The sequence below is a fragment of the Chiloscyllium plagiosum genome, unplaced genomic scaffold (genome assembly GCF_037043375.1).
Source record: "Chiloscyllium plagiosum isolate Xiang-an unplaced genomic scaffold, Cpla_swu_hap1 HiC_scaffold_52, whole genome shotgun sequence".
In the NCBI taxonomy this organism is placed as follows: Eukaryota; Metazoa; Chordata; class Chondrichthyes; order Orectolobiformes; family Hemiscylliidae; genus Chiloscyllium; species Chiloscyllium plagiosum.
In genome coordinates, this window is record NW_028270190.1 from 17,497,014 (window position 1) to 17,569,102 (window position 72,089).

Here is a 72,089-nt window from a genome sequence, read left to right on the forward strand (position 1 = left end):
ATTGTATTATAGTGCAATTAACTTCATGTTTTTTTCTGTGATGCCCTCAAGCTCCTGCTTCAAGTTGCTCTCTAACATGGTCACTCCCTCTCTGACTCGATACTGATTTTGAAGGCATACGCTCTGCTTCTTCTCCATCTTTAAGTCCGAGTAGGCCTCGATCATCTTTGCTGATTTCTATTCTCCAGCTCTGTGCTGCTCACTCTCTCGTTTTCTGCCTCATCTAGATATAATACTCCCATTCCGCACTGATCCCTCACAGGATCGCAGTCGTGCCTGGAAGACAGAAGAAAGGAGGATCGAAGGATGAGTGTGGACAGAGAATTGAGCATGCTATCAGGGAAGAAACAAGTTGTCTGGATAGATAGGGAGGGCTGGAGGACCTGAAGGAGGCGCAGGGAGAGTTTCAGGCACCGAAGACAGTAAAGGGATTAGGGAGGTGGTGAGGTGTTTTGTTCGAGGTGGTTACTCCAGTGAGAGCTCTGTATGGTCCATAGAGCTTTTAATTAACTAGTTACAGAGATATGAAGACTTGAACAAAAGACAAAATGACAGGCAGGGAATGTCGGAGGGACATTACATTTTTGGATGTTAAAGAGGTAAGAATCTTCTGGTGACTGGCGGGTGTAAAGACTAAGGACCATTTTGGAGACTCCTGATGTTTATGTGCCCTCAGGACTCGAGACGGTACAGAGAATGGGAACACTGTTTAGGGTTGGATGAGGTTATTGGAATATAGCAGTTGCTTGGGATTGAGGAGGTGGCACAGATAGGGAGTTTTTGAAGTATCTGAACTATTTTAGAGCACAGTTGGGCATGTCCAGCCACTGGAATCTAGAGCAATAATGGGAGGTTCTCCAATTGTTTGAAGGGATACTGTCTGTTCTAGGGAATTGTGCGAGGTACATGTTTAGATGAGGGCTAGGCGACAGGAATTTTAAGCAAGAATACGGAGTTTTGCACAGAAGGGAATGGAGGAGGTGCGATAATTAGTGAAACTATAGGAGTTGCATATAGCGAAGGATGTCTCCTATGAAGGGAGAGCTGCAATCCAAAGAGAAAAGGTGGGGTATCAGAGCAACATGGGTATGAGGCTGAAGACAAGCAGAAAGGAACAGGACGAACAGGGAGGAACAGAGAGTAGAAAATTAACTCCAAATCAAAGAATCGGTTCGTGACTGGAAATCGTGTTGAAATAATCCATTATAATCATCTGGTTTTTGCATGGATAAAGTATCTGTAATAAGATACATGGACTTGTGAGACTGAGATAAGTGCGATGCAGTCATCAAACAGACGTGGTTACAGGGTGAACAGAAGATAGAAACATGCACGTTTGTTTTTTCCTACATGCAGTAAGGTTCTCATGGTCTCGTACAACATACATTACTCACTGAAAAATGCACAGAGGCTGCTCAGAATCAACGACGTAGCTGTGGGTCTGGAGTCACATGTAGACAAGACCAGGTAAGAAAGTCAGATGTTCTTCCCTAAAGAACGCAAGTGAACCGGACGAGTTTTTCCTGATGTTCAGCAACGGATTTCTGATGGCCTGACCAATGTCCTGTACAACCACAGCATGATGTTTCAATCGTATTCGCAGTGCTCTGAACAATGAAGGCAAACGAGCCAAATTCCTTCCTACCTGTGAAGGCACTTTCATGAAAATGTACACCTGCACCAATGGTTCTTTGTCCGATAAGTCTGGCCAGGGTCCGACCAATGACTGTTTATGCCCTGCTCTGGTGTGGCCTTCCAAAATGGAACACCTCGCACTTATACAAATTAATCTCCATCAGCTATTCCTCAGCTCCCCGGCCCAGCCGATCAACATCCCGTTGTGTTCTAACATAACCATCTTCATAGTCCATCGTACTACCCATTTCAGTGTCAGCCACAAACGTATTAACAAGGACTCTGATATTGTCATCCAAATTGTTCAAATAAATGATCCACAACAGTGGACCCAAAAATGAACCTCATGGCACATCACTGATCACAAGCTTCCAGTCAGAACATCAACCCTCTCCCACCAACTTTATCTCCGATCATCAAGCAAGTTTTTCTTTCAGTTGGTAAGCTCCCCTTCATCATGTGTGTTCTAACAGTGTTACGCGGTGTACCATGTGAAAACACGTCGAAGGCCTTGCTGATGTCCGTGTATTTCTTGGCCAAAACTGAAGCAGATTTCCCATGCCCAAGGCCATGTTGACCGGCCTTATCTTTCAAAATGCATGTGGTTCGTGTCTCTCAGAATCTCCACCTACAAAATGCCTCCCTCTGACGTCTGTCTCACTGGTCTGTAGTTTCCTGGCATCTCCATGCAGCCCTTAAGGTTCTGGAATAACGTTAGCCGCCCTCCGGACTTCCAGAATCTCACCGTGATGATCGATGATATAAATATCCCTGATAGTGATACCACAATTTCTTTCCCAGCTGCCACAGCCCCCTCGGATACACCGAATGAGCTCCTCGGGGTTTTTCTACCTTTATGCGTTTTAAGACCACCAGAACGTCCTATTCTATACACTGAAATTTTATGAAGACATCACTATTTATTTCTCCAAGTTTCAATCGTTTCTTCGCAGTAAATAGTGATGTAAAAGTTTTGTTCAGGATCTCGGTAACTGTTCCACACTTAGAAGATTTTGTAAATCTTTCAGGGGCCCTATTCCCTGCTTGGTTATTCTTTTTGCGCCGATTGAAATGTATCAAAAGGCTTTGAAATTTCAAAAATATGTTCCCCCTTACCACCACTCCCCTCCCCCATGCTTATCTATTCTGCCATGCATAGCCACACCAAAGATAAAATTCAGCAGCTTCAACAAAAGTGTTTTCCTTTTATAAAATCATGTGTCTCTCATTGTTTCTAAGGGTCCCGTCAGTATTTATTGTTCGATCCTTTAAAATGCAATCTAGCACGTTCCTGACTTACAGTGTGGCTAACACCGATTGGTTTCAGACTATTACGGATCAGGCAAGACAACTCAAAACATTTTTAATCAAACAACCGAGACCATAACTTTACAATTTGATTCGATACGTGTGCAGTGAAGGTTACACTGAGTAAATTAGCTAGGTTGACTTACAGGTTTTAAAACAGACAAAACAAATTTACAAAATTATGTAATGAAATAGAAAGAACAGAATATGAAACGCCTACAGTACTCAGACTATCCAAACTAGTCTTAATTATGTTGTTCCGAATACATACAGCTGACTCAATAATGAAAACCCCTCAGTTTCAGGAAAAATCAAACGAAGGCTTCCAGGTCGAAGTTTGAACAGCAGAAGGAAAGAGAGAGTCCAGAAGCCTGTTTCCACACAGATCCACAGCTGAAACCTCTCACTAGTTCTGGACTGAATTGCTCACCTTTGAGAGCTGGCCACCCCGTCTTGACTGATATAGGTTGGTTAGAAAATGTAAAGGCTTTGACTGAAAGAGTCATCCTTTTATGTATAAACGAAAAGACCTTTCATCTTCGTACCAAACCCAGGCGTTTAGGAGTCCAGACTGCGTTGCGATCCCTCTGAAAACAAAACAAAGGTACAGTATTCTTGAGAAACGTAACAGCTTTTAGCACAAAAATACTGTTTTGTGAAAAGACTGACAGCATAAAGCGTTTTCGAAGACTTTGTGTATCAATCCGAAAAAAATCATAGCTTAGGATTTCAGCCTTTAATAGAAAAGGTAAATTAACAACTGGCACTTATTACACAGAGGATGAAATCTAAACATAGGGAGATCTTGCATAGGCAAAGTATGAATCAGACCTCACTTACAATATTATGAACAGTCTGAGTGCGCTAAGGAAAGATATTCTTGCATTGGAGGCAGGCCAGAGAATACTCACTAGGCTGATGTTGGGAATGGAGTGATGTTGTAATGAGAAGAGGTGGAAAAGATTGCGTGCCAACGCATTGGAGTTTAGAAAAATGAGACAGAATGTTTTGGAAACTTTGAAGATTCTGAGGGGCTTCGCCAGAGTAGATATGGGGAAGTTAGAAAGTAGAAAAATACAGCACAGCAAAAGGCCCTTCGGCACACCATTGCTGTGCTGACCGTGGTGATATTTTAAAGTTATCCCATCTGCCTGCACATGGTTCATAGCTTTTTATTCTGTGGCTGAATAAATGCGATGTAAACCCTTTTCTCATGTTTCTGTTTCTATCAACTCTCTGGGCACCTTCCACCATTTTTTTAAAAAATAATTTACCTCAAACAGTTTATTTCAACTTTCTCTTTCTCACCTTCTGTCCGATGGTAGAGATTGTAGAAACAAAACATTGCCAGGGTGGGATGGATCTTTACGAATGCTGGCTGCCTTTCCTTAACAGGCAGCCTGGTAGATGGATTTCAGAGATGAGAGGTTGGCCTTTGTGATTGCCCGAGCCGAGATCATAACTCTCTGTAACAGTCTCCGATCTTGAATGTCACATTTGTCATACCAGGTAATGATACAACCAAACAGAATGCTATCGATTACGCACCAATAAACGTTGGCAAGTTATTCACCGTCATTCGAAATTTCCTCAGTTGACTTAGGAAGAGGAGATGTTGTTGGTCCCTTGTAACCAGTGCATCCACATGAACAGTCCAAGAAATCTTGTTGTGGACCACTACTCCGAGGAGCTTCACACTCTTCACTTGGTCCACCTCTGTGCTGTTATTGTGTAGGGGGGGCGGGCGGGGGGTGTCATGAACAACATCCCACTGAAAGTCAATATTGAGTCCCATGATTTTGATGGCATTGAGAGCAAGGTAGTTCTTATGGCACCATTTTTTCCAGGTCTTCTACCTCCTGTCCATAGTCTCTTTCGTCGCAATTTGAGATTAGACGGACATGGTGGTGTCATCAGCAATCTTGCAAATGGCATTATTCTGGTATTTGCCGATGCTGTCAGAGAATATACAATGAGTTCAGGAGGTGGCTGAGTATGCACCCCTGGAAGGCTCCAGTGTAGAGAGTTGGTGCCGATGAAATATTGTCACCAATCTTCAATTGTGGTCTTTTGGTCAGGACCTGAGGATCAAGTTGCAGAGAGTGCGGCTCTGTCCGACATCACTGAGTTTAGTAATCAGTCTCCAGGGGATAATAGTGTCGAAGGCTGAACTGTAGTAAATATTTAGGATTCTTACGTAGCTCTTATTGGTTTCAAGATGTTCTGGGGAGATTGAAGGGCAAGTGATATAACATCTGACGTGGATCGTATGGTCCGATAAGCAAATTGGAGTCAGGAAAGTGTAGTGGGGATGTTGGAGTTGATTAATACCATGACCAGCATTTCATAGCACCTCATGAACACTGAAGTTAGGGTCATTGGCCAGTAGTCATTGACACATGCTACACGAGCCTTCTTAGATACAGGGATGTTGTTGGCCTCTTGAATAGGCAGGGACAGTGGCCTGCTGCAGGGCGAAATGGGACTATTTGGCACTGATCATTTGGTGCCGCCGTTTTGGCTCTAAATTTTTTGGCGCTCATTACTTTGGCGATGAGCTGTTTTGGCGTCAGTTCAGAATAAAAAGAAATAGTCTTGTAGAGACCGTAAAAAATCGTTTTAATTGTATTGTAAGAAATAAATCGAATTCTTTTTTATTCATTGTCTTTCATCTATTCATTATAAAACCGAATTTCTACATTTTGCTACATTTATCAAACAAATATAGATAATCATTGTGTGAAAATGTTGGTTTGTTTCTCTTGCTTAGAATGTTTTCAACCATTTCTGGTATGGGCTCTACAAGAAAATAGAAAGAAAATTGTACTACAGCTTTCCGATGTGAAGGCAGAAGGGCTGAAGTATCATCAAGGTGCTAGATGACTATTTACAATTGTTAAATAAGCAAAGGATCACAAAACGAGATTTCAATCTACAGCAGGTCATTCCAGTTTGACTATCAACTCTTGCTAGGTTTGAAAATTACATCGGGTCATTCGTCATCCTTCATTCTTTAACCAAACAAGTCTTTTTTTTAACTTCTGAATTGGCGCCAAAATAGCTAAGCGCCAAAGTAATGAGCGCCAAAACAGGTAAGAGCTAAAACGGCGGTGCCATAACGCACCCGAAACACTAAAGCGGCAGGTTGAAGATGTCTGAACAGACCTCTGCCAGTAGATCTGCGCATGCTCAAAGTGCACTGTCTCTCCTCCGTCTGGTCCCATCATTTTTCTTGGATTCAAATGAAGGAAATCTCATGTGACCTCTGATGCAGACACTGTTGGGATAGGTTCGTCAGGGCTTGTCGGGATAGGTGCTTACTCTCCACCGAAACTTGGCTCAAAGCGATCACAGAAGGAGTTGTGACAATCTGGAACGGAAATGTCCTTGTCTGCTATCTTGCACTGTCTCTTCGTAGAATCTGTGATGCCATTCAATCCATGCCACAGTCGCCGGATGTCAGTCTGGGTCTCTAGTTTTGATCGGTATTAGTCCTTGGCTGACTTAGGAGCTCCGTGACGTTCATAATTAGATTCATTATATTTGAGTTGGTCTCACGATCTGAAGGACTCAGGCCTGGCTTTTAGTAGGTTCTGTATGTCATGATTCATCCAGTATTTCCTGTTGCAGAGCACCCGGATTGACTTTCTTGGTATGCAGTCCCCCACACACTTGCTGACAAACTCTGTGACGGTAGTGTCATACTCGTCCAAGGTACCTGCATACTGTTTACACTGGGCCCCAGCAGCCAATTCCAGACAGCACCGAAGTTGATTATCTGTCTCTTCCGACGAGCACTGGACCTATATCCGCCAGGAGGTTTATTGCTTGAATTTTTGTCTTTAAGCCAGGAGAAGAAGCAAGGTATTTTGTACGGAGTTCCCGAATTGAGGACGGGGGATGGAGTGGTGAGATCCTTCACAGTGGTTCAGCAGTGGTTTAAATTTTTCGGACCCCTGGTGGGCAGGTAATTTTCTGCTGGTACTTGAGCAACACCTTCCTGAGATTGGCTTTATTCAAGTCGCTCGTGACAATGAACAGGGCCTCGCGGTGTTCTATCTTCAAGGTGTTAGTGATGGAGTACAGCACATCCAGAGCTTCCTCGACATTTGCTTGTGGAGGCATTTACACAGCAGTTAATGTAGCAGCGGTAAATCCCCGTGGCATATAGAAGGGGAGGCATTTGATTGTGATGGGTTCACAGTGTGGAGAGCAATGACTATCCAGGGTTGCTATGTCCATGCACCACAATTTTTGATTAAAAAGCAAATTTATTTTAGCCGATGATGCTGTGCAGTCAATACGATGGAGAGATAAACCATCAGCCTAAAGTGCACAGTCAGGAATGGATGGGTTGAACCAAGTTTCTGAGAAGAAGAGTGCGCAGCAGTCCCGTAATTCACGCTGGAAGCTGAGCGGTGATCTGAGTTCGTCCAACTTGTTCTTCATAGATTTATTTTTACTCAGAGCATACCAGGAAGAGGGGGTCTAGAACCCCATAGTCTGTCTTACTTGCAGGCCCAGCTTCCTTACAGGTTTCTTATTATGTGAGTGGTCAAGTGGTCTTTTGGAGTGGATTGTGACTGCTTCCAGGAAAGTGATCCTTCTTAGGAACCCGAAGAGCAGGTAGGTTACAGTTTGGTGTATCTTTGCAGCGGGGTTGCTTAGGACCCAGTGTTACAGCTAATTTACTGTGTGTTTCTTTTTCAGAGGGAACGTGTTTAAGACTCAGGAAAGATGGTAATTTTCTGTATTTGTTCCGATTTGTCCAGTTTGTTCCTGGGTTCAGTTGATGCCGAATTGCTCCATCAGGTCAGCCATGTTTTTGCGGAAGTGATTGGGCTGCTCTCCAGGTAAGTTCTGATAGATTTCATGTCAAGTAGGCGTCTTATCGGGCCGGGAACGTTTTGTTTCGGTTCTTCTTCCTGGAGCAGGTCTCATGGTGCCTCCATTTTCCGGCAGGCTCCAAGCCTGGGGCTCATGTAGAATGCCTCTAGCTGTCCTGACCTTATGCTGCGGTGGTCGGACGGGTCGTGGGCACCACGTAGTCTGCTGCCTTCATCGAAGAAACTTGCTTTGAAAATCAGAGGAGCTTCAAACTTGTCCGGTTATATAAAACATAGTTATTATTAATTTTTGAACATTATGCTCTTCGGTTTAAAGTGTGTAGAACGATTGTAGGAAATAAGAAACTTAGATCTGCACGCAGGAGCTCACAAGGAGTCGTCCGTAACAAGCACAATATTGCAGGGAGAAACCTGACTAGTGAAGATTACAGAGATGGGAGATTGGGGGTCGGGTGCATTGAGTGACTGCAGGAGTTACAGCAATCGGGAAGGTTGGAGCAACTGGAGGAGGTCACAGAGATATGGAGGGTTAGACTGACTCAGGGAGGTTACAGATTTGGGATGTTTAGACTGACTCGCGGGTGTGACGTCGATATTGAAGACTGGAGTGACTGGAGGAGGAAACCGAGACGGTGAGGTTGATTGACTGGTAGAGGCTAAGATGCAGGTGGTGTATGGGTGAATGCAGGATGTTAAACAGACAGGGATTGATTGCAGGTGCTAAGAGAGATGGGGGATTCAGTGACTCGAGGATTTTGTAGAGATATGGAGGATTAGAGCGCCTGTTGGAGATTGTAGAGGCAGCGAAGTTTGAAGTGACTCGGTTAAATTTCAGCGATAGGGTTGTTTGGAGTGACTGGAGGAATTGTAGAGATAGTAAGTATTGGAGTGACTAGGGGAGTCTACAACGTAAGGATAGATTTCAGCGACTGAACAAGGTTCCAGAGATAGGCAGAGCTGGAATGATTCAACGAGGTTACAGGTATATGGACGCTCGGAGTGACTGTGGAAGGTTAAAATAAATAGTAAGTGTTGGAGTGAATTGGGGAGGTTGAAGAAATAGATAGGTTTGGAGTGTGTGGACAAGGAGATTTGCAGTGACCTCAGGAGTTTACAGAGATGTGAGGGGTTGGAGTGGAATGGCGATAACATAAAGAGGAAAGGTGGAGCGACTGGAGGAGTTTACAGTGATAGGGAGGATTGCAGTTACTGGACAGGGTTACAGAGGCAGGGATTACTGGAGTAACTGAAGGAGGTGACAGAGATCGGGAGCGTGTAGTGACTGGACTAGGTTGCAGAAACAGAGAGGGTTTGAGTCAATGGAAGAGGTTACAGAGATCTGGAGAACTGTAGTGTCTGGAGGAGGTTACAGTGATTGGGAGTATTCGAGTGAATGCTGGAGGTGACACAAATAGGGAGTGCTGGATTGGCTGGGGGAGCTCACAGAGATAGGGCGTCTTGCAGTGACGTCAGAAAGTTTTAGACGCAAGGAATGTTGGACAGATTCGGTTAGGTCACAGAAATAGGCCAGATTACAGTGAATGGAGGAGGTTACAGAGATAGTAAATGTTGGAGAGACGAGGGAATATTACTGAGTTAGGGATGGATAGAGAGACTCAAAGCTGTTGCAGAGATAGGGAGGAATTGACTGACTGGATGAGGTTACAACGTTTGGAAGGTTTGGAGGGTCTAGAGAAGGTTACAGAGATAGGGACGGTTGGAGTGACTGGAGGAGGTTGCAGCGATAGGGATGGATGGAGTGCTTGTAGCAGGTTATCGAGAGAGGGTAGATTGGAGTGTCTGCACGAGATCACTGAGATAGTGAGAATTGTAGTGACTCAGGGATGTCACAAATAAAGGGAAGATTAGAGTCATTCTCCGAAGTTGAAGTGATATCGAGGAGTGTAGTGACTGGGGAGGATACTGAGATAGAGAGAGATCGAGTGGCTGAAGGATGTTACTGAGGTGGAGAGATTTGGAGTGCATGGCGTATGTTAGACAGATACACAGTGTTGGAGTGACTGCTGGAGATTAGAGAAGTAGGGAGGGATTGAGTGACGAGGATGTTACAGAAATAGGGAGGGCTGTAGTGATTCGGGGATTTTATAGTGTTATGAGGATTTGGTGTAAAAGGCGGAGTTTACAGCGATAAAGAGGGTTGGGGTGAATAGACGAGGTTCCAATGATAGTGAAAGTTGAAGTGACTTGGCGAGGTTGAAGATATAAGCAGTATTGTACTGATCGCAGGAGGTTACAGAATTAGGGAGAATTAGATTGTGGAAGCGTTTACAGTGAGTGGGAGTTTTGCAGTGTCTGGAGGAGTTTAAAAAGATAAGGCGGTTTGGAGCGGCGAGGTTCAGTTTCAGGAATAGGGAGGGATGGAGTTAGTGCTGGAGATTACAGTGATAAGGAGAATTGGAGTGATGGGACTAGGTTACTGAAATAGGAAGAGTTGGAGTCGCTAGAGGAGGTTAAACAGGTTTGAAGGGATTTAGTGACTGGAGGAGGACACAGAGATAAGGAGGGTTGGATTGGTTAGTGGAGCTAACAGAAATAAGGAGGGAATCGGTGACAGGAAGGGTTTAGAGAGATAGGGAGGCTTGGAGGGATTGTCAGAAGATTCAGATACAGGGAGTGTTGGATTGGCTCTGTTAGATTACAGAGACAGGGAGAGTGGCAGTGTTTGGAGGGGTTTACAGAGATATTAAGTGTTGGAGTGACTAGGGGGTTCAGAGATAGGGGTGAATGGTGTGCCTGACGGAGGTTATAACGATAGGGAGGGATGGCGAGACTGGAGGAGCTTACAGAAATAGGGAGGGATCAGGCAACTGGAGGCAGTTACAGAGAGAGGGGAGAGTGAAGACTGCAGATGCTGGAAATTAGAGTCAACTGTATGATGCTGGAAAAACACAGAAGGTCAGGCAGCATCTGGGGAGCAGGACATTCGACGTTTCAGGCTTAAGTTCTTCATCGGGAATGAGGCTGTGAGCCGAGGGGTGGTGATATCAATAGAAGGGACATGGGGCTGTTGGTGAATGTAGGTGAGATTGCGATAGTTAGATAGACATCGGGCACTTTGTGATACGTTAGAGAAGGGGGTGGAGCGCGTAGGTGTGAAGGAAGATGGACTGGTGAGGACAGGTCATGATCGGCTGGAGGTTGTTTCAGTGAGACGGACGTTTTGGGCCTCTGGAGGAAGTTAAAGAGAAAGTAATTGTTGGAGTGACTCGTGAAGATTCCAAAGTAAGGGAAGGTTGATGTTATTGACGGAGGTCAGAGAGAGTGTTGAATAGAGTAACGGGAGCATGTTAAAGAGAGAGGGAGGTCTGGAGTGATTCCGGGACGTTACAGGTATATGAAGTTTTGGAGTGAACTGGGAAGGTGAGAAAGATATAAAGGTTGGAGTGACTGGAGGTGACTTCAGAGATAATGATGGTTTTAGTGACTCGGGGAGGTTTAAGAAATAGGGAAGCTCGGTGTACCTGGAGGACGTTATATTTTAAGGAGATTTAGAGTGTGTGGCGGCAGCGACAGTGAGAGGATGGTTTAGAGTGACTGGAGAGGTTGCAGAATTAGGGACGGTTGGAGTGAGTGAAGTGGTTTGCAGGGAGAGGGAGGCTTGGAGTAACTGGAAGAGGATACCTCCAGAGGGAGGTTTGGGGTGATTGTTGGCGGTTAGAGAGATAGGGAGGTTGGAATGACTGGGATGGTTACAGAGGTAGCGAGATTTAGATCGACTGGACACGGTTACAGGGGTAGGGAGTGCTGCAGTGATTGGAGGAGGCTCGAGAAATATGGAGGATTGGAGTGACTAGGGGAGGTAACCGAGTTAGGATACGTTGAAGTGACTGAATGAGGCTCCAGAGATTGTGCGGTTTGGAGTGACTGGGGGATATTACACTGTTAGGGAGGCTTGGAGCCTGTGGAGATGGTTATGAGGTAGAGAGGGTTGAGTGACTGGAGGAAGTTACAGAGATCGAAAAGGTTGAAGTGACTGGGGAATTTACAGAAATCGGGTGTGATGGAGTAACTTGGAGGAGTTTACAGAGACCGGATGTATTGGAGTCATTGTCTACAGGACTAGTGACAGGACACTGAGGCATTGCTTCTCCCTCTTTCAAACATGGAAGTGGAGACAACCTGATAATTATCGACTTCGATTGTGATGAACGTGTTGGTAATGGTTGTGTGCGATAGGATTTATAATTATCTACAAAGCTGATTAGCGATATTCAACATTGTTTTGTGAAGTTGAACAAAAAGCTGCTTAAAGATAAAAAAGATTGATGTGGTGTATTTGGATTTCAGTGAGACTATTGATCAAAATACGGAGTCATGAGATTGAGAGTGATTTGGCAATTTGGTCAGAAATTCGCCAGCTGAAAGACAGGGTATAGCGGCGGATGGGAACTGTTCATCCTGGTGTTTATTTGAAGAGTGGTGTACCGAAAGGATCTGTTTTGGGTCCACTGCCGTTTGTCATTTCTTGAAATGTCATGCATGAGGGCGAAGAAGGATTGGTTAATACATTAGCGAATGATGTGAAAGTCAGGAGAGTTGTGGATAGTGCCAAATTATGCTGTAGATTACAGCGAAACATATGTAAGATGCAGAGCTTGGCTAAGAGACACCAAATGGAGATAATTCGGACGGGTATGAGGTGATTTACATTAGAATGAATAACAGGAATGCAGAGATTTGAACTAACCGTCGGATTCTTCACAGTGTCTACGAGCAGAGAGATCTCGGTGTCTATGTTCATAAACACGTGAAGGTTGCCACTCATTTGATAAAGTGGTTACGAAAGCATGCGATGAGTTTCAGAACGATGAGGTCATGCTGCAGCTATGCTAAACTCAGGTGTGGCCACACTTGGAGTATCGGGTCCAGTTCCAGTCACCCAATTGCTGGAAAGATGGTTGAGCTTTGGAAAGGATGCAGAGGAGATTTACAAGGATGTTGACTGGTGTAGAGGGCAGGTCTTATGATGAAAGTCTCAGGGACTTGAGGCTGTTTTCGTTAGCGAGAAGAAGGTTGAGAGATGACACAATTGAGACTTATAAGATTATCACAGTGTTAGATGCAGTAGATAGTGAGAGCTATTTACCTCGAATGGTGATGGATAGCACGGGGGGGGGGGGGGGGGGCATAGCTTTACATAGAATCGTGATAGATATAGGACAGACGTTAGAGGTACTTTCCTTACGCAGGTAATTGTAGGGGCGTGGAACGCACTGCTAAAACAGTAATAGATCTTCAGGGCATTTCAGTGATCATTGGGTAGACATATGGAAGAAAATTGAATAGTATAGGTTAGATGGGCTTCAGATTGGTTACACAGGTCCGTGCAAAGAGTTTGTAGTGCACTATAATATTCTATATTCTATGAAGTTAGAATTAGATTCCATAGCTGGTGATTGATGTAAGGCTGTGGATTGTTAAAGGGGCTAAAATGAGCAGGGTGTGGAAACACTTCGAAGAATAAAGAATGTGGTGTATTTAACAACCGTAGTGGTGTCCGGCGAATAATGTTGGCGTGAGAGGGTGTTATCTACTGGAGAATATTACTGGGATAGGGAGGCTGGTGTGGACTGGAGAACATTAGATACATATAAGATTTTATACACTGGAAGATATTTGAGAGAGCGTGAATGTTGTGCTTGCTGAAAGATGTGACAGGGATGGGGAGGCTTGTTGAGACGGGAGGATGTTACAGTCATAGAGATGGTTGTGAGAGACTCTGTGTCTTATGAGCATAGGATGGGCGGCGTGGAGAGAAACTGTTTTCATACAAAATAGAATATAATGCCATCATAACAGTCACACAGGTATGGAGGTATATAGCAACTGGAGAAATTTACACAGATAGGGACGATTGTCAGAATTTGAAGAGGTTAGACACATCAGGAGTGTTGGATGGACTTGAGGAGATTAAAATAATAGGGACAGTTTGAGAGACTGAACAATGTTAAGAAATAAGAATGGATGCAATGGTGACAGAATGTTTCAGCAAATTGGCGGCTATCGACCTGAAGGAGGTTACACAGTTAGAGAAAGCTGTCGGATCTGGAGGGTGCTACACAACAAAGGAGATTGCAGTGACTGGAGGCATTTACACAGATCGGGATCTTATTAGTAGTAGGCAGAATGCACAGTGCTTGGGAGGATTGTAGGGGCTGCAGACACTACAGAAGTGAGGAGGGTTGTTTAAAATTGATTGTGAAGAATTTGTGGGATTTGGAGCCCTCACCATTGTTATGAAGTAGACGACAGGTACTGTACCTTTAAGAGAGTGTGAATGTTGTTCTGCACTGACAATTTACATGAGGAGTACAGGAAAATTGAAAATATACAGCATTTAGTCACGAAATACATACATGTGTTGGTTGCTGTTTTGGCAACATTTCGAATTTAACCAGTTGTGTCAAATTATAACCCAGGATACTAACACGCTATCGAGTTAGAATATATTGTTTTAACAACACCGAATCAATTACACTATCTGGTATTGGGGATAGAAAAATGCCAGCCATTTTGAAAATCAGAGAGAGAGACTGCTGTCGAGAGGGAGACACAAGACATTCAAGCAGTTCATCAAAGGTGTCTTTTCATTCGAATCATATACGCAGGAAAAAAGAAAGAAGGTGACCCAAGGAGATCTGCAGCCAGAAAAACAATAGCACTGAAGACGACAACAACTGCATGGCTTTGAAATTAATTTGGTTTATTTTTAATGAATGATTCATTGGGACAGCACATAATTATGGAGTTGGAGGTAGGTAATATGTAGTTAAGAGAAAAGGGCTTCGAGTTGTTGTTTGATGTTCACGCTCAGATATAAATAATACATTGATATTATTTTTCTTGAAGTGTGGGATTTTGGAGATCTCTGCCATTAATATTTTAACAGATTGCGAGACGAGGTTGGTTTAATTAACAGAAGGGTTCCTGTCAAACTGTAGCGGGATGGTTTTTGGAGCTCTATGACGTTCCAGAAATATGGAGTTCTGAAGGGGCTGGAACAGTTTACCAAGGCAGGGAGAAATTTAGGATACAGTGATAGTGAGGCCTGTAAGAAATGCAATCAATTAGGAAGACTGCAAAAGCTGGAGAGTTTCAAATTGACAAGGAGCATCTTAGGAAGGGGACGAGTTTAGAGGGAGGGAGTTTGTAACATTCACATTAATTAGTGGTTTGGAGTAGACTGCGGGAAGTATCAGAATGAGGAGCAACATGAAGTGATTGCAGGGACATAGAAAGGAGTACTGTTTTGCTGAGTGTCGTTAGGAGGATAGTCGTCCTCATTAAAATGTACAGATTCTCAGGGAATTGATATGGTGGATGGAAAAGTGAGAGAGACAAACAAATAAATTCAGTTTGACAACGATGGAGAAGAGGAGCTTTTGATTTTATTCAGTGGTGCAAACTTACTTCCAAACAGTCAAATGAATGCAATCAGATCACAAAGAATGAGGTCGTTTTGAAGTGCAGAAGATACAAGATGAAGGCCAGGCTTACGGGCTGGAGGTCGTTCGAGAGAAAGGAGATGTTCAACAGCTGAAAGATTTACATGAAGCAGAAAGTGTCAGGACAGGTGAACATGACAAGTTTACTTATGAGAGGGAGCTAACAATATGGCACAAGGCCAAAAGCAGTAAGATGGCAAACTCACGGTCATTTATTCAGAGAGTTGCTCTCAGTCAGTCTGTTGTCAAGTCTCATATGCAAAGAGCATGATTTTTCCAAGCTCCTGGGCGCAATGCACTAACGAAGAATTTGGTGAGGTATTTACACTGTTATGTATCTGCACAAACACTGTCATAGACGATATAAACTGGTAAATTAACACTCTACAATTCAATTCAAAATTTGTATTCAAATTCTTTGTTTGTACAGTACTCTGAGTGATAGTGACAAAGGACAACAGAATCCACAAAACTCCATTGCATTGCTCATCGTCAATGATATGAATGCCATTCTCTCAAAACGCAAACTCCCCAGTTCCTGCATCTTGTGAAACGAACAATCAAAAATAATGAAAAAATGAACATTCCAAACGAAGATTTTAATGAGGTGAGCTGCAGTCAGTCATGCAGATCTGGAGTCCAGCAGATGCATGGAGAGTGCTTTCTACTGGAGCAGCACCAGGCCAGTATCAGGCACATAGGGGGAATGGACAAAAGGATTCCATCTGAACTCGCAACTCCCAGCCTGGGAATCGGAAACTGTCCACAGACGTTCGGGTGAACACCTCCAAAATTAGGTCATCCAGATATGTCCAATGGTCAGATCAAAAATGATCTGTGATTGTACTTGTAACATTAGTCAAGTTCCACAACCTATCCCACCATGGTCCCATCTTGCAGGTTCTATGAATCCTGCTACCTCTAACTTCCTGTAGCATCCATGCCCCTGCCTACATTTGTACCATGCTACAGGTTCTGACGCCCTTCCTACCTCTGTAACATGGCTCGGATTCTATAACAGTTCATTCCACTGCAATGTTCCCCGAGAATCGCAACGGGGGATGATGGAGGTTACAGAGATAGGGAGGGATATCAGGACTGGAGGGCTTTGCAGGTATTAGGAACATTGCAGTCGAATAAAGAGGCTAAAGTAATTTTGATAATTCATGGTAGTAAAGGGGTTTACAGAGCTATGCAGGATTGTGGGGACATTAAGTTTATTCACAGATCATCAGTCTTTTGGGAATCGAGGACGGTATGAAGATAGAGAGGGTTTCAGACTGGATGATTCTGCAGAAATAAAATGCGTGGATAAAGGCAGGATTCTTGACAGTGTGGAAGAACAGAGTGATCTTGTGGTCCACGTCCATAGAACCCTAATAGTTGCTACCCAAGTTAGTAGTACAGTTTTTTTTTTTAAAAAACGTATATGGTGCGTTGGCTTTCATTAGTGAGGGATTGAGGTTAACAGCTGCGAGGTGATGAGGCAGATCTAAAAATTTCTGATTAGACCACATTTGCAATATTGTGTTATGTTCTGTTCGTCTCATGATAGGAAGAATGTGAAAGCTTCAGAAACGGTAAAGAGGAGATTTATTAGGCTGCTGCCTGGACTGCAGAGCAGATTTTATGAAGAAAGGTTGTTGGAGCTGGCCTATGTTCATTGGAACAAATAAGAATGAGAGGTGATTGATTGAGATGTACAGCATGATGAAAGCAAGATCGAGGGGTTAGCCAAAAACTTCTTTTTCCCAGGGTGTAAATTGCTATCACAATGGTGTATAATTTGAATAAATTGGAACAATGTTTAGCAGAGATATCAGAGTTCCCATAGAGAGCGGTGTGTGTGTGGAATGGACTGCCAGCTGTGGTAGTAGAGTTGGATACATTAGGGATATTTAAACGACTCTTGGATAGCACACTGATGATAGGAACATTTACGGTGTGGAGGTTAGTTTTATCCTGGATTAGTTAAAAGGTTAACACAGCATCGAGGACCGAAGGGCAGACATTGTGCTGTACTATTGAATGATCTGTGTTCTAATTAGGTAAGGTTACAAAGGCAGGAAGAAGTATCAGGAATGAGAAGAGATTGGATCTGAAGGAACGGACACACCTGGGAACGGTTGCGAGGAGTGCCTGAGGTTACAATTGTCTGATCTGGATCAGATGACCCAGATGGCGAAGGCTGTGGCGTGGTTTCACAGAGAGGGAGGACAATACAGTGACATGGGGTTACAAAACTTTGGAGAGCTGTATGGTCTACAGGAGTTCATGGAAATGGGGCGTTTGAGCGAGACGGAGAGGTTTACAAGCATAAGGATTTTGGTAGAATGGGGTGGTTTACACAGTCGAAGTTTTTGGATTAATGGAGCAGATTGCAGAGATAAAGTGGGTTGTGTACAATGGAAGAGCCAACAGAGATATGGAGGGTATTCGTGACTGAAAATGTTGATAGACATAGGAAGGCTTAGTATCTGGAGGTTATTTAGATATGGAGAGTGTGGAGTCTACGAGGTTTTCCAGAGGTAAGGACACTAATTTTGTTTGGAGACAGTTATAAAGATAAGGATGCATTAGCAACCTCCTCCAATTTCATCAAAGTGGGAAGGCTTGTGGGGGAGTGTGACATTTACACTGATGGGGATGTATGAACTGTGGAGGGTGATGGAGATGTGTATATGAATGGAGAGTCTGGAGGAGCTTACATTGTGAGGGTGCTTGTGAGTGGTTGAAGCATGTTACACAGGAAGTCAGTCTTATAAGAACTGGATAAGGAGGGTCACAGGCACTGCAGTGGGTTCCACAGATCAGAAGAGTGGCACGGACTTGAGACGATTACACTGAAAGGGCGGATTTTAGAGTGTCCACATGTTGATCGTGTTTTTATGACTGGAAGCTGACACAATGTGGATAGCCGCAACCCTATTTATTAAATTTTGCTCCGGACAACATCCTCAATATCCCTCGTCAGCCAGGGATCCCGAAATCTCCCAAAGTTTTGCCTTCATCCTAACAGGCACATACGTTTCCTGGATTCTTGATATCACACTTTTAAAAGCCTCCCATTTGTCAGATGTTTATTTTCCTTCAAACCGACTCACTCAATCAATCTCTGCTAGATCTTGACTAATGGCCCCAAAATTGGTCCCGTTCCAGGTTAGCACGTTTAGATGTGGACCTCTCGTATTTTTCTCCATGGTTACTATAAAACTAAGAGAGTTAAGGTCACTGGACCCAAAGACTGGACTGACATTTCAGTCACTTGCAAAAACGTGTTTTCGCAGAGGAGATCCAGTGTTCCTCCCGCCTGAGCAGGGTCCACCACCTATTGCTTTAAGAATTTTCCTTGGATGCATTTTTGCATTTTCATATTTCCACACTACCTGGGCCTTTTACATTCTGGATAAACCAGTCAAACCACAGGAAATTAAAATCTGCAACCGATAATACTCTATTATTCCTGTAGGTATCTATAATCTCTCTACATACCTGCTCATTCAGTAAATGCTGACTCTTTGGAGATCCATAATACACCCAACAGAGTGGCCAACCATATCTGTTTCTAGATCCTGACTATATGGCATCATTTGATGAGATCTTGAGAATATCCTCTCTGAGAAAAATTGTTATTTCCTCCCTTATCAAAAGTGCAACTGCCTCTCCTCACATATCTGAACTTCTGTTATATCTGCACCTTCTGTATCCTGAAACACTGAGTTTCCAGTCCTGCCCTTCCCTCAGCCGTGTTTCTGTTATGGGTATTATATCCCACGCTGCAGAGCCAATCCATACTCTGAGCTCGCCTGCCTTACCAGTTAGGCCTCGGTCCTTGAAATAAATGCACTTTAAACCAAAATATATTTCCATCTGTTTACTAATACCCTGGATACTGTTAATAGTGAACTTGCTCACGAAGGCCATTGAACTTTCCAGCGACTTGTCTCTGACCCATGTCTTATTCAGAGTACCCCTGCCCAACAATCCGCTCCCCTCACCCATCATCCCTCCCAACCAAACTGATTTAAATCCTCCAGGGTTCTACTATCAAATCTTCCCTCAAGAATATTTGTTCCCCTGCTGTTCAACCCCAGGGAAGATCACAATGATCTGAGAAGTGAAAAGCCTGCCTCCTACACCAGAACCTCTGCCACACATTCATCTGATCTATCTATCTATTCCTATCCTCACTGGCGCAGGGCACTGAGAGTATTCCTAAGATCAGTGCCCTTGTGATAGTCATTTCTAACATCTTACCAAAATGCCGGCACTCGTTTCCCAGGACACCAGCTCTTTATCTGGCTTTGCCATTTGTTACGAAGTGCACAATGACCTTTGGCATTTGGCATGTCTCTTTGGAATGTTCTGCATACACTTATGAACACCTTTGACACTAGCACCCGGCAGGCAACACACCAACCTGGTCTCTGTTCTGCAACCACAGAACGGGGCAAGATGGTGCTGGATATGGTCGACTCGTAGCGAACTCCTGCGTGCAGATCTAAGTTTCTTATTTCCTTCAGTCTTCCTATCCTATTTAAACATAATAGCATGCTTTCAAAAATTACTAAAACTCTGTTTTATCTAATCTAACAGGCTTGAAGCTCCTCCGGTCCTGAAAGCCAGTTTCCTGGATGAAGGTAGAAGACCACTTGGTGCACACGACCCATGCGACCACCCCGGAATAAGGCCAGGCCAGCTGGAATCAACCAACGCGAGCCCCAGGCTTGAGGCTGACGGGAAAATGCAGGATACCGAGAGACCTTTCCCTAGGAAAGAGAACCGACACGAAACGCTCCCAACCCCATAATACGCTTGCCTAACATGTCACCTGTCAGAACCTACCTGCAGAGCAGCCCAAACACATCGACAAAAACGTGTGTGGAACAGGAGCAGCAATTCGGTAGCAACTGAAACCAGGAACTAACTGGACAAATCGGAACACAAGCAGAAACGGATCTTATCATGGGATCCTAAACACACTTCCTCCGGGAACATAAATCAGGAAATTACCTGTAACACTGGTCCGAAGCAAACCCTGTGCAAAGCTGCACCAAACAGCAACCTAACTGCTCCATGGGGTCCTTGGAAGGATCACCTTCCTGGAAGCAGTCACAATCCATTCCAAAAGGCCGCTTGACCACTCAGATATAAGAAACCTGTGAGGAAGCTGGGCCTGCTAGTAAGACAGAATACAGAGTTTCAAGACACCCTTCCTAAATTACCCCGACCAAATGTACAATCACTGGAGAAGGAGATGAACGAAATCAGATCACGGCTCATTTTCCAGCGTGAACTGCCGGAATGCTGCGTACTCTGCTTCAGAGAAACCTGGCTCAAGCCATCCATTCCTGACTTCGCACATCAGGCTGACGGTTTATTTATCCATCTTATGGACTGCACATCGTCCTCGGATAAGACAAAGAGTTGGAGGTATTTTCTTTTTAATGAACAACTCGTGGTGCATGGACATTGCAACTCTGGGCAGCCATTGCTACCAAACCCTGAATTACTCACCATCAAATGCCGCCCCTTTTATCTACCACGGGAATTTAACGTTGCTATACTAACTGCTATGTAAATACCGCCACAAGCAAAGGTTGAGGGAACTATGAATGTGCTGTACTCCGCCAAAAACACTTTGGAGACGGAACACCCCGAGGTCCTGTTTATTGTGACTGGCGACTTGAACCAAGTCAAATTAATGAAAATTGTGCCCATGCCCCACTAGGGTCCTGAACTAATTAGTCTACTGCTAAACCACTGTGAAGGATGCTTATTGCTTCATCCCACGCCCTTATTTCGGGAACTCCGACGTCTTCTCTAGGCCTCAAGGTAAAAAGCTGAAAATGTGTTGCTGGAAAAGCGCAGCAGGTCAGGCAGCATCCAGGGATGCTGCCTGGATGCTGCCTGAGCTGCTGCGCCTTTCCAGCAACACATTTTCAGCTCTGATCTCCAGCATCTGCAGACCTCACTTTCTCCTCAAGGTAAAAACTCTAACAAAACTCCCCCAGCCCTCGCGGATACAGGTCCAATGCTGATCGGGGAAGGCAGAGGATCAACACCGGTGCTGTCTGGAATCGGCTGATTGGGCCATGTTCAAACAGTACACAGGTCCCTTGGACGATTGCGCAAACACCTCACAGACTGTATCAACAAGAGTGTGGAGGACTGCATACCGAGGAAGTCAATCCACGTGTTCCCCAACAGGAAACCCTGGATGAAGCAGGATATTCAGAACCTGGTAAAAACCAGGCGTGAGGCCTTCAGATTAGTAGACCCACTCAAATATAATGAATGCAAGTGTGACCTTTGCAGAGCCATTAAAACAGCCTGGGAACAATAGCAATTCAAATTAGAGACATAGACAGACACTCGGCGACTATGGCAAGGACTGAATGGCATCACAGGTTCGAAAAATAGACAGTGGAAAATAGCAGGCTGGGGCATATCTCTCGCCGAACGTTTCAACTCCTTCTATGGACACTTTGAACAGATTTTCGGCGGAGAGTTAGCACCTATTCCGAGAAGTCCTGACTAACGTATCCCAACAGTCTCTGCATCAGGTGTCAGATCAGTTTTCCTTCATGTGAATTCAAGGAAAGCAATGGGACCAGACGGAATACCAGGCCGTGAAAACAGAGCATGCAGAGATCAACCGGCAGAGGTCTTCTTCTGCCAACCTCACCCTGAAACATGCCACTGTCCCTACCTATTTCAAGAGGGCCAACATTGTCTCTGTGCCAAAGAAGGCTCACGCAGCATGTTTCAATGACTATCCCCCAGTGGCCCCAACTTCGGTCATGAGTGCTTTGAAAGGCTTGTCATGGCATTAATCAGGGGCAGATTGGTGGCTCGGTGGTTAGCACTGCTGCATCACAGCTCCATGGTCCCAGGTTCGATTCCGTCTTCAGGCGATCGTCTGTGTGGAGTTTGCACATTCTCCCTGTGTCTGCATGGGTTTCCGCTGGGTGCTCCGGTTCCTTCCCACGGTCCAAAGATATGCAGGTCAGGAGAATTGCCCAGTGACAGGTGCTTTAGTCAGAGGCAAGTTGGTCTGGATGAGTTAGTCTTCGGATTGTTGATGTGGACTAATTGGGTCGAAGGGCCTGTTTCCGCACAATAGGGAGTTTAATGTGATCTTCATGAACTCCATGCTTCCACAGTATAATTGAACCACTACAATTTGCCTATCGGACGATCAGATCCACATCAAATTCCATCGCACTTGTCCTTCATAACTGCCTAGAACATATTAACACCAGAACAGCTGCGTCAGATTCCTACAAATGGACTACAGTTCAGCCTTTAACACTCTTATCCCCTCGAGACTGAACACTGAACTTAGTGATCTCGGATTAATTCCCACTCTCTGCAACGGGGTCCTTAGTCTTCTTACCCACAGGACACTATCATGAAGATCGGGTCAATATTTCATACTTACGAACACTCAATGCTGGAGCCCTCCAAGGATGCTCACTCATTCCCCGACTGTAATCATGACGACGACTGCATCGCCAAATACCGGACTAATACCATTTACAATTTCGCTGGTGATACCACCATAGTCGATCCAATCACAGATAGCAACGAAACAGACTACAGACTGGAGGTGGAAGATCTGGAAAAATGCTGCACTGAAAACAACTTAGTTCACAATGCCAGCAACACCGAGGAACTCAACCTTGACATTCGACGGGATGTTACTCATGACCCCCTTCACATTAGCAGCACAGAGATGGAACGATTGGACAGTGTCAAGCTCCAGGGTGTGGACATTCACAACAAGGTTCCTTGGATGCGTCATGTGGACGCACTGTTTACAAAGTCCCAACAACCTCTTTTCTTCTTCAGGCAGCTGAGGAAACTTGGTTTGTCAGTGAAAGGCCTTGACAACTTCTATAGGTGCGCTATCGAGATCATTCTGTCTGGATGTATCACTACCTGTTATGGCAACTGTACCATTCAAGATCGGAATCGTTTATACAGATTGGTGAACTCGGCCCGGACAATCACAAATGCAAACCTTCTATGTATAGAATCCACCTACCAGGTGTGAAGGAAAGGTCGCCAGCATTCTGAAAGATCCATCCACCCCTGGCAATGTTTTTCACAATCTCTACTGTTGGGGCTTAGGTACAGAATCCTGAACACACACAACAGCCAGTTTTGCGACAGTATCTACACTACATTTATTAGAATACTGAATGGACCCACAAATTCCTAATATTCGCCAGTATCTTTTTGTGCCACTGCGTAACTGTTATTTACGATTTATACCACTTAACTCTGTGATCTGCCTTTATTGTTCCCAAGACAAAGCTTTGCACTCTGCCTCGGTACACGTGACAATAAATTCAACCCAATTCAATTCAATTCAGTTCAATTCGATTAAATTCGATTCAATTCAATTCAATTCAGTTCAATTCGATTCAATTCATTTCAATCTAGTTCAATTGAATTCAATTCAATCTCCACACTATTCCCCTGACCATTGTGTTTCCTATTAGCATGGCTATCGTTAGACAGGATCTGGTAAGCATAGACTGGGAGAAACGACATACAGATGGGTACGTATACGGAAAGTGAGAGTATTTAGATGTAGGGCAGTGAAAATTCAGGGCCAGTGTGTTCCTCCAACTGTGAATGGAAAAGGCAGCAAGTCCAGTGAATTCTGATCAATCGATATCGTGAGTTTGATGAAGAATATAAAATGCAATAAACACAGTCGAATTCGTTAGGAAGTATTACAATGCAAGGGGATTATTAAAAGTGCAGTGGAATCAATGTCCATGAAACATCCTTGACAGGTAATACTAATGAAAAGCACAGGTTATTTTATAAGTAGAGAAAGCCTAAAAGGCTTTCCAGCTAACGAAACTTAAGGAACAATCTGTGCATGCAGCCAGATGGAGTAGGTGAAATATTAAATGAATATTTCCATCTGTATTCGTATAGGCTAAAGACACTATCGCCAGGGATTTGATTTCGGATGGTGAGTTTCTAGAACATGTTAAGATCAAAAAGGAGGAGGTATTAAATATTTTTTACACACACAAACAAAGAAGTCCCCAGTTTCCAATGAAATGTATCCCCTGGTGCAATGGGAGGTACGGGAGGCGATTACTGGGGCCTTGGTGATATGTTTAATAATGTCCTGGCTACAGATGTAATGCTGAATGATTTCAGGGTATCTATTAGTGGTTTCTTTGTTCAAGAAGGGTAGCAGGAATAGGCCAGGTAATTACAGATCAGATGGTCTGACAGCAGTGTGAGGGAAATTACTGGAAACAATTCTGAGGGGCAAGATGAATCAAAAAATGAAAAGGCAGGGATAGATATGAGATTGTCCACACAGATTTTGTAGAAGAGAATCCTATGTGACGAATTCAGTGGAGACTTCTATTTGAAATTCCCGCTGAAATATTGAAGAGGGCTTTGCAGGTAATGTAATTTACATGGACTTAAGTGAGCCGAGGACAAGGTTCCCCGTGGATGGCCGGTCCAAAAGACCAATGAGAAAAAGTCAAGTTCGCAAACTGGGTACAAAAGTCGTAGAGGTTTGACTTTGGGATTGAAAACAATTGCACCGTGGAGTAGCGAAGGGATCTGTGCAGGAAACATTGCTGTTTATTCCGTACAATAATGACTTGGATGCGAAAGCAGAAGGTATCATTGGTAGGTTTGCAGATTACATGAAAGGTGAGTGTGTTATCCACATTGAGGCAGATGGTTTCAGGCTACAGTCTGATACCAATCAGCTGATACACGGAGCAGAGTGATGGCAGATGGAAGTTACTCCTGATTAATCTGAGGTTATGCGTTGTGGGTCATCTAATAAGCGAAGGACATACATGAAGAACCGTCGGGACTTGCGGAGACCTGAGGAACAAAGGGATTTTGGTGGACAAGTCCACAGAACACAGAAGGTGTCAGAACAGGTAGAAAAGGTGGGAAAGTCACGAACTTGGGCAGAGGGGGACTGGAACATATCCTGGACGTGAGAATTGCAAGAGTTGCTCGAGAAATTTAAACTAACCTGGCAAGGGTGCGGGACCCAAATTTTCAGAAGACAAGAAAGAATGTTAAGGTTGATACATACGTTCAAAAGCGCAAATTAGATAGACAAAATAGGCCAGAACTGACATGTAATAGGGGACAGGTAATTAAATACACTGCATTTATTTCAATACAGGAGGCTTGACAGAGAGCGAAAATGAACCCAGGACATGGATGGAAACACGGGACTGGGATATTATATGCATTACAGACACACAGCTGAGGGAGGGACAGGGCTGGCAGCTCAGTGTTCCACGGTACAGATTCTATCAGAAGAATAAAAGCAGAAACAAGTGAGGAAGTGGTGTAGCATTTTTGATTCGTGAAAACATCATCGCAATAGTTCGAGAGGATATTCCTGAAAATCACGCAGTGAAGCCATATTATTGGATCTGAGAAATAAGAATGGGTTGATCATTTTGATTAGTTTGTACTACTGACCCAGAGCAGTCATAGGGAATTTGAGAAAACTTTTGTCGAGAGATCTCAGATATCTGAAAAAAATAATAGGGTTATAAAGTTCAGGGATTTTACCTGTCCAATCCGAGATTGGTGCTGCCACAGTGTTAGGCGCTTGGATGGAAGGAATTTGTTAATTGTGTTGAAGGAATATCACATAATCAATATGGTTGAATGAATAAAACTTGTGAAACAAGCTATGTAAAGTGACTGAGGTGTTCATGGGGAGCGCTTTGTCAAATTGACCAGAATTTCATTAATTCGATATCATTCCGGAACACGATCTGCCTGATCCACACATTCAAGTTAGAAAATCGGGCAAGGACAGTTTTGATGGTATTAGACAAGAAATCTCATTCCGATGACTGGCGCATCTATATGCAGGTGAAGGAGTCAGGCATTTTGCAAACATAAAAATCGAAATGCGAGTTCACAGCAAGCATTTGCGTGAAGGACAATGCTAACAGAAATGGAAATATTGCATGACTGTGATATTGAGGCTGTCGTTAAGACAGACACTGGATCAAGTCAACCTTCAGAGTGTGTACGAATGCACTTAAGAGGCAAATGAGGAGGGAAACAAGGCAACACGTGATTCTAAATGAATAGTTCAACTGAGAACCTACTGTGAAGAAAGACTACAAAACACAGGAAAATAAAGACTGATGTCTTGAAAAAAGTCCCGAATGCAGAAAAGGAGGTTCTATTTGTCTTCGAATGCATGAAGGGATCTTGGTGGACCTGATGAAATGTATTTCAGAACATTCTCGTAAGTTCGGGAAAAATTGCGATCACCTCGCAGAGATATTTGTATCATCGACAACCACGGGTGATGTACTGGAGGACTGGAGTTCCACAATTTTGGACTATTATCTCAGCAAGGCGAAATCGAGAGAATTAAAAACCGAGGAGTCACACTTAAGTGGTACATAACTTGTTGGAGGCTATTCTGCGAGGCCGGTTTTAAATGCATTTGGCAAGGCAGGGACTGATTAGGATTAGTGAACATGTTTTTGTGTGTGGGAAATGATGTCTCACAAACATCACTGAAAGTATGTGAAGGCAGAGCAGTAGACGTTTTGAACATGGACTTTAACAAGGCCATTGATAAGGGTCAATGAGGTGTTATATGTGTTACAAGTTATGAGGGTAAGCTCACATGGGATCCAGCAAGAGTTTACCATTTGGGAATAAAGTTGACTGTATGGCCAGAGACATAGGGTGGTGGTAGACAATTGTTGTTCACACTGAAGGCCTATGACCAATGGTGTGCAGTAAACATCAGTGCAATTTCCACTAATGTGCATCATTTATATCAATGATTTGGGAGAAAAAAGTGTAGTTATTGTTAGTAAGTTTGCGGATGACACTGATGTTCATGGATAGTAAAGTAGGTTATCGAATAGTACAAAGAAACCTTAATCAGATAGGTCAATGGGCAGAAGAACGGAGTCATAGAGATATAGAGGACAGTCGTCCATGCCGAACAGATATCCTAAATTAATGTAGTACAATTTGCCAGCATTTGACCTAGTTCCTTCTAAAACCTGACATTCCAAGAACGCACCCGGATTTCTTTTAAATGTTGTAATTGTACCAGGCTTTAACAACTCCTCTGCCAACTCATTCCATAAATGCACCAAGATCTGCATGGGACGGTGCCGCTTAGATCCATTATAAATCTTAATTCTCCCACCTTAAGCTATGTCCTTTAGTTTTGGTCTCACCAACCCCAAGGAAAATGTCTTGTCTATTTATCATATCCTGGATTAGTGGTGCTGGAAAAGAACAGCAGTTCAGGCAGCATCCGAGAGGGAGTGAAATCGACGTTTCGGGCAAAGGCCCTTCATCTGGAATACTGTATTCCTGATGAAGGGCTCTTGCCGGAAACGCCGAACTTACTGCTTCTCTGATGCTGCCTGAACTGCTGTGCTTTTCCAGCACCACTAATCCAGAATCTGGTTTCCAGCATCTGCAGTCATTGTTTTTACCTATTTATCATATCGCGAATGATAACCAACTGTAGGTTGACCCCTCAGCATCTGACACTCCAGAGATTATAGCCTCCATTCTATTCAGCATCCCCTTCTCCTTCAAACATCTCTAAGGATTCTCACCTTGTCGTGGTGAAGAAGCTTGTGTGGTCCTGAGATGTCGTGACCATTGTCATCTGGAGCTATGGTGCTGTCAGGGACACTTATGGCGGTAAGGTCGAGGGTGAGGTCCGTGACTAAGAACAATCCAATCAAGACCTCAACGATGGAATGTCGGATGATGCTACTTCGAAAACAATGGCTGTGAAAGTGGATGAAGGCTGCAATTAATTCATTGGCTCCAATCTTCGTGGTCTCCATGTCATTAGAAACAGTTTGCAAATTTGTGAAGTATCGTGTGTTGCTTGCAATGCAACATCAAGTACACGTTAAACAAATACACACACTGGCGCCTTCGCTCTGTGAGCTAGTTCGTCAAGGGGGAGGGCAAAAGGATCAGGCAGTGTGGTGGCTGGAAACTCCGCGTTAAGAACCGGCAGAAAGTGGGGAATACTTAACTCAGTCGCTCAACATTTGGACAGAGGTAGGAAAGTTTTTCCTTGAGAGTATTCAAGTCTGAGTAGCCCTATTTAGAATCCGCTCTGCTCATCCTAAGCTTGAAGGGGGCTAGAAAAGGTGTCTTGAAAATTGTCTTCTTTAGCCCATCCTGTCTGGAAAGCCGCGCCCTGAGGGATCACTATTATGCAGTCGATAATCAGCGAGAAATGAAACTATAACATTTGGAAACTGAAATGTACGAACTCTGATGGAGACCTGAAATTCAGGTCAGTCAGAGAGAAAAACCGCCTCTCGGAAAATCCAAAAATTCAACTTTGGTATCAGAGCTGGACAAGGGCAACTCGAGAAAGAGCAATGTCAACGCACAAGATTCAGGAAAGGGCTTGATCCTGAACAACCAAGGGTCCATTCAATAGATTTTGCCATGCAGAACAGCCTACTTCAGAAGATGACAGAGCCAACTTTGGGAATCAATAAACGTTTAATAACGCTGCGAATCCAGCTGTCAAAAACTAGCATGTCACCATCATTAGCGCCTAAGTTTCAACTCTGAAAGCTGTAGACGAAGTAAAACAAAACTTCTACACCCAATTTGACGACGTCCTTTCCTGTGTTCCCATCAACGACACGGTCATTCTCTTGGGAGATTTCAACGTCAGAGTCTAGAAAATCATCGACTCTGGGTTGGAATAATAGGTAAGGAAAGAGTTGGCTTGGTCAACTCCCATGTAGCACTGCTCCATATCAAATGTTCTGTACACAATCTGGTGATTGCAAACACCCTATTTCGCCTTAAAAGCAGGTGTAAGTCTATTGTCAGCTTACACGCTCCAAACACTGTCACCTCATCGACTATATCATCGTAGGATCTCGTGGCCAACAAGATATACTGATAACAAGTGCCGTTCCTGTTGCTGACGAGTTCTGGGCAAACCGTCGACTGATCTCATCCATCACGAGAATGAAGATTCTGCTCAAAAGGAAACACCAAATTCAGAACACTATCAAGAAATTCAATATTGCCATCGTAAAGACATCAACCATGTGCAAATGTTCGCACACAATCTTCAAAGTCAACTGCCCCAACAGATCCCACCATCCGTAGAAGAATACTGGAATCAATTGAAGAACGCTGTCATCAAATCCTGAAAGGAAACAATTGGGTTCAAGACGAAAAATCATCAGGATTGGTTCGATGATAAAAACAAACTGAACCAATAACTTCTCGACCAAAAGAGAAAACTATTCACCATCTTACAAACTGATCAACAATCGGATGCGAAAAGGAAACGCTATCAGGATTGATAGGCTGCATTCTTGAAAAGAACCAGAAATGCTGAAAAACCAGTGGTGGAGGACGAAAGCTTAGGAAACACAACAACTTGCAGATGGCAAGATATTCGAAGCTTCTTCAACGCAACTGAAGCTATGTTTGGCCCATTCATACATAGTCAATTCCCTCTCAAAGGCAATGATGGCTCAACCATCCTGATGAGCAGTGCAAACATTAATTCTTGATATAGGGAACGCTTTTGATAATTTTCTGAAACAACCGTCCGATTTGACAGTAATTTGATTGGCAATATTCAAAACTAGCCCGTGGACGCCTCCCAAAGCAAAATACAAACACTTCAAGAAGTTAACAAAGCCAGAAAAAAGTTGAAAAACAGCAAGGTCGCTCGACTCGATAGAACATTTGCCAAGTTTTAAAGATTGGAGTTAACTTGCTTCATTACCAACAGCATCAATATCACATCAAATCTGGATAAATGAAGACTCGCCAGTATACTTTAGAGATGCAGCAATCATTACCATCCACAGAAGGAAAGACGAGCGCTCTGACTGTGGGAACTATTGTGGAATATCCCTGTTCGCAAATAGCAGGAAAGACCTTCACCTGCATCATGAACAACTGTCTCAAGCCTTTTGCTGAGAAGATCATTCCGGAGACACAAGCGGGTTTCAGATTATCATGTGGAAAAATCGACATGATCTTCACTCTGCGACAACTACAAGAAAAAATGTCGTGAACAAATTAAACCATTGTGTATCGTATTCATCATACTCATCAAAGCCTTTGACTCAGTATCAAGGGAACGTTTGTGGGATGTCCTATCCACCTATTGATGTTCTGAAACGTACATTCGAATCCTGAGAGTCCTCCACGAATGCATGCTAACCACAGCTATGGTCAGCAACAATTACAGTGAGCCTGTTTAAATCAGATCAGGAGTAAAACAGCGATGCGTGATTGGTGAAGGTCTCTGTCTTTTACACTGTTGTGCATGTCAGTTCCATTATTTAGTCTGGGGATATTTGTGAACGGCTCTCCTCTAGTAAGTTTTATAAATCTTCCATCACCATGTATTATTGGATGTGACAAGATTGTTGGTCAGTTTGTCTTGAGATATTTCCGTCCTCTTTATCAGGCGTTCGCCATGCTATTTGAAATATAAGCAGTCAGGTGCGGTAGCTTTAACGGGTTGTCATCAGCTTTCTGTACACAGAGTGTTGAACCTGGAATGTTCACCAACACTGAAGCTTAGATCTGCTTCATTGTAATGATAGACTGTGGGATTATCCCGCGCAAAACTTTACTGATTGTTTTTGAACACAATTCTGCTTCTGCTTCTGCTTCTGCTGTGGTAGATAGCACGACATTGCTGTCAGGAATATTCAATTCAAGGAAGTTCGGAGAACTAGATCATTGAGGGATTTACAGAGAATTTTTGAATTGGGAACAAATTTAGTGCAATAAAGAATTACTGATAAAAGGGGCATTATAGAGTCACAAACTCTTAGCTTTATACAATATGCAAGCAGACCCTTCAGCCCACTTGTCCATGCTCACTAGATTTCCCAAACTGAACTTGTCCTGTTTTTATTCTTTTGGCACATACCCCTCCAAATCTTTTCTATTCATTTACCCATGCAATTGTCTACTAACTATTGCAATTGTACTTGCCTCAACACCTTCCTCTGACAGGTCATTACATAGACACACCACCCTCTATGAGAAACAGCTGTCCCTTTGATCCATTTCAAATCTCTTCCCTCTCACCTTAAACCTATGCCCTCTGGTTTTCGACATTCCACCCTGGGGAAAATACCTTGTCTATCAATCCTATCCATACCCCTCATAATTTCGGTAAGGTCTCCTATTAGCATCCTACACAAAGTGAACAAAATCCGAAACTATCCTTATATCTCAAATCCTACAGTCTCCGTCACATCATTTTAAACATCTTTGTACCCTTTCCAGCTTATAACATTCTTCCTATAGCAGGGCGACTAGAATTGAACTTATCACTCCAAATGTGGTCTTAGTTTTTTTTTTGTACAGTCGCAACAGGATGTCCTACTTCCTCCACTCATTGCTCTGACCAATGGAGGTAAGCATAATTAACGCCTTCTTCATGACGCTGCCAACCTGCGATTCCACTTTCAAAGAAGAATCTACCTGCATCCATGGGTCTGTCTTTTCCACACACTCCCCATGACCCTATCATCAACCATGTAAATCCGTGTTATGTCAACAAAATGCAACATCTCTCATTTATCTGCATGATGCCCCATTTGTCAATCCTCAGCCTGCAGTCCCAGTTGATCAAGGTCTCATTGTCCTTTTAAATGACCTTCTTCGCTGTGCACAATAACACCATTTTTTCTGCACAAACTTACTATTCATGCTTCATAACTTCTCTTCCAAATCATCAAAAAGAAACGAACAGCAGCAGACTAATCCTTGTCACACAACCCTGGTCACAGCCTCCAATTGAACAACAAATCTCTCCCAGCACCCTCTGTCCCCTACTATCAAGCGAATATTGCATCTAATTGGCTCGCTCTCCCTGATGCCTTGTGACCTAACCTGATTTATCAGGTTACCATTTGGAACCCTCTTGAGCCTCAGTAAGATCCATGTAGAAAACATCTGCTGCTTTAAATTCATCTATCTTCTTGATCACCTCTTAGAAAATTTCAATCAATTTTTTGAAACACGTTTTCCCTCAAGCAAAGATGTTTTTAATATCCCTAATCAGTCAATGTCTTTTCGAATGCATATACATCCTGTCTCTCAGAATTTCCTCCAAACATTGATCTCACCATGACTGACCGGTCTGTTTTTCCCTGTTTTTTCCTTGCAACCTGTTTACGAAAAGGTTAAAAGATTAGCATTCTTCCAGTCCCCCAGCACCTCACCTGTGGCTGTCGATGATACAAATCAATCATGAAAGAACTGAGCATGCCTAAATCGGAAACAAAGCCAGAAAGTGCTGGGCAAGCTCAGTTGGACTGGCAGCATCTCTGGAGAGAAATCAGAGTTAATGATTCGGATCCAGTGACCCTTCCTCAGAAGGCGAGATAATGAGACATATATCTCAGACCAGGACCCCACAATTGCCTCCCTAGCTTCCTGCAATGAGCTGGGATACACTTGAACAGATCCGGTGGTTTTATCTCCGACTATGCATTTTAAGACCTCCGACAGTTGCTTATCTGTAATGTGGTCTCGTTTCAAAAAGTCACTATTTCTTGTTTCCACAAGTTCTCTCGCGTTCCTGTCTTTCTCCGCAGTAAATACTGACGCGAAATATTAATGTGGGATCTCCGCTATTCATCAGGAACAGGCTGTAAGGCAGCGCAGTTGGGGAAGGTCGAGCCCTTGTGAGGAGTCTGAACCCATATTGACCTTTCGCTTATGGGCTGTGTTGTTGAACTGTCAAATGTGTTTCTTTGTTTTTCCACTTTTATATGAAGGGCTGTAATGTTTCACATTTTAACTTTATCTTCTTTATTTTTCTGCATTGTACAAACATTCTGTACCTGGAGACGGGGTATCTTTGTACGTAAGATTGCGTCACATGTGGTAAAATGTAAAATGTTCACTGTACTCATGTAAAAATAAACCTAATAAACATAATTCCTCATGGTTCCACACATAAATGGCTCTTTAATTTTTAAGGAGCCCTATTCTCTCCCTCGTTTCTCTTTTGCCCTTAATATACTTGCAGGATCTGCATAGCTCTTGGTGCTGTAGATATATGAAGTCCGAGTTTATAGATCACTTCACTGCCTTGATCTGCATAGCTCCCGTGCCGGACAGTGAGCAAACCAGGAAGACGAGACATGGACAAAGGGAGGAGGCAGGGAGGATGCAAGACTGGGACGGATGGAGGGCAGGAGTGAGACAAGAGAAAGGGAGTGCGTGCTTGAGTGTTGTGAACCGGCAGTGAAGAGTTTTGTGAATTAAAACAAACCCCCAGGAAAGCTCAACACGCCTCGTAGTCTGTTAAAATATAGTTGACAAAGAACCCCAAAAGTCCTCGATTTCAAGAAAATAATAACAATTTATTCTACAAATCTAAACGTGAATATTTATCAACAAATATTCACATCTCAAATCCCTCCTTTCCCATAACTGTCTATTATCTGCTCCAACTCGAAAGCAATATGTTATTCCAATAACTCACTTACCAACATTATGTCAACTTACTTTTGCAACTATCCTTTGGCAGCGGTCGTCTTCAGAGAAGGTGGGAAAACAGGGGGAGGCTTGGCATTCTTAGCCAAGGACAGCGTTACTGTGGCAGAAAGGGCGTCCCATAACTCGACTAATGAGATAGAATTGGCTGAGTTTAAGACAATAAAGGAGAAGTCACCCTGTTCGGAGTTTTCTATAGGTCTTCGAGGGTGACAGAGATGTGGAGGAAAACATAGAAAAGCAAAATCTGGACGAGAGCGATAGTAAAAGAGCAGTTATTATGGGAGACTTTAACTTTCCAAATATTAACTGGAAATACGATAGTTCGAGGACTTTAGTTGGGTCTGTTTTCATCCGTTGGGTGCATAATCGTTTCCTGACAAAGTATGTAGACAAGCCAACAAGGAGTGAGACCACATTAGGTTTAGTACTCGCTAACGAACGAGACCAGGTGTTAGATATGGAGGTTGGTGAGCAGTTTGGTGATAGTGATCACAATGCAGTTATGTTTACTTTAACGATGGAAAGTAACATGTATATAATGCAGGGCAGAATTTATTGCTGGGGAAATACAATTACGATGCAATTCGGCAAGGTTTCGAATGCATTGGATGGGGAAGGAAACTGAAGGAATGGCCAAAATTGAAATATAAAGCTTATGGAAGGAAAAGCTAAGGCACGTCTTTGACAAGTATGGACCTGTCAGGCAGGGATGACGTGGTCGAGCGAGGGAAGCATGGTTTACTAAAGAAGTTGAAATTCGTCTCAAAAGGAAAAAGAAGGCTTGTATAAGGATGAGACATGAAGGCTTAGTTAGGTCAGTTGAGAGTTACAAGTTAGCCAGGAAAGACTTAGAGAGAGCAAAGAATAGCAAGGAGGGTACATTAGAAGTCTTTAGCAGATAGAATAAAGGAAGACCCTAAAGTTTTGTATCGGTATATCATGAATAAAAAATGACAAGATAAATATTAGGGTCAATCAAGGATACTAGTAGGGCGTTGTGAGTGGAGTCCGAGGAGGTCAGCGAATCGCTAATTCAATACTTTTAGCCACTATTGACGTTGGAAAAAAGACAATGTTGTCGAGAAAAATGCTGAGATACAGACGAGTAGACTAGGCATGATTGATGTTCACAAGGAGACGTTGATAGCAATTCTGGAAATTGTGCAAATAAGAGAACTCTGGACTGCATGTGGTTTAATAGGAATATTTGGGAAGCCATGAACGAAATTGCCGATCCTTTGGCTTCAGTCTTTATAACGTCATTTTCTATACGAATAGTGCCATAACTAAAAGAGCGCAAATGTTGTCCCCTGATTCAAGAAGGGAAGTAGAGACAACACCAGTAATTTTCAAGCAGTGAACCTTATTGGAACATTGGAAAATGTAATAAGAGATAGTATTTATAATCATATCGACAGTAGCAAGTTGATTTGCGATTGTCAACACGGTTTTGTGAAGGGTAGATGTTTTCTTGCAAATCTAATTGAGTTCTTTCAGATGGTGACCAACAGGTGGATGAAGGTAAATCAGTTGATGTACTGTATATGAATCTCAGTAAGACGTTTGACAAAGTTCACTGTTGTAGGTTGTTGTACAAAATACACGGCAGGGGATTGAGAGTGAATTACCGGATTGTATCTAAAATTTGTTAGCTGAAACAAGGGTAGTGGGTTGATGGGAAATGCTCATCCTGGAGTTCCATTACTAGTGGTGACCCACAAGGATCTGTTTTGGGGACACTGCTGTTTGCCAGTTATAAATATGAGCTGAATAAGGGCGTAGAATCATGAGCTATTACGCTTGCAGATGGCACTCAGGTCGATGGAGTGGTGGATAATGCTGAAGGATATTGCAGGTTACAGATAGACATAGATGTATTGCAGAGCTGGGCTGAGATACGGCAAATGGAGTTTACTGCGGAAAAGTGTGAGGTGATTGACTTTGGAGGGAGCAACAGGAATAACGAGTATTGGGCTCATGCTAAGATTCTTGATAGTGTAGATGAGCAGAGAGATCTGGGTCTCCAAGTACATAGATCACTGAAAGTTGCCACCCAGATTGATCGGGTTGTTAAGAAGAAATATGGTGTGTTAACTTTCATTGGTCGATGGTTTGAGTTTCGGAGCCATGAATTCATGATACATCTGTACTAAAATTCTGTGTGGTCGCCCTTGGAGTAAGGTGTTCAGTTCTGTTCACCACATTTTATGAAGGATGTGGAAGCTTAGGATAGGGCTCAGAGGAGACTTGCTAGTAAATGCCTGGTATGAAGGGAAGGTCTTTAGAGGAAATGCTGAGGGACTTGAGGCTGTTTCCATGAGAGAGGAGATGGTTGTGACGTGACTTAATTGAGATATTTAGGATAAATGGAGCGTTAATGAGAGCCTTTTCCCTCGGATGATGATGGCTATCACGAGGGGACATAGCTTAAAGTTAAGGGTAGATCGATATCGGTCAGATGCCAAAAGGTAGTTTCTTTACACAGAATGTAGTATGGCTGAGGAATACAATAACTCCAACAGTAGAAGACTCGCCAAATTTAAGTGCACTTCAGTGGACATTGAATAAATATCTGGATGAAAATGGAATAGTGTAGCAGTGAGAGGCATCAGGTTGGTTCCACAGGTGGTTGGGGGGGGGGGGGGGGGGTGGGGGGAGGGGGTCGAAGGGCGTGTACTGTGCTGTAATGTTCTCTGCTCTTTGTTCATTGTAACCAATAGTAAACAAGTTCTCTATCACAAGTTATATTTAAAGATTTAGGACACTAATTGGAAAGTGTTTAAATCTGATGGGACGATTTTACCTCAAAGCTGTTGACATCTGTCTGAATCTCAGAAAGAATCTGTCTGAACCTGAACAAATCATGGACCCAAGTCCCCAAACTGTTACAACACGGCGGTAATACCTTCTGCTGTTTTAACCAGGCACATGACAATGTTCAACACGCCTCAGAATCTGTTAAATTATTTTGACAGAGAATATGCAAATTTTACTATTTAACGAAAAAACGTCAATTTTATGCTTTAATTCTAAAAGTTAACATCAAGCAACAATTATTTAAAAGTTAACGCCTCCTTCTTCTTGAAGATTTGTAATCCACCTCCCACTCTATAACAATATACTGATCTGATAAAGCAGCTATGAAATACACAGCAAATCAATTTTCAAAAGAAGGCAGTGGCTGTCACCTCTGGTGTCAATTCTCCTGTGTTGGTAAATCTTCGGGGATCGTCTTCAGTCTTCGGCTGCAAAGACGTTTCGCATCAAAAGGGTACAATTTTTTCGACAGGTTTCGAGCAGTTTGTCTTAAAATGGCATATGATGGTCTTTCTCTGGCTAACTATACAAAATGCCTACTTTCCATATCCCAAAGCATCGGATCATTTAATTTGTTCGATGTTGTTAAAACAGCGCAATTTAAATTCGGTTGTGCTTTTGTTCTTGGGGCATAATTTAAATTGATGGATTAACATCGACTTGCTGTGAAAACAACTCAGTTGTCAAGGTTACGACTTTATGTATAACTTTCAATTTTCCAGCACTCTGTGACTATCAGTCAGTCAAACGACACAAGCTTGACAGCATTTTCCCTCTCCTAAAAGTAGAGTGCATGCCTTCGAGTTCATAATATCCATCTTCCTGGTCTCGCTCCCTCACTTCCTTCCAGTCTCGCACACTCTCGCCCTCCCTCTGGTCTTGTTCAATCGCTTCTTCCATCCTCCACAGTGCCTCTCCCTCTGTACTCGCACCCTCCCAGTAACCGGCTCGCTCCCTCCCTTCCAGTATCTCAGGCTCGCTCACTCTCATCCTCAGGGTCTCGCTCTCTCACTCCCTCCCTCCCCGTCTCACTGGCTCTTATCCTCCCTGCCGTTCTTGCTCACTCCCTCCCTCCCTCCCTCCCTCCCTCGAAGTATCACTTGCTTCCACCCTCTCTCTTGGTCTCGTGCCCACCTAGTCTCACTTGCTCCCTCTTTACCTCGCAGTCTCGCATCCTCCCTCCCTCTCTCCAGATCTTGATCCATTCTTCCATCACTCCCTTTCGATCTCGCTCATTTGCTCCCGTTGCTCCTACCTCCCAGTCTCGGTGTCTTCCTCCCTCCGTCCTGGTCTCATGCTCTACTAGTCTTTTTGGCTCCCTTGCTGGCTCTCTGGCTCACGTCCTCCATCGCTTTCTCCCTCGCACTCTCGCTCATTCCTTCCCACCCTCCCAGTATCGCTCGGAGCATCCCACTGTCCGTCCTGGGCTCGCTAATTTGCTCCCTGACTCCTGCTTCATCCCGCTCACCTACTCTCTATCTCTTGCTCTTGTTCGCTGGCTTGCTCTCTCCCTCCCAGTCTCGCTCGCTCGCACGTCTCCTTCCCAGCTGGTCATGCTCCCTCACTCCTGACTCGCTCACTCCCTCCCTTCCTCCTTGTCTCGCTCCCTCTCCATCTTTGACGCGCTGGCTTGCTCACAACCTCTTGGTTTTGCTCGTACCGTCATGCTACTCTACCAAATCATCACACCCATTCACTTTCTCCAACTCAGTCCACCACTGTCAAAGTCACTCCATCTCAGTCTCAGGACCTCAAACTGTATCGCTCAGTCTGTCTCATTCCATCACTCTTCACTTTCTCACTCGCTCACTTTCTCACTCTTCACTCGCTCACGTTTTCACCCTCAATCCTCCACCGTCATGCACATCCCTAAATACACTCTCCCACACATTCGCCCGCACACTCCACCACGGTCACGCTCACTCCCCTATACATTCCCGCACCGTCACACTCCATCACCCGTACATTCCATCGCGATCACGCTCACTCCTCTGCCGACACCCCCACTATCATGCTTACACCTCCTACACATCCCTACACTCTCATACCATCAAACTCACTCCGCCACCGTTATGCTGAAACTTCGACACACTGTCAAGCCATCACGCTCATAGCTTGACACACTGACCCCACCATCATGGTCACTTCTCCACCATCACACTCACTCCCCAACACCAACCAATGCACCCTGTTCCACAAACACAGACTACCTGCACTGTCATCATCATGCTCACTCTCCCACAAACTCCCCCACAGCCAGGCTCACACCGCCGCACTCTGCCCACAGTCAATCTCATTCCCATACACTCCCCCAACGTCATGCTCACTACCGCAACATCAGGCTCACTCTCCCATTAACACACTCACTCCTCTACATACTCCCCCGCTCACTTCATTTCATGCTTCCCCACCGTCATGTTCCCTTCTCCTCCCTCATGCTGGCTCCCCAAAATACTCTCTGCTCACTCTCCACCGTCGTAGCTACTCGCCCATGATCACGATCACTCCCTGAACATCATACTTGCTTCCCTACATACTCAGCCGCCATTAACCTCACTGTCACGCACACTGTCCCACCATCATGCTCACTCCCACACCATGACGCTCACTCCCAGATGGTCATGTTCACTCGCTTACATTCTCACCCGCTATCAAGCTGACTCCCGTGCACACTGGCCCACCGTCACACTCACTCCATCGTACATTTCCTGAACCAACACGCTCACTACTCCACTGTCATGCTCAATCCCCACAACAGTCCCCAGCATACGCTCCCGCTGTAACGCTCACACCTGTCCATTACTCCACCATTACGGTCACTCACCACTGTCACGCCCACTCACATAAACACTCCCCCACCATCAGGCTCTCTCCCCATAGACTTCAAAACCGTCATCCTCACTACGCCACTGTCACAAATATTGTACAATACATTTTGCTGCACACTTTCCCGCCATCATACTCACACCTCCGCACACACCACCACTGACATGCGCACTCCTCTGCACTGTCCCAACTTATCACGTTCACTACCCCGCAGACAGCCCCACAGTCATGCATACTCCTCTACCATCACACTCCATCATCCACACTCTCCACTGCACACACCCTCACCATCACTCTCACTCTGCTGCACACTTCCCTTCCATTGTGTTTACTCCCACGCTCACTATCCCCGTGTCATGCTTACTGTCCAATACCGACCTTCATCATCATGCTCACTCCCCCGCACACTGCTCCACCATCATGCTCACTGCCGCACACACTACCCCACCGTCATGCTCACTGTCCTGCACATTTCATCACTGTCACCATCAATCACACGCACACCTACCATTATGCTCACTGCCCCGCACACGCCCTCACTGTCATGATCGCTCCTTGACACATTTCACCATTCTCACCCTCACTAGCCCACACACACACCCTCCCTGTCCCTCTTTTTCTGACCCTGTCTCTCTCACAGTCTTATTGTCTCGCTCGGTCGGTACCCCTACCTCCCAAACTCCCTCACTCACTCACTCTCTCCCTCTCTTCATCTGTGACTCGTTGGCCTGCTCACACACTCTCGGTTTTACTCATGCCCTCTTGCTTTCTCTCCCAAACGATCACACTCACTCATGCCCTCCTACTCTCCCACCATCAAGCTCACTGTCCTACAAATTAGCCCACTGTCACGCTTACTCTCCCGCACGCATTCTCACCATCAAAGCTCACTGCCGCGCCTATGATCTCATAGTTAAAGTCGCTCCTCTACCATGATGCTCACTTTCGTACACTCTCCCATAACGTCATTCTCACAGCCATGCCCTTTCCCCAGGGTCGCTGTCATTCCCCCACACTCCCTCACCAACACGCTCACTCGCTTCACTACATACTCCCTCTCCTTCAGGCTCAGTCACCAACACACTGCCCCGCTGTCAGACTCACTCTTCCACCGACATGCTCTATCCCCAAAACACTCTCTTGAACACTCCCCACCATCACGCTCACTTCCCCATACTTACTCAGTCACCCACCATCACGCTCACTCTCCGAGCATTGTGTTTACTCCCCACACTCAGGCTCGCTCTCTTACATCTTCTGGGACTATCACGCTCAATATCGCTCACACTGCCCCGCTGTCATGCTCAAACCCCTGAACACTCTTCCACAGTCACCTCCACTTCTCCACCCTTATGCTCACTCCCCAAAACACTCCTCTGCACATTCCCCACCAACACACTCACAGCCTCACCATCACGCTCACTCACCCACCGTAAATCTCACTCCCCCACGATCGGGCTCACTCACCATGGCCATGGTCATTCACATACATACTCCCCCAGCGTCAGGCTGACTCCCAAGCACACTGCGCCACCATAACGCTCACTCCCGCTTCGTCACACTCAATCCACTACGCATTCCCCCGCACTTCACGCTCATTCCCTTTTACAGTCCACAACCGTCACGCCCATTCACCCATGGTCACGCTTACTGCCCGATACACTCTGCTGCACACTCCCCTATCGTCATCCTCACACCTCCGTCCACTCTCACACCGTCAAAATTACTTCACCAATGTTATGCTCACTCCCCACAGCACTCCACCGCATACTCAACCACCGTCGCCCTCACACCCGCACACTACACCCCCATTACATGTCACACTCGATCGTCACAGTCACTCCCTGAAACACTCTCCTGACATCATGCTCAATCCCCGTACACACCCCAACCATCATTCTCATTCCACCACTATCACAAATACTGCACAAAATATTTTGCTGCACACCCCACACCGCCATACTCGCTCCGCTGCACATACAACCAGTGATATTCTCACTCCATCTCACACTCCCAAATTGCCATGCTCAATCCTACTAAGATCGCCCCACAATCATGCTCACTCCTCTAACGTCACACTCTCTCGCCCACACTCTCAGCTGCACACTCCTCTCCCATCACTTTCACTCCCACGCTCACTCACCCAGCGTCATGATCACTGTCCTGTACCAATCTTCATTGTAATGTTCACTGCCCCGCTCGCTGTCACGCTCACTCGTCTGCACATTCGCCCGCTGTCACCCTCACTTACCCGCACACTGTCCCTCTTTGTCTCTCTCGTTTTGTCCCGGTCTCCCTCTCAGTCTTGCTGGCTGGCTCGCTCGCTACCCCGTCCCTCCCTACCTCGCTCTCTGCCACCCTGCATCCATGAGTCGCTGGCTTGCTCACACCATCTCGGTTGCACTAATGTCTTATACTTTCCCTCCCAAGCAATCACACGCATTCACGTCCTCCTACTCCCCAACCAGCATGCTCACTCTCCCACAAACTACCCCATTGTCACACTTACTCCCCCGCACGCACACTCCACCGTCAAGCTCACTGACCCGCACATGTTCTCACTGTCACTTTTGCTCCTGTACCATCATACTCACTCTCTCAGTATCTCGTTCACACTCCTGCTCTCTCCCAACGGTCGCTCTCATCCGCCCCCCCACACCCCAACAACATGCTCACTCCCCCATGTTCACGCTCACTCTACTACATACTCCCCCTGCATCACGCTCAATCTGCCGCAAACTGCACCACCATCATGCTCATTCCATCGCACAATCCCCCACCGTTACACACACTCTTCCACCGCCATGCTCACTCCACAAATCAGTCCCCTAACCTCACCCCACCAACACGCTCACTCCCTCACCAACATGCTCACTGCCACACAGTGATACTCACTCCTCCACCAACACACTCACTCCCCCATGGTCATGATAACTAACTTACATATTATCCTGCCTTCACGCGTACCCCCGGGCACACTGCCCCGCCATCATGCTCACACCCCTTCGCACCACACCATCGTTATTCACACTCCCGCACTGTCACACTCAATCCACTATGCACTCCCCAACGCGTCACGCTCACTCCCACTTGCACACCCGAATCGTCACGTTCATTCCACTATTTTCACGCTTACCTCCCAATACACTAATCTGTAAAATACCCCACCGTCAGACACTATCCACTGCACACTCCACCACCATCATGCTCACTCCCCCGCACTCACCCAAATTGTCATGTTTACTGCCCTGAAGACTGCCCGACTGTCATGCTTACTTCTCAACTGTAACGCTCCGCTGCACACTCCCCCACCATAACTCTCACTCCGCGGCACACTTCACTACCATCACGATCACTCCCTCGCTCTTTGCCCCTGCGACACACTCACTCTCCCCCAAAGACTTTCATCGTCATGCTCTCTCCCACATACTCTGCCCAACTGTTACACGCACTCTTCAACCCACTCCCCCACCATCATCCTCCCTCTCCCTCACACTACCACACTGTCACACTTACTCATCTGCACGAACACACACCCTCATACTCACTGCCACGCAAACACTCTCACTGTCACACTCGGTCCTCACCATCACACTCACTCTCCCGCACACTCCCTCACCGTCACACTCACTCCTCCACCGATACCCCCACAGTAAGGCAAACTCGCTCGCACAGTCACTGAGCATCACAATCACTGCTGTGCATATTCCCCCAAGCATCATGCTTACTTCCCATCAAAACCGCAAGTGTCACACTCATTGCCCCACGCATTGCCTGTTCCAAGCAGTGGCCTATGGCCCCCTCCCCAATGAATCCTCTACAAATGGCTTTTGAATCCATGTTCCATGCATAACAGAGGGTGGGTCCCATACGATATATTCAATGTACAATAATCAATTGTTCAACCTCCACCCTTTAGTCTCAGCCATAGCCGGTGGTGCCACGCCACATTTACGCCGTAGTAACGGCCAGTGTTCACACACACACTGCGCATCAAACAATAACATTTGGCTAAAGTCCCGTATTGTTACCGTTGCAACACCTTGAAGCTCCACAGCCACGTCTGTTCCGCTAAAAAGGGAAGATAGTGGAAGATTCGAGGAAGCCAGGTTTGGAGAGAGAGAGAGGTTGAAAGATACAGTGTGAAAGATGGGACGAGAGTGAAGGAGAATGAGGAATGGAGGGACAACGAAATAGAATATGCAAACGAGAGGAGGTGATACAAAGGGATGGTCTTTGTAGGAGTGTCAACGAGATACAGAGTGATAACCGACAAAGGGAGAGATATAGATTCTGCTGAGACCATTCAGAGTGGGAGACCCCGATGTGAAAGCAAGGACAGACTGACTTAAACTCAACTCCGGAGCTCGGCTCCTATTCCCTACCTTTTCCTGAGGACCAGAACTTGATGCTGAGACTGTCTCTGTCCAGCAGCTTCTTCAATACAAGAACAAACAACAATATAGTTTTCTCAGTCAATTTGTATTTGTTTTAATGAACATATTTTGTTTACAACATGAAGTGTGAGATACAGTCAGTTGTATGGTGCACATTGACACTGGCCCGATTTGACAGAAATATTGAAATGCCTCCATGCAACCCGCTTGTAAGATAAGGTTGGACAAACCAGCGCTGCGCTCAGTCTGCTTCCATAGCGACAGGCTGCTTCACGGCATAGAAAAATGATCCGATGGATTGATTAATGAGTGAATTTGGTTGATTGATGAATTTGGATAAAGGGATACTTCAGCACATTCTTCAGGTGCTGTCTGAACTTAGTCTGCGTCACTGCATAAATCATAGTGTTTGTGCAGCAACTAAGGAGCTGCAGCATGAAGCCCAATTCCTGCACAAACCAATCTATATACACAGGGGTATCCATAATATACCGCATCCGGTTCCATATGGAATACACCATTAACGTTGTCCATAACAGGACGAAATTGGCCGAAATCACAAACACTAAAATCATGGTGCTTTTTCGAGTTCTCATTTCTTTGTCACACTGAGCGTCCACATTGGTGTGAACCCGGAGTCTCCTGCGGGCTCTGCTAGACAATAAAATGTGTCTGATGGTGAAAACATTGAGCAGCAGAATCATGAGACATGGGAGAGCTGGAGTTAGAATGTGATGGAGGAACTCGATGATGACCCAGACTCTGGAGTAATAATCACTGGTTGTTACCTGACAAAACCAGGGGTTGTTCCACCGCCGATAACGAGCTGTGTACAGGAAATACCAGAAAATGTTCATTAGACAGCTCAGCACCGACACTGCTCCCAGAACGAAAGCCGCGGTTTTTTCATTGCAGTATTTACGTTTTAGCTTCTGGCAACAAATGGCGATAAATCGATCAAAGGTGAAAGTGACAGTGAACCAGACAGAACAGTCAGTGGCTGCATAAAGCAGAACAGCATGGATATTACAAATGGGGATGGACAACAGGAAAAATAACTGCTCACGAAAAACAATGGGAATGTGTCTCAATATCAGGTCGAGAATAATGACCAGTAGATCCGCCACTGCCATGGCCCCCAGGTAAAGTCTGACACATGGAGATAATCCACAATCTTTATAAATCAGGATGTAGATCGTCACTACGTTAACTGTGAAGAAGGAAAATAAACAAATAGTACATCAGCCTGAAGGTGAATTTCGTAGTTGTCCGAGTACAGCGTAAGATTTTCAAATGTCTCACTGTATTTAGAGAATTATTTAAGTAAGTTGAGTTGAAACAGCAGATGATAGGTTATGTGTTACTGACAAAAATACCATGTAAAACTCAAGAAACCGTCCCTCCCCAAACACTTAGAGATAAATTCGGAAGAGCAGATGGTTTCTAGAACATGCCACACAGTCGAACTCTTGAGAGCAAGCACAGCTCCATCCAGCTTCCTAATATGGAGCGTGTAAACATTGCCGCCCTGAAGGATTCTCTCCCAGTTCCTTGAAGACAAACGGAGGTGTGGAATTTGTTTTTTTTTACTCTACATTATGGTCGATCCTCTGTCGTGAACAAATGTAAATGCAGGGAAAACGTATTAATTTTTTAAATAACTGACAGAACTTCGAAACAATGTCTCTCATCCGTAGAAAGTGATTTCTTCCCTCGGAACTGTATCTTTAATTAAATATAGTAACGTCCGGCCGTTCACTAATAATGTCAATTATATAATGTTCCAGGGAATGTTGAGTATGGAATGTTCCCCGCAATGTCGGGTATCAAATGTTCCGGAGAACGTTGTGTATAGAATGCTCTGAGGCATGACGATTATAGAATGCTCTCGGAAATGTCGGCATAGAATGTTCTGAGGAATGTCACTTACAGAATGAGTCAGAAAGTGTCGGTTACAGAATGTTTAGGGGAATGTTGGGTGCAGAATATTTCTAGGAAAGTTCTGGGGAATGTTGGAAATGGGGAATGTTCCAGGCAAAGTCAGTGCAGCATTTTCCGGGAAATATTGGGGAAAGAACGATTTTGTGGAATGTTAGTTGCAGAATGTTCCGGGGAATGTTGATGACAGAATAGTCCGGGGAATGTTGGGTGGAGAATAGTTTGGTTAATATCGGTTGCTGACTGACCTGGGAAATATCGGCTGTACAATGTTCCAGGGAATGTTAGTTACAGAATATTCTGTAGAATGGCGTTTATAGAGTTTTCCAGGGAATGTCAGTTGTGGGACATTCCGTGTAATGTCCGGGATTGAATGTTCCCGGTAATGTTGGTTAGAGAATGCTCCGGGAATGTCGGGTATACAATGTACCAGGGAGCGTCGGTTACAGAATGTTCCAGGGAATGACTAGTACAGTATGTTCTGGACAATGTGGGTGCAGAATGTGCCGGGGAAATTCGGTTTGGCATATTCTGGGGAGTGTCTGCTATAGAATGTTCCAAAGATCTTTGATTACGGAATATTTTGAGGAATGTCAGTATAGACTATTTCAGGAAATGTGAATCGCAGAATGCAATAGAGCCACAACTCCCTCATCGCAAAGACCATTCTGCCCATTAGGTTTGTTGAGTTCCATTCAGCCTCATGGTGGGAATCACTCCACAAACTCCACTCGACTGGACATTTGAATATAATTGCAATAAAATTAAGACAATATCTCGATCATTTGATATACGATTTTCTTTTACCATCATACCGATGCCATCAATTATTTGGAGTTCTACCCGACCTCCTTTTCAGTTTTGTGTAACAAAGTCAGCTGTAAAATGTTCTGGATATTCAGTTCCCATACCGGTCAACCTGTAGCCATGTTTGTCTAAAGCCATTAACCCGCCTCTATTTCCCTCAACGTTTGCATTAAAGTCCTTAATCTGTTTTGAGAATGCAGCCAACATTGAGATAGAGTGCCTAACATTCAGCTGTTTAACGCATTATTCCCCTACTCTACTGCCACCTTTATCTCTCATATTGACACGGTCAGAAAATAGTCTGACATCATCATACTCACGGAATCAGACCTGATGGATAATGTTTCATGATCCCCATCACCATCCCTGGGCATGTCCCGCCCCACCGGCAGGACAGGCCAATCAGTGGTGGGGGCACCGTGTTATATAATCAGGAAAGGAGTCAACATGGAATTTACGACATTGATTCCAGAACCCGGGAAATCTCATGGAAACAGGTCAATGATTTTCAAAAAATCGTCTATGCCCTCCACATGATCCCTCGGCGATAACTCAGTTGCCCTCGATGTTGTAAACAAATCGGAGGAAGCACTGATGGTGACAAGGACACAGAACGTACAGTGTGTGTTGGAACTCAATGTTCTTCACCAAGAGTGTCTCCACCGACCCACCACTGACTGAGCAGACGAGTCATCAAATAAACAGCAACCATATTGTCGGAAGTGATGGGGGAGCCAACAAGAAGGAAACATTCTCAGCAAAATATTGGTGGCAGATGGATCTGTCCTAAATAGTACCTATTGAAACAGCCAGCATACTGTCGTTGAGGAGAGCAAGTCACAACCTCATACTGATGATACTGCTCAATGTCTTATGTGAAACTATATCCTGTGGAGTGGGGTGCACTTCAAAAGAACCGAGAAAATGGAAATTAGGCATCCTTGAGACAGTGTGGGCTATCAGCAGCTGTAGAATCAATGGTCGTCCCTCCATCATACAGTCAGAGATTGGTTCCAAAATATTCAGCACCATTCACAACTACACCAATAATGAAAGAGACAATTCGGCCTTCAACTGCTTTAAACAGGAACAGAAAGAGACCCTTCCACAATCCCAGCCTGTTTCTCAGCAATTGGAGCAGACAGGGTTGTATTTGATGGAATATGTTCCTCTTGGTGTCCAGTTACTAGCGGCGTACCACAAGGGTCGGTGTTGGGTCCACTGCTGTTCGTCATTTTTATTAATGACCTGGATGAGGGCATGGAAGGGTGGGTTAGTAAATTTGCGGACGACACTCAGGTCGGTGGAGTTATGGATTGTGACGAATGATGTAGTCGCTTGCAGAGAGACATTGATAGTATGCAGAGCTGGGCTGAGAGGTGGCAAATGGACTTTAACGTGGTCAAGTGTGAGGTGATACACTTTGGAAAGAGTAGTCGGAATGCAAAGTACTGGGCTAATGGTAAGATTCTTGGGAGTGCAGATGAGCAGAGAGCTCTCGGTGTCCATGTACACAGATCCCTGAAAGTTGCCACCCAGATTGACGGAGTTGTTAACAAGGCATACAGTGTTTTGGCCTTTATTAATAGAGGGATTGCGTTCCGGAACCAGGAGGTTAGGCTGCAGCTGTACAAAGCTCTGGTACGGCCACACTTGGAGTATTGTGTACAGTTCTGGTCACCGCATTATAAGAAGGATGTGAAAGTTTTGCAAAAGGTGCAGAGAAGATTTACTAGGATGTTGCCTTGTATGGAAAGAATGTCTTAGGAGGAAAGGCTGAGGGCCTTGTGGCTGTCATCGTTGGAGAGAAGAAGGTTGAGAGTTGACTTAATAGAGACATACAACATAATCAGAGGGTGAGATAGGGTGGACAGGGAGAGCGTTTTTCCAAATATGGGAACGGCAAACACGAGGGGACACAACTTTAAAGTGAGAGGAGATAGGTATAAGGCAGGTGTATGAGGTAGTTTCTTTACTCAGAGAGTAGTAAGGGTATGGAATGCTTTGTCTGCAACAGTAGTAGTTCCGACAAGTTTAAGTGCATTTAAGTCGTCATTGAACAGGAATATGGACGTACATGAAATAGTGTAGGTGGGATTGGCTTCAGATTGGTATGACAGGGCGGCGCAACATCGAGGTCCGAAATGCCTGTACTGCGCTGTAATGTTCTATGTTTTATGTTCCATGTCTATTCCACAGGAAATGTAGTAGAACATTGAGCCTTTCAAATCTGCTACACAGGAGTACGGCAAGGACTGGTTACTGAACTGGAAATAAAGATAAGGTAGGGATAACTTCGTCTTTGTCACCTTAATTGAAATTAATGACAATAGTGACATATTGACGAGTGCTGGGTTCTCAAAATTTTGCAACCACTAACAGCAGTTCAGACAAATGGATCAAATGCATTCTAACTAAATTTGTCAATGACATAATACCATTAAAAGTCATGAAACTTAGTTGTCAAGAGGAGGTAGAGGTTCTGAAATGGATAAGCAATGGACAAGAACTTGTCGGATGGAATATAACGCGTGTAACTGTGAACCTGTGAATTCTTCAGCGAGAGTGAAATGGGGAGTGTTCAGAGGTCATAATGATATAACGTGTACTAGACAATTCACTATGACTTCGGAAGTGTTGTTCCATCTCTCTGATGTTGCCAGTGGCCCCAATGCTCTCATTACACGCGGGTTAGTTTGATGTAGTTGTTTGGCTGTGGGGAGTGGTGAGGGGGAGGGTGTGCTATGTATCAAGACGATGGACTTTACCTCCGATGTCGTCTTTCCTTTCTACATGGAGACCCGAAGACGATGGGAATGGATGCCCGTTTCTGAATGAAGAGCCTGTGGCTGCTGCTGCGACAGGAGGTATTCACCATCATGATGTATTGTACATGTTCACACTGCAACATTTATGGCGTGAGAGATGGAGGTTCAATCCCAAGAATGAGAACATAAAATAAAGGCATTGCCAGATGAGTTGAAATGGATAATTCTCAATGCATCTCACAGAACCAGCCAAGACACCAATAACCCAGAGGAGATACCTTTTCATCACAGTGCACTATGTAGCTCAAGCTTTCTTCAGTCCAACTTGGCAATGTACCCAGATTGGAACACTGTGCCACCAACACCTGTGCACTGACATTTAAACATAGACTAGGCATCTATCCAGCAAAAGAGGTGTGCAGGCCAGAGCAGTACAATTGTATCCACGCCACTCAGAGGGAAGCATTTTCGAAGAGGTTGAAATGAATTTCATTGCACGTTCTTTAACTTGCAATGTTTTAGCTGTAGTCTTCAAAATTACAGTCAGAATGGATTATAAACTTTTCTACCTAACCCAGTGGCAGCACATGTGCCAGCAATCGGCCGTTTCCTCTCCTGTTAACGTCTCAGGGACAACAGTCGTGAGAAGTGGGCAAAATTGCTCTGAGACTCCAAAGTCATTCTTTGAAGAAGGGAACAGTCCTGAAATGTCCTAAAGGTGGCAGCTGAGTCATAATTTTCCAGCCAGAGATCCAGTGCGCCACCCACTCTTTGTCTATTTATCTTTTTTCTCTTTTCTGGAGATTCTTTTTTCCAGTCTTTTAACATTCTAAAATACTCGGAGAGGAATGACAGAAGTGAGTCCGAGTCTGGTGCTGAGTGGGAGATGTGTCCCAGTGCAGAATCCCAGGCCAAAGGCTCGTGCGGGGAAGAAAGTCCTGTCAGGAAGTCCCTGATCATTCACTAGCGCGGGAAAGCGTGTCATTGTGTCTTTAATCCCCGTGTGGTCGGGAGACCTGGGCCAGTACGGTCTGGAGCCTTGTCCTAGTGTGGTCTGGAAACTGAGATCTCTGGGATCTGGAGACTCGGTGCTCGTACAGACTGGCCTACAAATCGAGTCCGTTCTGTTTTTTTTGTTTTCCTATTCTTCTGCTAGACATGAATTTATTATTATTTAAATTCTTTACGAAATTCTTACGAATCCGCACCGAGGTACCATTACCTCAGATGGCACTACAAGCGAGAACATAGCAATCTTTTTCACTGCACTTATTGAAATGCAACTGACAGCACAGCCAATTCTAATCGAATGTGAGCGAGTCAATGTCGTTCATGCCTTTTGCAAACAAAGCTGCTGCTTTCGCAGTGGCGAAGGGTGGACAACAGAGGATGGTATTGATCACTTTAAGTGGAGAGGGTGAAACAGCGGGAGATTGAGTGAGAGAGTGAAGAAGGATATTTTGATGCCCATTTCAATGGATTCACTCCCAAAGCGACAGAAATACGAATGCTTAGTGAAGCAGATGCAGAGATACACACATCACTACACTAAAGCACAAGAACAAACACAGATACACACAATCACACACACACACACACACACACACACACACACACACACACACACACACACACACACACACACACACACACACACACACACACACACACACACACACACACACACACACACACACACACACACATACATGGAACCATAAACGCACAGACACATGCAAAGATTCGGCCCTTCATGCCTGCCTAGCCATTTAATAAGGTCACGGCTAATGTGATCTCGGCATCAACCTTACTTCCTTTTGGGAAGTAATGCAGCGCAAGTCAGCTGTTAGAGTGGGGGCAGACTGAGCCCACTGACCATAATTATGTGAGCTTGAAAACGGTTCTGGAAAAAATGGGACTGCTCCCCAAATTAACGTTATAAGTTGAATAAGGGCACTTTTGATTGTATTAGGATAGAACTTTAAAAAATGACTGAGGAAGCTGTTCGAATGTAAATGGACGCCTGGCAAGTAGCAGTCTTTCAAAAGCGAGATAATGAGAGTTCAGGAAGAGCATGTCCCTGTTAGTGTTAAGGGAAATGTTAGCAGGAGGAGGGAACAATATGTGAAGTGGATATTGACGCTCTGGTCCAGAATGAAAGAGGTATACGTCAGATACAGGCAACTGGGATTAAGTGATTCGCTTGGGAAGAATATTGGGTGTAGGTGTACACTGTCTAGGGAAATCAGGAGAGCAAACGGGTGCATGAGATAGCTTTGGCAAATAGGATTAAGGAGAATGGATAGATATTCTACAAGGATATTAAAGGCAAAAGAGTAACAAGGAGAGAATGGGACACTTTAAAAATCAGAGCCATTTACGTGTAGAGCCACAGACAAATTAGGTTTATTGCTACATCTAGGTTGAAACTTTATTGCTGGAACAGCACAGCAGGTCAGGCAGCATCCAGGGAGCAGGAGATTCGACGTTTCGGGCACAGGTCCTTCTTCAGGAATGAGCAGAGAGTGTTCAGCAGGAGAAGATAAAAGGTAGGGAGGAGGGACTTGGAGGAGGGGCTTTGGAAATGTGATAGGTGGAAAGAGGTCAAGGTGAGGGTGATAGGTCGGAGTAGGATGGAGGCGGAGAGGTCAAGAAGAAGACTGCAGGTCAGGAAGGCGGTGCCGGGCTGGAGGGATTCGGCTGAGACAAGGTGGGGGGAGGGGGGATGAAGAAACTGGTGAAGTCCAAGTTCATCCCCTGTGGTTGGAGGGTTCCCAGTCGGAAGATAAGACGCTCCTCCTCAGACCGTCGCGTTGTTGTGGTTTGGCGGTGGATGAGTCCAATGACCTGCATATCCTCGGTGGAGTGGGAGGGGGAGTTGAAATGCTGTGCTACAGGGTGGTTGGGTTGGTTCGTCCGGGTGGCCCAGAGGTGCTCTCTGAATCGCTCCGCAAGTAGGCGGCCTGTCTCCCCAATATAGAGGAGGCCACACCGGCTGCAGCGGATGCAGTAGATGATGTGGGTGGAGGTGCAGGTGAATCTGTGGCGGATGTGGTGAATAAAGTTTCAACTTTGATCTCCAGCATCTGCAGACCTCACTTTCTCCTTATTGCTACATCTACTCGCATTACGACAGTGAAAAGTTTACAAGTTGTCGTATGTGACTTAACGTTAGGTAGGAAGGTGTATCCCCATACCCCAAGGTTCAGAATCTTGATTTATACCAGGAAAAAGAAACAAAATTATAATGTAAAACATTACAGTCCTTCTCATAATAGTGGAAAAACAATGAAGCACATTTTATAGTTCAAAAACACAGCCCAAGCGCCTGGTCTTGTTGGGTTCACATTCCTCACAAACACTCTGCCTCCCCGACTTCGCTGCCTTCCAGCCTGTTACTGTTCGGTGGGTGAGATCCAAAGCGAATATACTGCGCCAGTGTTGTGTGTGGAGAAAGACATGGAAGCAATGAAACTCGATGAAATAAATACATTTATAGAGTTTTTGTTAAACGAGACAACATTACAGAAGATGAAGTGGTGGAGTTCTTAAAATGCATAGCCGTAGACATGTTGAACAGGACTTGATCAATGTGTATTCCAGGCCGTTGTGGCAAGCTCAGGAAGGAATTGTGAGGTCCCGAGCTTCGGTATTTATATAATTACGCAGAGTCCTGAGGATGGGTCACTGGACCCGAAACGTTAGCTCAGTTTTGTTTTCTGCACAGATGCTGCTGGACCTGGTTAGCCTTTCCAGCAACTTCTGACTTTTTTGCTGATTTACAACATACACAGTTCAGTATATTTTTACTTGTATGATTGATTGGCACCGGTGAAGTGATGGAGGGCTGGAAGACAGCGAATGTTGTGACATTAGTTTCAAAAACGTTGCAAGGACAAGCCAGCAAAATGCCAATCAGTGACTCTGATGTCAGGGGTAAGTAAGTGTTTGGAAGAGATTCTGAAAGACAGGATTTACATGCATGCAGAAGGACAAGGACTCATTCAGGATAGTCAACACGGCTTTGTATGTGGGAAGACGTGTCACAAAACTCGACTGTGATTTTTCAGCAGGTGACGATCAAGATATCTGAAAGTAAATGAGCATACGTTGTGTACGGACGTTTATGAGGCTCAACAAGGTTCTGTATGATAGGCTGATTAATAAGGTTAGATCACATACGATCAAGCACAGCTAAGCAGTGTTGTACAAAATTGACTTGACAGAATGAGACAGAGAATGGTGGTCGAGATTTGTTGTTCCAACAGGACTTCTGTGGCCAGCGGTGTACTACCTGGACCAATATTAGCTCCGCTTTCGGGTGCTATTTATAAAAAAAAATGATTTGAATGTGAACGTCGGAAGCATGGATTGTAAGTTTGACGATGACACCAGGTTTGCGATCTTGTGGACAATGACGAAGGTCATCTATGAGGACACCGAGATCTTCATCTCCAGGGCCAGGAATGGCAAATGGAGTTGCCTGCAGATAAATGTGAGGTGTTGCATTTTATAAGACAAGAGCAGTATTTCTACAGTTCATAATAGTGCCAATTGGAGTGTCATCGAACAGACAGATCTTGCAAGTTGGGACACAGGTAGACAGGTCAGTGAAGAAAGCATTCGGCATGCTTGCCACCATCTATCAGAGCAATGATTACAGGAGATGGGGCATCCCGTTGTGGATGTACAATACATTGATTAGGTCACATTTGGAATACTGAGTACAATTCTTGTTGCCCTTCTCTAGAAGGTTGATATAAACTGTAACCGGTTCAAAGATATTTAAAATGATGTGAAGGAGACTGGAGGATTTGAAATGCAAGGATCGGCAGAAGAGCCTGAAAATATTGTCCATTTTGCGTCAGAGGTTGAGGATGACTTGATAGAGGTTTATGAAATCATGCAGAGCACGGATAAGCTGGATATCCAAGATCATTTTCCCAGGGAAGAGTTGTCGAAAATCAGAGGGCACTGGTTTAATGTGAGAGGGGAGCGCTTTAAAATGAATCTTAGAGGCAGATGTTTCGCAGAAGCGTTAGTGTTTATATGTAACGAGCTTCAAACAGATTAGTTCAGGCAATTGTAATTATAAAATTTAAAAGACAAATGTAAGGTTAAGTGGATAGGAAAGATTTAGAGGGGTGTGCAAGCAGACAAATAGGACTAGTTTAATTTAGTAGAAAGAGCAAAGAACAAACAAAATTTACAGACCAAGAAGAGGCCTCTGCCCTCCAAGCCTGATCCATTCCAAATGTACTGTCTAAACCTGATAGTCAATTCCGAAACATTGCATCGCTCTGCTCCCCACTTACTCATACATCTGTCCAGACGCATCGTAAATGAATCTACCGTGCCTGCCTCTACCACCTCTGCTGGCAACGCGTTCCAAACGCCCACCATCCTCTGCATTAAGTACTTGCCGCGTGTATCTCCCTTAAACTTGCCACCTCTCACCTTGAAATCGTGACCTCCCGTTATTGAATCAGTACTTGGATGTACGTGTACCTGTTCTACTAGTTGTAAGACTGATCTTACTCATAGTGCCTTGTATAGGGCCCTCACTCTCGCCCCATCTTTCACATTGCATCTTTCAACCTCTCTCTCTCCAATCCTCGCTTCCTTGAATCTTCCAGTATCTTCCCTTTTTAGCTGAACAGACGTGGCTGTGGAGCTTCGAGGTGTTGCGACGGTAACAACACGGGACTTTATCCAAATGTTATTGTTTGATGCGCAGTGGGTGTGTGAACACTGACCGTTACGACGGCGTAAATGTGGCGTGGCAACACCGGCTATGGCTGAGGTGAAAGTGTGGGGGTGGAACAATTGACTATTATACATTGAATAGATTGTATGGGACCCATTCTCTGTAATGCATGGAATATGGATTCAAAAGCCATTTGTTTCGGATTCATTGTGGAGGGGATCATAGGCCACTGCTTGGAACAGGCAGTGCCTGGAGCAATGAGTGTGACACTTGCGGTTTTGAGGGGAAGTAAGCATGATGTTGTGGGAATATGCACGGAAGTGATTATGATGCTCAGTGACTGTGCGAGAGAGTTTGCCTCACCGTGGAGCTATCTGTGGAGGAGTGAGTGTGACGGTGAAGGAGTGTGCGGCAGAGTGAGTGTGATGGTGTGGGAATGTGTGGGGGCGTGATCGCAACAGTGGTGTAGTGTGCTTTCCTGGTCTTCCCTAAAAGTAATTCGAAGCACACAGACATGTTATAACCTTTTCAGTAATCTCTGAAATGGCCAAGCAAGGCACTGAGTTTTATCATGTTTCTCCGAGGTCTTAAAGGATGAAAGCAGAAAGAACACCAGTCACTAGCCTCAGTATCAGAAAGGGGAACGGGAAACACATTCATGACGACCTGCAGTGGCATCCTTCCTAACCTCTGAGAGCCTGAGACAACAAAATAAAGGATTTTCCACAGACTGCACCAAAATATCCGGAGACGAGGAGGCCACTCAACTCAATATACCTTCCCCATTTCCATACATGGCTGACAATCTCAACTTAATTTTCCCAATGTGATTAATCACTGCAAAAATATAATATCGTAACTGCAGTAGTCCCTTCGATCCAACGTTTTGTTCCCCCGTTCAACATAATAATATTTGATTATCTATCTCCACACCATATTCTGGTATTTCCGCATCGCTTTAGTGTCGAGAAGTCCTTATTTGCATTCAGTGCCTTGGCTTCTACTGTGTTATGTGACAGAATATTCCTCAATTGCAGAAGGCTCTGAGTGTGGATATTGATTCTCATCTGAATTCAGAGTGACCTGCCTGTACCTAATAATGTGTTCCTGGGGGGAAATCAGGATGGTAGTGCAGATGCCGGAGATAAGAGTCGAGATTCGGTGGTGCTCCAAAAGCACAGAAGGTCAGGCAATATCCGAGAAGCAGCAAAACCGACGTATCGCACAATAGCCATTCATCAGGAAAGAAGCAGGGAGCCTGATGGTGGTGATTTAGGAAGATCGTGTTGCAAAGCTCCACACAGCATCACAAGTGGGGCGAACTTTTAACCCGCCCTACCCGACCCAGAGCGATGTCTTGGGAATCAGAGAAGATCCTGGAATCCCAGGAAATTGTTAACAATCAACTTAACTTGGTTTTTGCTGTGCAGGGATGCCGACAAAGGAAGGAGAAGCGTCCGAGGCCGGGCCCCCAGCCCAGCCTGCATGATCCTCTGACTCAATTTGTTATCTGGCGCTGGTGATGCAGTTCACCAAATCTCGCGAGATGTGGGATAAACAGATACGGTCGAAGCTGGCGCCGATCGCTATCATGATGCAGACGCATGGATAGCAACTGGGAATCATGGAGAAAAAGGATGGATGAGTTAGAACATAGAATCACAGTGGTGAAAGCTAATACTGGTTCCGTCAGTGCCAGGATCCAAGCCCTGGACTCGTAGTTCCGTAATTTGCTTGACCAAATTAATGACCTCGAGAACAGGAGCAGGAGAGAGAAGTACTTCATCGTCCGTCTGCCGGAGGTAAAGGAAAGTGAGTGATCAGCAGAATTTATTGATTTCTGATTGCCGACATTCCTTTACTTGGAAGCGGGAATGAGAGGTTTGAAGATCGAGAGGGCTCACCGGCTCACGGTGCTGAAGTCGGCTCTGGGTCAATTTCCTCGAGCTATCTTAGTACAAGTTCATAATTATGGAGATAATGAGAGAATTGAGAAAGATTCCAGAATGCATGAAAAGATCTGAAGGCCCTAGGTTATGAGGATTTCTCAGCGTCGGTGATCCAGAAAAGAAAATCCTGTAATGGCGTGAAGAGAAGACGAAGGGAGCTTGGGATCCAGTACTTTCTGATGTATCTGGAAGTGCTTGGGATCACCTTAGATGGATCTGTACATCTCCTTGACACGTCAGAGAAGGCAAGAGACTTTGTGGACGCCTTAAACTACCCAAACAATTGAGTGTTTCCAAACAGTGGTGTTGTTTGCGTTTGTCTTTGTTTTCTTTTCTTTTAAAACAGAAGTGGAAGTCCGGTCAGGGCTTACTTTTCCCATCATTTTTGTTTGCAATAATTTTCTCTGAACTATAAGAAAGTGAGGACTGCAGCTGCTGGAGATCGGAGCTGAAAAATGTGTTGCTGGGAAAGCGCAGCAGGTCAGGCAGCATCCAACGATCAGGAGAATCGACGTTTCGGGCATAGGCCCTTCTTCAGGAATGAGGAAGGTGTGCCAAGCAGGCTAAGATAAAAGGTAGGGAGGAAGAACGTGGAGGAGGGGTGTTGGGAATGCGATAGGTGCAAGGAGGTTGAGGTGAGGGTGCTTGGACGGAGAAGGGGTGGGGGCGGAGCGGTCGCAAAGAAGATTGCAGGGCAAGAAGGCGGTGCTGAGTGCGAGGGTTGGGACTGAGATAAGGTGGGAGGGAGGGGAAATGAGGAAGCTGGAGAAATCTGCATTCCTCCCTTGTGGTTGGAGTGTTCCAAGGCGGAAGATTAGGCGCTCTTCCTCCAGGCATCGTGTTGCCATGGTCTGGCGATGGAGGAGAGACCGGAAAGACAACTCCCTCAGCGACTCCCTCGTCAGGTCCACACCCCCCACCGACCCAACCTCCATTCCCGGCAGACTGCGCCTGACCCACCGAACACATCTCTGCATGCCTTGACTCGGTCCTGTCCCCCTCAGTCCAAGAACTCCCCAACTACGCTTGGGACACCACCCACGCCCTCCACCTCCTCCATGATTTTCGATTCTCCGGCCCCCAACGCCTTATCTTCACCATGAACATCCAGTCCTGTACACCTCCATCCCCATCACGAAGGCCTCAAAGCCCTCCGCTACTTCCTTTCCCGCCGAACCAACCAGTACCCTTCCAATGACACCCTCCTTTGACTGAGTGAACTGGTCCTTACTCTGAACAACTTCTCTTTCCAATCCTCCCACTTCCTCCAAACCAAAGGAGCGGCCATGGGCACCCACATGGGCCCCAGCTATGCCTGCCTCTTCGTCGGGTATGTGGAACAGTCCATCTTCCGCAGTGGCACTGGCACCACCCCCCACCTTTTCCTGCACTACATCGATGATTGTATCGGCGCTACCTCGTGCTCCCACGAGGAGGTTGAACAGTTCATCCACTTTACTAACACCTTCCACCCCGAGCACAAATTTACCTGGACCGTCTCAGACTCCTCCCTCCCCTTCCTAGACCTCTCCATTTCTATCTCGTGCGACTGACAACACGGACATTTACTTTAAAACGACAGACTCCCACAGCTACCTAGATTACATCTCCTCCCACCCTGCCTCCTGTAAAAACGCCATCCCATATTACCAATTCCTTCGCCTCCGTCGCATCTGCTCCCAGGAGGACCAACTCCTGGGCGGCACGGTGGCACAGTGGTTAGCATTGCTGCCTCGCAGCGCCAGAGACCCGGGTTCAATTCCCGCCTCAGGCGACTGACTGTGTGGAGTTTGCATGTTCTCCCCGTGTCTGCGTGGGTTTCCTCCGGGGGCTCCGGTTTCCTCCCACAGTCGAAAGATGTGCAAGTCAGGTGAATTGGCCATGCTAAATTGCCCGTAGTGTTAGGTAAAGGGGTAAATGTAGGGGTATGGATGGGTTACGCTTCAGCGGGTCGGTGTGGACTTGTTGGGCCGAAGGGCCTGTTTCCACACTGTAAGTAATCTAATCTGTAAGTAATCTATTCTAACTCCAATATCGGACAACACAGATGGCCTCCTTCTTCAATGACCGCAATTTCCCCTCAGACGTGGTTGACGCTACTCTCCACCACATCTCCTTTACTTCCCGCTCCTCCACCCTTGAACCCGGCCCCACTAATCGTCACCAGGACAGAACCTCTCTGGTCCTCACCTACCAGCACACCAACCTCCAGATACATCGTATCATTTCTGCCACCTTCAAACAGACCCCACCATCAGGGATATATTTCGCTCCCCTCGCCTATCAACGTTCCGGAAAGACCACTCCCTCCGCGACTCCCTCGTCAGGTCCACCCCCCACCCCCTCCACTCCCAGCACCGACCCCGGCAATGGCAAAAAACGCACAACTTGCACCCAAACCTCCCCCCTCACTTCCCTCCAAGGTCCGAAGGGATCTTTCCATATCCGTCAAAAATTCACCTGCACCTCCACACACATCATTTACTGCATCCATTGCACCCGATGTGGCCTTTACCACATGGGGAGACAGGCCGCCTACTTGCGGAATGTTCCAGGGAACATCTCTGGGACACCCGCGCCAACCAAACCAACCACGCCGTGGCTGAACACTTTAATTTTAATTCCCCCACTACCCTCCCACTCCGCCAAGGACATGCAGGTCCTTGGCCTCCTCCATTACCAGACCATGGCAACACGGCGCCTGGAGTTAGAGAGCCTCATCTTCCGCCTAGGAACACTCCAACCACAAGGGTTGAACGCAGATTTCTCCAGCTTCCTCATTTCCCCTCCTCCCACCTGATCTCAGTCCCAACCCTCGGACTCAGCACCGCCTTCTTGACCTGCAATCTTCTTCCCGATCTCTCCGCCCCCAACCTCTCTCCAGCCTACCACCCTCACCTTTACCTCCGTCCACCTATCGCATTCCCAACGCCCTTCCCCCAAGTCCCTCCTCGCTACCTTTAAGCTTAGCCTGCCTGGCACACCTTCCTCATTCCTGAAGAAGGGCTTATGCCCAAAACATCGATTCTCCTGCTCCTTGGATGCTGCTGACCTGCTGCGCTTTTTCAGCAACACATTTTTCAGCTCTTTTCTCTGAACTATGTTTCGCTGTGGTTCAGATGTGTACTTTCAGTTTCTAAGTTAAATTATATCAATGAATGTTCGGTGATAACCCTTTCTTTTTAAAATTTCATTATTCACATTGCTATTCCATGGTGCATTATCTTTCTTTTCTGCTTGTGTTTGCGGTGCGGATCCAGCTAGGCGGAGGACGGGAAATGGTTGGCATGGTTAGACGCGTACTAACATGTAGTTCATGTCCGGTTCGAGTATTTAAATGCCCGGGCCACAGTATTGCAAGTGGAATGGGAATATGGATTTTGGGATGTGTACTTGAATTGTTTGGACAGTGGTTGAGTTCCCCTATTCAACGCTGTTGGCGCTTTATTTGATGATTTTTTTTTTTCGTTTTCGTTGAATATAACATTTGATAACTTTGTAGCTTTGTTAATTGTGACAGTTTTAGTTTATTTAATTTTTATTTTCGATGGGACTTGCAACACTAAGGCTAACCGATTTGTGGTTCGAGTTCCTCCACACTGGAATCTAAATGTTACTGCAGACGTTTATGGCTAATGACTTGATTAAATGGTGTATCTGGCCCAACAAGGGGAGTTACTGAACAATTACAAGGAAGATGGTACTTTCGAGTCTTAGAAAGGAAAAGGTGGATATTGCATTGTAACAAGAGAAACACGTGGATGATAGGGAGCATTTGAAACGAAAGCAGAATCGCTTTGATTGGGTTTCCTTTTCAATTTCCAGTACCAGAAGGAGGGGAATTGCTGTATTATTTCAAATGAGTCTCCCATTTAAGTTACTAGAGTGCATTAAAGACACACATGGGACGTTTGTAGTTCTGAAAACCCTGAAAAACCGGGAAGGATATGATGATTAAATGTTAATTGCCCTCCGACATATCCCATCAAATTTCTGGTAGGTGTATTCTCTAAATTGATCAACACGAGTCCCGGAATATCATTGTAGGTGAAGATTTTCATTGTCTCAAGGATCCCACAGTAGACAAGCTGCCGGAAGCAGCCCTCCCACACCCCCTGATACCTTCTGTACAGACTAAACTATTATTGCACCTGTGTCAGGAATCAGAGTTGATGGATGTCTAGCGTCTCCACCCTACAGACAGGAATTTTACGTTTTTTTTTAACCAATTCACACGATATCACAACAGGAATGTTTTTTTTTACAAAACCCCGTGGCAATCTTGTACATGGTAGTAACGTGTACGTTTTGTAATATTACCATCTCTGATCATGCTCCAGTGTGACTGTTGGTTAAGATTTAGGAAGTTACAGTGGGCCTGAGGAATTGTTGATTGATTCCCTTCATCCTTAAGGATAATAACATTGTGGAGTACTTCTCCACGGAATTTCTGGCGTTCCTAGACATTAACTTAGGTTCGGTTAGTACCCAGTCTACATTTGGAAAACTGGAAAAGCCTATTCCGGGGGTAAATTATTTCCTACTCTGACGCAGTAAAAGGCAGAAGACCGAACAGCAACATCTCCATGAAGCACAGTTGAAGGCGGCTGAGAAGGCTTAGTTGAGAGGACCTCGTTGGTCAAGCTACAGAAGATTATGGCGCTGGGGTCTGCAATGAATGCCATGCTCATGCAGACAACAACAAAAAAGAGCGTACTTTAACAAAGCAAAGTTTTTATGAGCTTGGTGACAAACCAAGCAATTACTTACGATATCTCGTCAGTAAAAGCAGCGCCCGTTAAACCATTACTTGGATTACGGAAACGTCTGGGAACCTAGCATGAGCTTCCAATAAGATTGATGTGTCATTCCAGAGATTTTATTCTCAGTTATACCGATCTGTGGTCTGTGACGAGCGGCGGGTCAAGATAGATTCCTTTCTCAAGGATCTAGAGCTCCCACATGTAAACCCTGAACAAGGAGCTTTTCTCAATTCTCCGTTATTAGAGCAAGAGGTGCAGGAGGCTGTGAAGCAGCGTCGGAGTGGAAAGGTGCCCCGTCGTAATCGACTTCCCAGCTAATTCAAGAATGTATTTGTGAAAATATTGTCCAGCCCGGTGCTCAACAGGTTCATTGACTCATACAGTTTTGTCTGTCTGCTTCCAATATTCTTAAAAAAAGGTAATGTGTTAGGGGACTGTGCTTCATACAGTCCCATTTCACTCTTAAATGTTGACTTCAAAATCATCTCTAAAAATCTTTCGTTAAGATGGGAGACGGCGTTACCTTCTATTGTTAAAGAGGACCAGACAGGCTCTATAAAGGGGAGCAGATCCTTTAATAATGTTAGTAGGCTGCTGAATGTAATTCAAGCGTGTCATCAGCAGTCAATATGCGGACCGGTTATTCTCTAAAAGCAGAGAAGGCATTTGACCGAGTTGAGTGGTTATAACTTTTTAATACTCTGGACTGGTTTTCCATGGGTGAATGCTTTTTGAGATGGGCAAAGGTTTTGTATGGTGATTCTCTCACTGCAAGCATCACCATTGTGCTACGATCAAGCAATCGTTTCATTTTTAGTGGCAGCCAGCAACGCTGTCCCCTTTCACCATTGCGTTTTTCATTGTTGATTGGATGATTGGGGAATGCCATTCGTAGGGATCCAGAGATATCAGTTCTAGAAAATGCATAAAATTTCGTTTTACATGGACGATGTCCTCATTTCTTTGTCGAATCCAGCAGTTTGGTGCCTCGCCGGTTACAAGGCATCAGCACGTTTGGCAATTTGTGGGGGTGCAAAATTAATTTTCAAAAGTCAGAGGCTATGCCTATGGTTGGTCTTATGAAGGTGCTGGGTCTAGAGGGCGAATATTGATTCCCGTTTAAGTGGTCACAGTTGGGTTTTGTATATTTGGGCAAGTTTATCACTCCAGTTCTTGGTCGGTTTCTGAAAGCTAATTTTGTTTTATTCGACAAAACCAAACAAGACCTTCAAAGGTGAGAGACGCTTCTGGTCTCATGGTTAGGTCGAACAGTGCTTATTAAGATGAATATTCACCCCATGTTCATACCCAATATGGATGCTCCCCCAAGTTTCATAAGCAAACGACAGTTTCTTTTTATTTAACATCGTAAGCAGACCCTTATTAAATTGATTAAACTTCAATTGCCTCGCTAATTGGGGTGAGTGGATCTCCCAGACATTAAATACTGTCAACTCATCTCACTTTTATCTTATGTGAGTGATTGGGCTTGTGGGGACCCTCTATCAATATGGTTAGAAACCGAAATCTCTCTGGAAGTGTGCCCCGCCCTAACTAGCTTGTAGTTTTTGACAAAATGAGGATAGTTAGGGAATATTGCCATGACCCAATAGTTATCAATACTGTTGAAGCATGGCAGACAATTCGGCAGAGGGATGACAGTATTGGCAAACATCTTCTCTTACGTCTACAGTGAGTATGCAGTGTTTTCAATCAGGGATGATGGATCGCGGATACACATTTGGGAAGCTTGAGGTGTGTCTTACATGGGCGATTCATTTGTGGGTTACTTAATGGTGTACATTGATCAGTCAGCACGGAAAAATGAGCTATCTAACAGGGACCTCTTCCTTTTTGTAAAAACTTAATCACTTTATTCATAGAAAAGGCTGCACTTTTGACTGATCCCTACATGTCCAATATAGAGAAGACGGTGCTCAGTACTAAGAGTACACTTTCTGTTAACACTTTACATCATCACTGGAGGCTGCCCCCTCGGAAGACTGCGTCGAATCTGCAGGATGTGTGGGAGATATCTCCTCAGCGGCATGCGGGAATACTTGGGATGTGCAAGCTCAGGGAATTGGCCGTGGGGAAAGCAGAGCTACAGGGATAGGATAGTAAGGTGGCTTTAAAAGGGATGATAATTTTGAGGATCAATTTGGATTCAATTGTCCAACTGACCTGCTTTCACGCTGGAGGCATTCAGTGCTTTTTACTTGATGATATAAAATGCTATAGCCAAACTTGCAGGTGTCAAACTGACCTGCTTCCACGCTGTAGGCGTTCAGTGATTTTTACTTGGGGATATAAAATGCAATAGCCAAATTTGCAGGTGGCACTAAAATGGATGGAAAATTAGTTCGCAATGAAGATGTCTGAAATTTGAAAATGCATATGGAGAGATTAAGTGAATGGGCAAAAAGTTGGCAGTGAAATTTCACACGGACATGTATGAGGCTCTCCATTTTGTTCAGTGTGTAAGAAAGACAACTTATTATCTAAATCGAGACCGATTTAAGAGAGCTTATGTGCAGAGGGATCGGGTTTTCCTCGCATATATTGCAGAAAGCTCCCACGCAGGTGCATCAGGAAATGAGGAAAGCAAGCGTAACTTCCGTGTTTATTTCTGAAGAAGTACAATATAAATGTCAAGAATTGTTGCTGAAACTGTGCAAGTCATTCGTGAGACTGCAACTGGAGTATTGTAGACAGCGTTGTTGCCCTGACTGCAGGAGGGACGTAGTTGCATTCGAAGCAATTCACAAGACATTCACTGAACCGAGTTTGTCTTCTGAAAAGACATTGGGCAGTTCAGGCCGATACTCTCTGCAGTTTAGAAGAACTAGAAAACATCTCATCGAGGTCTGTAAGTTGCTAAAAACGTTGTCAATATCGATGCGGAGTGGATATTTCTTCATGTGCGTAAATCTATAAGAAGAGGTCAGAGTTTAAGTATAAGGAGCAGATTTAAAACAATGGAGAGGAGAGCTTAACTCTCTCAATTCGTCGTGAATCTGTGCAATTCACTTTCCCAGAGTGCAGTGGATGCTGTGACATTGAGTAAATGTGGTGCAATGGAGGGCGGACAGGAAAGTGAATCTGAGGCCTGGATGACAACTGCTATGATCGTATTAAATGGCGGAGCAGGCTCGAGGGGATTATTTGCCGACTGATGCTGCTCTTTCTTATTCAGCCCTTCTAATGTGCTACACAGGAAAGGGAGAGGACTGTTTTTTCAAAAACAGACACTCAGGAGACATCAGTCTAAATCAGTTTGACAGAAGGTAACCAGTGGAGTCACACAGTGACCAGTGCTGGCTCCTCAACTATTTACAATCTACATCAATGATTTGGAGGAGTTGAACAAATGTGCTGTAACTAAGTGTGGCGATGACACACTGATAATCAGTAACTTAAATTATGAAGAGAAATTGGAGTCTGAAAATGCATATAGACAGGTGTAGTCAATGAATAATTGCTCGGTAGTGGACTATTAAGTGTTGTATTACCTGCCATTTTTGACAGAAGAATGAAAGGCAGAATACTATTCAAATGGAGAGAGATTGCAGGACGTAGTGACACAGTCTGTACTGGAGTCTTCTCTGTGACCGGGTAATAAATCAGAAAGGTTGCTCCATCTCCCTGACGATCTGCTCCCTGACGTTCCCAGTGGCCCCGTTGCTCTCAGAGCACACTGGACATGTTGAGGTGGTTGCTTGGTGGTGGAGAGTGGTTAATGGGTGGGTATTTTGTACCATATATGAAGATGGTGATCACTATCCTATCTTTCTATGTGGAGACCCGAAGACGATAGAAATAGCTGACTGCTTCTGAATCAAAAGGCTATGACTACTGCCAGGAGAGTGGTTCTTAGCAACATGATGTACTGTGCATGGTTACACTTCAACATTAACGGAGTGAGAGTTTCTTTAGCTTCTCTACCTTTCCCATTGACATGGAGACCCCGCAGAGCCATGAACACCATCGGATATCCCGTTATACTGGGAAAACAAGGATACACCAGGCATCTCACTGCATTCACCTCATTTTCTATTCTCTGTTACCGAATGGTGACATGAATGCCGACATCCTGGGAGCTGTTGAATATGTCACCCACTCCTGACTCGAAAATTTGACATCACAGAAGCTGACTGAAACTGTGTCCCGAACAGCCATGAGCAGCACCCTCCTCCCCATGGAGTGAAGCAGTAGGTCGTGTTGAAAGAGGCGACACCGCTCAGTGACCAGATCCGTGTTCAATCCGCATTATCTCGCACACTTCTCCAGGGTTGAGTGTAGCTTGGGAAGCTGTATTTGGAAAACCCTGTGTGGAAACGACAGACCACTTTCCCCGCAGACATTCATATCGTCGGCTTCAGAGATTCCCCTTTATGCTACCTCAGCTTCAATTGTTTTTCATGCTGCATCACCAGATTCTGTACTACCATCCACATACTCGATCCAGAATTGGATCACCAAATAATCACGTCTCCCTGATATCCGATCAGCTCACCGCACAAACTCTGGCAAATCATCCCCAGCAATTCCACTAACTTTTTAATAACAGGCGTCAGTCACAAACCTCTCAACTACACGTTAGATGCCTGGTCCTTTACAATAATACTCGAGAAACTTCTTCGTATTATTGTCCACACGATCAGGTGAGAGGGACAAACATAGGTGTTCAGTGGACAGGTACGGACCAAGTTTCAAAGACGTGAGTCACAGCTGGTGAAACTCCCTGTCCAACATAGAGCAACACATGGAACACACCGGGATGTGGACAACAGCCGCACACACGCCATAGCAATGTTTCTGAGTTTCAGAATGCCTGAACTTGATTCACGAGGGAGAAAAAAAAAACAATAATCCTGTGGGAAGGAAGGATTTACATTTAAGATTGAAACAGACAGTTAAATAATTGAGAACATGTTTTGCAAATATCAGAACAACGACAGGGGAGTGGGATTAACTGGAAGAGTGAGAACTTGGAGTGTCCAATCACAATATTGAGAACATTGAATAATTACATTACAGGGTCAGCTGAAATCGTCATTACATCAAATTCTGAATTTGGCTCACAGAACGAGGCCAGACATTATCAACTGGAACAAGCTAACAGGCCAGCATGGAAAATTGTGCAGACTCCGCTAGCGTATTGCTCAGGTAAGTAGACGATCACCGAGCATGGGGAGCATTCCGAACTTTGCCAGTAATATTGGGAGTATACTTGTTTGAGATAGCAGCGGAACTTGGGGAAGGTTGCAGCCCATGCTGCGAGTGACAGAAAATGGGGCTCCCACAACTTTCTGCCTTTCTCGATCCAATGCATCAGTTTATGGCAGGGGGTTGTGTGTGTATGTGCGTGTGCGTGCATTTATGTTTGCCTCTGCGTGCGTGTGTGTGTGTGAGTGAGAGAGAGAGAGGCGGGGGCAGTGGAGGGCGAGGGTGGTTTCGGTACAAGTCAGTGTTTAAGAGGGATAATGCAGGGAGAAAACCATTTTTAATCTGAACAACTGGCAGGGGTTTGTGTACTGGATCGAGAGAGACTGAGAGTAATTTCATGGACAGGTGAGATGATGTGAGTCACAATATTAAAATTTAGGTATTGCCAGACCCAATATCAATGCATATCAGTGCTCACAGAGATGATGGATGGATGTGATTTTAGTGTTGTGGAACAGGCCAGACCCACCCAAAATATTTCAACAAAGTAGCATGAACCCCAACTGTGCTACCTGTATGAAGCAGGTGCAGAGAGGATATTGGGGGAGTGATGCAGTTTGCCAAAACACTTAGTTTTAGAAAAACATAATTTATTTCTAAGATTGTCGAATGTAACACAAAGAAAATAGATCATAACACGGAATGACTTAACTTTTCCGAAAACCGAACAGATTAGTGATGCTATTCCAAATACTTGCAAAAAATTCCCATAAATACCCCTTGCACAAAAGGTACAAGCATACACAGGGCTTTACAGGAGACCGAGACATAGAAAAAAAAGATTCAGCATGAAACAACCTATTCCATTCAGCTTTTCTTGGAGCAGCAGCCTTAAAACTGACTGACTGATTTCTACTGATCAGCCAGACCAAACCAGAAAGCTAAGCTAAGCGAAATGACCACACCCCTTCCTTTGCACAATTGTTTTTTTAATTTGAAAGCATTTTACCAAAGGCAGTATCTGTTAGCACTAAATCAGTTGGCCCTAAATCCCTTCGAACTTTTTTAGAATCGCTGATTTTACGACTGTCTGAAAAACAAACAAGGAAAGCATGACCTTGATGAAGGAGCAACATCTTCACAGCGTGAGTTCAAAAATGAACCATGGAGTACCGACTCAGTTTTGTTTATGCAAGTTCCAAGCTGGCAGTTTCAGCAACAGATTATTGCTATCAGAAAACCCGTATTTCATAGCTTAAGGTACAAATAGCAGATAGGGTGAGCCATTGAAGTGTATTCTTGAGCTGTTACTCGTTATTGTCAGGAATGGTTCTGGTTTGGTGTCAGCAATCAGATCATCGTCAAAGGGATCGCCTAATTTGTGATTCGTCTATTTCAGCGTCAGTTATTGGCCAGGGATGGAATGGAGTTTGTATCCAGAACGGAAGACAGTTAGCTGCATGCTTCCAATATTTAAATAACAAAGACAGTACTACGATGAATCATGGCTCACAGCTGAGAATGATTAGGTTAAGAGCGTGAACGGCGACAGACTCTGCCAGAAGCAAAGAAGGAGAGAGAGAAGGAAGGAGTTCACTGACACAGTTAGTAGTGGTTTGTCGAGTGAACATGTAGAAACACAAAGCTTCTTCAAGAACAATAACAGCAGCAAGGAATCTGCAATATGTGAAAAGTACAATAATACAGTTAACTATCATTTATAGATATAAGACTTGGGCAGTGATACTTACCAATGACACCAACGAGAACTCGGATAGGACAATAAAATATTGAAAAATAAAAGTTCATAATAGATGTGTGATGGTAATGACATCATATAATAATATGTAAGAAAAATACCAAACATAATCGGATGAACTTCTGTGCATTGTTGTTTCCTTCCAGTCTATTGTTCTCAGATTCTAATCCATTGTTGGAACATTCCAGTCTAACTTTCTCCGATTCTGCTCTCTTCTACCCCTCTCTTTTGAGCTGGTGATCTCTGAAATTGTTGTCCTGCATATAGTGTGGGCTGACACATTAAACACATTTCTCATTAAAAAATGGAAACCCTCCACTTGGATAATTAGAATCTATACAGACTGGCATTAATTACAGTCACTGGAAAAATAGGGTCAGTTAATCCCTTCCTTACATCACTTCTCAGTTACTCTGTCTGGATGGAAAGGATGACTGTTGCTGAGGGAATGACCATAAATCTTTCAACCTTCTTAATCTTATTTCCTCTTTCGTGGGATAGCGCAAAAATACTGCAGTGTTGTCTGTATTGCACTCTGTTTTTAAAGGAGACAGCAATAAAGCAACAGACCAGCTACTCTAACTGACTGGTGGGGAAATTTCTGGAAATCATAAATCAGAGTAACAAAACTTATGACTGACTGGCTTTGGGTAATGCTGCTCCTCGTTTTAAGAATTATAAGACATCCATAAGAGCATTGAGCTGCTGCTCAGCGACAGGGAGAATCCATTCTACCCCCATGTGCCTGTTACAGAGGGATAGAGAAGACCATACATCCAATACGTGCCTATGACCAATTGAAGAGATAGAAAGCTGGAATGTTGCACATTTTGCAAATGGAATTACTGAAAATATAGAGAAGTGTCCCTGCAGCGGTACGACACGTTAATGTGATGTTGTGTTGTTTATGTTTCTGTAACTGAGAAGGAGTGACATCCATCAGATACACTTTACCGGCTGTTAATAATCCACACATTGCTGTGGTAGGTAATGTCTCGAGCCTGTTACAGAGGGACAGGAGGAAGCCATTCAGCGTCTCCAGCCTGTTACAAGGGTCAGGAGGAGGCCATCAGTCTCTAGAACCTATTGCGGAGGGTGAGGAGGAGGCAATAAGCCTCTCGAGTTTCTTACCCAGGAACAGGAGGAGGTCATTCAGCTTCTCAGATCTCTCATATTAAAGCACAGGCAATTTGTTGTCAATTACTGAAGGAAACAAACACGCAAAACCATCATTCAGATTTTGAGGACGTTTTACAGAAACTGGAGAAGGTTTTCAGTCAACAGAACCTGGAAGGAATGTGAAGAGGCCTTTCAGTCCCTTAGCTCCATTGTACAGGAGGAGCGGGAGATCAAAGAGGTATTCGAGCCTGTTACTCAGAAGCAGGAGGAGGCCATCTATTTTACACAAACCTGATACACATGAAAAGGAGGCAGTCATTCACCTGCTCCATACTGATGCACGGGAAGATCCGGAGGGTACTGAGTCCCTTGGACAGCAAAATGTGATTCACTTCCCACGAGTTTCGGACATTGGGAGAGAAGGAGAATCAGCTTGTTATGGACAGAAACATATGGACAATTTACATAAATGAATCAGTCAATCCTGCTCCACCAGTCAATATGACTCTGGCTGATCTGCTTGTGATTCCACATTCCATTTGATGGGGATTCCTTTCTCTGCAAACTTTACGACATGTTTTGGTCATTTTGGAGATCAAGATGCTGTTACTACAGTCACCTTGAACCATCCAGAATCCAGAGTTAGTCAGAAAAGCCTCTGGTCTTCCTCGATGTCCATAGCAGCTCAAAACACAATCTCCAGGAATCCATCGCCAGCGTTTACACGAACATTCCTATGCAGAATTAAGTCAAAGGCCCCTCATTTCCAAGTCAGAACCGTGGTCTGAATCAGTAACGTTTGAGTGAATTACTCAAGGTACAGAGCATATGATCAGTGTAGAGTGGCTAATACAGGTACTTTATGGATAGTCACAGAACAATTTACAAAGACGTATCTTAAAGTTTCTAAATCTCCATGTACAACATAAAGTATCCCCCAGGGCACTGAGAAGAAAAAGGAGAGCGAACTGTTCTTTTTTGAACGATTTCTTCTTGGTGTCTGATCAATGAAACTCAATTCTCCAGGATGTGCAACACCAAAGGCCAGGGAAAGATACAGGACAGTTGCTCATTTAATACTGGACAATGAATTAAGTTGCAGAAATATGTTTCACACACTGGAATAGGCCGAGCCAGAGCAGTCAGACGTTTGAGTGTCCAAGCACAAGAATGACAACATAAAATGAATATTTTGCCAGATAAGCTGAAATGTTTAGTCATATCACATTCTCAGTCCATCTCACAGAATAAGAACGACACAGTGTGTAGACTAGACCGGTGCATTGATTATAAGTTCAGACAGGATATCTTTCCAAGATAGGGAGCTGTGCAGTGAACCCCAGTTATTTGATCTGTTTTAAAAGAAAGCAATTTGCCCTTCCAACATGTACAGCTGTGTAGACCACCCCTTGCTTGGTAACACTGTGTTAAATCACTGCACAGCATTGCAAAGCTGGAAGTGACAGAATATGCAGCTTCCATGCATCAACTGCTTCATATTTCTATTCTGTCAAGACGAGGATTGCTGTGGATGTGAAGGTCACTGCCAGCGAGAAATGTCGGAAGAATCAGTTTAAATATCAACAAGGGGGAGAGGTTTGGGAAGAAAAACAAAGTGGGGAAGATTGAAAGGCAGTGTCACGGAAGGAGGTGATTACAGGTTTCAAAATGCTGAAATGAAGACATTGCGACAGTATCTTTCAACATAGGCTGGTATTTCCAGGAATGATGGATTAAAGAGATGTTGGTGTTGAGTTCAAACAGAGTGAAAGAGTCATAGAGGCGTAGAGCATTGAAACAGATCCTTCAGTCCAAAGCGCCCAAGTCGACAACATTACCTAAATTAAACTTGTCCCATTTTTCATCATTTGGCGCATTACACTCTGAAATTTTCCTGTTCATATACCCATCTAAATGCGTTTTCAATGTTGCAATTGTACCAGCCTCCATCACTTCTGGCAATTCCACACACGCACCACTCTTTGTATGAAAAGGGTTGCACCTGAGATCGCTTTTAAATCTTTTCCCTCCGATTTTAAATCTATGCACTCTAGTCTTGGGGAAATGCATTGGTTATTCGGCCGATCCATGCCTTCACGCTCCAGGGAAAGTTTCCCTACCTATCCAGTCTCTCCCCATATCTCAAATCCTGGCAGTTTCATGTAAATATTTTCTGTCTCCCGACAAGTTTCCCATATCAGGGGCACTAGAATTTAAAGCAGTATTCCAAAAGTGGCCGAACTCCTGTTCTGTACA

The 72,089-nt window shown here is 44.7% G+C and overlaps 1 long non-coding RNA gene across 1 annotated transcript; it reads left to right on the top strand.

Annotated features, from left to right (window-relative positions):
• The first annotated feature begins 1,971 nt into the window (after positions 1 to 1,971).
• On the top strand, positions 1,972 to 21,089 carry LOC148134818 (uncharacterized). The gene is made up of 3 exons (XR_015755640.1): positions 1,972 to 2,075; positions 7,716 to 7,796; positions 19,853 to 21,089. It is a non-coding gene; the product is annotated as an uncharacterized LOC148134818 (long non-coding RNA).
• Positions 21,090 to 72,089: the final 51,000 nt, after the last annotated feature.